Below are 60,948 nucleotides of genomic sequence, written 5' to 3'. Positions count from 1 at the left end.
ACCCCTCCTACCAGTCCCATATGGCCACTTGGCCAGTGGGAATGCAAACGGAAAAAAAGATTTTGGGGGAGAGTAGTTCTTAGAACTGCTTAGAAGTGTACTTTTCCTCTAAAAAGTACAAGTACTATCCGGTCGGAAAGCACCTACTGTAGAGGTGTGGGGAGAGAAAGTGTGGGGAGGAGGTGGTGGCTCAGGTGAGCAGGCAGGGAGGGACTGATTGTCACAGCTGTAGCGAGTTGTCTAATCATGCTCTCCCTTTTAAAAGCAGTAGCGAGCCGGAGTGAGAAAAAACTTTATGGCCGACTGGGAGAGAAAAGACACTGTGTGATGAAGCTGGACAGAGTGAATTCTTACCCTCGTGACCGAGAGCCTCGGGCCAGGTGGGAGCGAGGGAGCTCCAGAGGAACTGTGGGACAAAACACTGCTGATACGGTCATTAAATAAAGAGCTGTGGAAAATATTCCTATCCAAGTGTGTGTGCATCTGTGAACAGAGGTCTGCAGCAGCAGAGCTGCTACAAACACCAAAACCCTTATTTGAATATTTTGTTTTTAGCCCAAAGCAGAAGAACGCTCCAGACGGTTATGTTAGGGTTATATCTTAATCCTGTAGCCAATTGCTTGATTAATGGTCTCAGAATAGACTTTTGTCCTGTTGGACTAATGTCTCGTTCAAATCCTCAGTTCAGGAGAGAGAAAAAAAAACACCTGCTGCGTGCACAAACCCACACCAGATACGGGCACAATCTCTCTCACTGTGTCTCTGTCGCTTAGTGGAAACTATTTCAAGCGAGGGAAAATGGAAAGTATAACAATTTCTCCCAACGGTGATGATTAGCTCTGCATTCCACGCTGACGCTGTCACCATCTAAGAAGACAGAAAACGAACAACCGATCCTCGAGGTTACAGCCCTTTCTTCCTTCATCCTGCTCTGAACAGGGAAGGAAAAATCTGATGGCATTCAAAACTCTCTTCTTGTAAATGTCACATGTGCAACCTCCTGTATGTTTTCTTGAACTTTTCACACTGAGTGTTTCACATGGTGTTAGATCAGGAATATGTGCAATGATATATGCTTCTCTGGTATGTGTGTACTGTGTATTGTTGTTTTAAATTCATTATCACTTCACACACTGAGATCAAGAGTATCTATGTGTTTTCATTGATGCTTCATATTAGAAATGCACTAGTTAAAAAAATCTATAAAGTATAGATTACAAATGAACGACAAATGTAAATCAAACATGAACCTCAGCTCCTCCTTCTTCAACATTTTAGGAAACACGGCGAAAGTTAGACGAGAAGATCGATACCACTCTATGCGTGGTGCGTGCATGTAAAGATGGAGAAAAGCAACTATTCAAATTCATACAACCCCATGCAGATTGGAGCATGATATCGATGGAGGTGTGTGAAGAAATCAAATCAACTGTCTTTATGTGCACCCATGTCGGCATCTGTTTGCATAAATGTATGTATTTTGTGAGAAGGGAGGTATTCAGGATAAAAGATTAAAATTAATAATTATAATTATATAAAAATTAATTTCTTAATAAGAAACAGTGTCTGGGTACCGAATACTTAAAAATGAGCTAATTATTCATAGTATAAACACACATCTAGTTTACTTCACATCTATGGCTATATTGACTTTACAAATCTGTTTTAAATATACAACACATTTTAATAAACATGCATACACAACACAGATACACAATTAAAAAAAACAAATCCAGCCACAATCCTAGCTTTGCTTCACACTCGTCTTTTCTGGTTTTCTTTCCCAACAAAAACACAATATGTTGAATTATTACCATAGACACTGTCATTCAGTTATTGTCTGTCTGGATGAGTCAAGACATGCCCACTCCTCCGTCCTGTCTCTCTTTTCTTTTCTTTTTGTTTTCCTTTTCTTTTCCTCTTCTTTGTCTCATTTAATAATGATTCTGTTATGCTTGAACAATGATTTTTTTTTTTTGCTGTGTGAGGGGTCACTCTTTGTCCAAACCGCTCTCCCTCTATTTCCCTGACGCCACTTAATCTCTTCCATTTTCTCTCCAGCTTTCACTACTTTGCTTTATAAATAAAGGAAAGAAACATTCAAAATGTTGTCAAATTCAGACATGTGAACATGGAAACCTCTATCCTCTGGGGGGTTTGAGGCACATCTTTTCACATGCTTCAGTTCTCAAAATAATTGGTCTGAGAGACTTTACTGTAAAGCAGTGTGAACATATAGAAAGGAGGCACAATCTGTGTGAATCACACGAGTCTATAATGGTTGCTGGCCACATAGTAATGTATGCATAGTTAATCTTTTCCCATACATTCAACCAGTGTGTGTCAGTTTGGGGCAGCTCTACAAAAGCCTTTTGTATGCTTCCAGTAACCCCAAGCTTTGCTGCTCATTTTACTTAATTGGCTATGCTTTGTGTGTGTGTGTGTGTGTGTGTGTGTGTGTGTGTGTGTGTGTGTGTGTGTGTGTGTGTGTGTGAGAGAGTGTTTGGGGAGAGGGATGGCTATTTTTTTAATCATTAGACTAGTCACCGCTGCAGAATGCTAGTTGGTGCTGCAGACCTATTTCAATCAGGAGAGACAGATATGAAAACATTTATTTGTAAGTTACAAGTGCAAAGTAAGAAGGTACATAAACTTTGGAGATTAGACTCCATCGTAAAAAGGTATATATATCTAGAGTCTAGACACTGGTGGTGGCGACTAAAAAACCCGAAGACCGGACGAAAAAGCCAAAAGGGAGCCATCAGCCGGATGAAGACCGATAACACTGTGGTTCAAGATGCCTGGAGGTAGAAGGGGAGGAGGCGGGTAGCACTCTCGTCTGAAAAGACAACTGACAGAAGCAGGGGAGAGAACAGATTTAAAACATGGTTGTCATGCTGTGATTGGCTTGAACATACCTGCCCAATTCTGATTGGTTTACACAAACTTAATTCCCACAAACCAGCTGATCAGTTTGAGAGAAGAGTGTTAACATTAATGAAGTCTCCCTGACAGAATTTACACTGAGCTACATTTGGATCACTTTGAAATCCTTGAATTTGAGGTGCACTTTTTCACTTGAGTGTTGACAGAAGAGCAGTGTTGGGGAAGTTACATTTAAAAAGTAGAATCCGTTACTTAGTTACCCCCTATGGAAAGTAACTTTTTACTTTACTCGTTACTTTTACGTTACTTTTAAAAGCAGGCGTCTCTGGCTGAAGTTAATTATACAAAAACTATCTTTGACCATAAAGCTATGGTTTATCAGTGAAGTATCTGAACTACACTGCAGTGCAGACTGGATTCTCTACTCACAGAGTGGCGGCTGATTCTTTATGAACGAGTCCAGCGCGGGTTGAATGCACATCAGCAGGTCATCGGCGTTACACGGTGTATGTAATGTCTGTATCGACTTGTCGCGCAGCCACGATGGTCCGTGCATTGTCGTAGACACATGCAGCCTCTTTTCTGGAAATCTTTGCGTGTCCGTGCAACCGACACAAGTCCACAGCGGTCCGCTGTGTGTATGTATGAGGCCATCTCCACCGCATCCATCTGTGAGGTTGTCAGCTCTGTGTCTGCCTGGCTCAGAGCGCCGTCCAGCAAAAAGCCATGGACTTCGTGGCACGAAGCTTAAAACGCTCTCAAAAGTTAGCTTTGTTCTCACTTGCCACGATTGCTCTGCTACCAGCCTTGTAACGTGTTACACCCAGCACTGCAGAAGAGGAATTCTTTTTGTGCATACACACACATTGATGCACACACATATTCCTGAGCTGGGTGTTTGAAAACTATACAGGTTTTCAGTTTTTTTTCGCCCAGCATTACAGTTTACAATAATAACTGGGGCAGATTTACCACTTGAAATCATAGACTGTAAAAAAAAAAAAAAATGAAATGCTTGAAATTCAGAGTTATTTTTTAAACAGTGTGTCATTGAATTCAGACAAAAGTGGGCTTGTCATTTGTAGTTGGCAACTCTCAATTTCGTCGGCCAAAATGACAACTGTCGGTAGCTGATTTTATCAGCTATAGCTAGCTTGCTAATTAAGCTAATGTATGTGGCTAATGCGTTTTAAAACAAGAACTCTGTGAAAACATTCTCATCATCATCCCCAGCAGTTGATGATCCATGTAGATGACATGCAAATAAAGATGCAGCATTCTTGTACTGCAGTGTAGCTCTGGACAATTTTAGTATTGTAAGTTAAATGTAACGTGGTCGTAACATAACTCTGTTTGGCTACTTTTCTTATACTTGTTTGAATTTTCAAAACACACGATACTGACTTCCTGTCTCCGTTGCTCAAAAATACCATCACATGCTGACCTTTCATCTCCTTTCCTTTAGGAAGGATTGCTACCAGCAGGACATCCTGAACTGTGTGTCATCCGTACCCACAGCTCTGGAATGCAACATAAAGACAGGAAGATTCTCCCATTGTATACAAATACTCAACTACCAGCCTGCCGTATAAGGTTAGTGGATGTTACTCACTCTTTTCAGCAATTTAGCCCACTGTTTTATCTTTTTTTCAAAGTCACACGTGAGAACTCAAATTAGGCCACTGAGTTTTCTTCTGTAGCAGTTTTCTTGGTGCTTCCTTTTGATTCATCCTGGAATTATCCAAATGTGTGCCAGTATGCATTATTACTCCATACATGCAGAGATGTTGCAGTTCAGCTCCAATTGCAAGCACAGAATATAGTCCAATTGTTTCCATCAAGCTCTTTTTTTGATGAGAAAACATTTTGTGGGAAATGTGATAAATTTCGGTCATAATGAGGAATCTGCCGAGTGTGTTTTTTTTCTGCAGATAGTGAAACAATGAGCTCATTTAGGCTGCTGCACACAAAAGAAAGCAGGGCAAGCATGTTTTTGGTCATAAATCATGTCTCATAATCATGCACACAGTCCCAGCATAGTCATGGTGTGTATAAGCCTGTGTGGTTCAGTGTCCGGTCTTCTTTACTGATATATTTTAAAGTTGGTCATTGTCTGTGGCCACTCTTGCTTATACCTCTGACTTCCTGCTTTTGAGCTGCTAGGGGAACTGAAACCAGATCAATCAGTGATCTGCTTCCTGTCTGTGTGATGCCAGCAAATGACAGTTACTTCTCTTCAAGGTCCGGTCAGATCACGCACACAGGATCCTATAGTCTGGAACAAAAAACCTATTGTTTTCCCCACACACACACTTCCCTCATTGTTTAAGTGTTTGGCCATGATCAACCATTTAGCAGAATGTGATGATGATGACAAAAAATGCAAATTAATGACACGGCAAACTCAGACACCTTTTGGTTTTATTAGCTGGTGACTAAAATTACTCACATGAGCACCGACTTGTGTTGCTCATGTGTCAACATGCATGACTAATCAAAGTTAGATGACTGTGAGTTTGCCATTTTAGATGCATAATAAATTATTGCCACTGACATTTGTTTCCGAATACATACCAATCCAACGGACAAAAGCTGTACATGAACTATAACTATGTCAAACTGGGAGAAAACTCCATAAAAGTGTTATTGTAACTGATCATTTAATCAGACATTATCATTTAATTAATGGGGGAACTTCTTCAATGTTGCCTCAAGTGATGTCACTTTAATCGGTGGAGTGTTCTTTTAATGCATAAATCTGACAAACAAGTGCAGTCGGAGAAAAGAGTCAAAATCACCAAAATGATGCAAAGATGGACAGTGTTTTAAGGGCTTGTGACTAAAATGAAGCAGCTTAATGTATGAGCTATTGTGAAGTGAACTGCATATTTCAATGCAGCATTTTCTATTAATCAACTTAGTATGCATTTATACTCACATACAGTTTTGTAAAGCATTTGTAAAGTGTCTCTTTTATCGCATTATTGATTTACTTTTTTGTGCATGTCTCACAAACTTTGATCTCAATGGGATTTCCTGAATAAATATACAAGCAAAAGGTATCTTTCATTTGTTTAATCTTGGCGTTGGCCGGCTTTTGGTATGAGAGGAATGTACACGTGAGAGCTGCTTCAGCTTAAAGAAAATTCCCTTTGTCTCTATCTCCTTGCCAACTGCTTTGAGGCACAGTGTGAGATTTACTGCGAACACTCGCTTTGACAAAGGCATGACATGACACGTACACGTAGACACTGGCACCGAAACCTGAGTGTAGAAAAACACACACTCATGAAAGCGTTGGTTTCCCCTCAGACAGACGCTCATCTAGGCAAACACACACACACACACAGAAAAATGCAGTACCCACTTTGCTCCTCTAAGTGAAGGCCAGGAGGCAAGACCTGGGAAGGTCTACGTCAAACAAGCATGACAGCCACAGCTGTCTTATACGCATACGTATGTACATCCTGCCATCTGTCTCTCTGTATCAACGGTTTGATAAATAACTGCAGTGGTTTTGTTAGCTGTCTCTTTTTGTCCTGTGGCGCAGTGTGTTGATACAGTATATGTCTGTGAGTGCTGTTATGCCTGTTAACATAGTAACACAAGAAATCCAATTGGCTCACATAGTTGTGCTTCACTCAGGCACTGCTAGAGTAATCTAGAAAGAACAATGCTTTTGATGGCGTAGAGCAAATGTATATTGAAAATGATAAATGGAGTGGGGTTACAGTGCTTTGATACAGACACCTTCAGAATAAGGTACTCAAAGTTTAAAAATTAAAGTATTATTGTGATAGAGGGGAAATAATGAACGTGAAAATGTTAATTTATAATCTTGGACTTTGATTAGTTTTAAGACAAAAACTTTTATTTTTGTTATCTTTATTTCATTTTCTGCTCTTCTGGTATTTCTAATAGTCATTCAAAACTGCAACACTCTAGCCGTTGCTCTGCTTCCTCTTCCCTGCATCTCCATTGTTCGTTCACTTTTACATGAGATGTAGCCTACAAGAGAAAGTAATACCCTGTGGGAGAGGAATATGAAATGAAAACATCTCAAACCTGTAATAAGTCATTTATGGCCTCTATAAGATGGCTGCTCTCGCTCCCCTCTTTTGTAGGGTCAGGGAACCGTGTAAGAAAAGCTTTTACCTGTTGTTTCCATATAAGGACGGAGAATGAGACTGAGGAAGAAAGGTGAGGCAGACATGCACACAATGAGAGGCAGAGAAAGGAGATTGAACAGGTGATAGGAGGGAATGCACAGAGATAAAGGGAGAGTGTGAGAGAAGGTGGAGTGCTGATTGTGAGAAACGTGTTGTGGAGACGTAGACAGTCTTAATAAATGTTTTTTGATAAATGGATAGTGAAAACAGCAAAGCACGAAAAGGAATACTTCTTTCTTATCTGCTTATTAAAAAACACATTTCTTATCGCTCCAGATGTGTGGTGTTTTACTGCACATCCATCATGAGAAAAAATACCTAGTGTTTGATAACAAAATTTCAAAACAAGCCTGACTTTGTGCAAGGTGTGTGGGCATTGTTTTTTAATGTTTTATTTTTATATTTTATAAAGGTTCCACTTTCCCTCTAAGCCAGGGGGTCTCCCCTGAAGACTGAAGATTTCGCCCTTGTACACTGCAATACAAGAATCATGCAGTTTTTTTTAAATTGTCCTTATTTTCTACATAGATTATCAATGTGAGGATGCTGACTTTTTACCTGAGACATGCAGCTTTAGCCTCAGTCTTTTAACACAACATGTAATCATCAAGTGAATATTCAAGACCTCGCTGACAGGATTCTTATCTTATAACTAGTCAGATGGGAAAAGTTAACCGGCTTTCTAATTGAATTTCTAGAAAATATACTATATCACGCTAAATATCGATATCGCAATATAAAAAAAAAAAAAACTAAAAAAAAAACTGATTTATCCATATCAACCACCCAAATATCAGAAAAGAATTTATTACAATAGAATAATTAACTGATGTAGTGATCCTCAGATACACATCAGCATATCATGACTTCACACACTATCTTGAGTGACCTCTCCAAAGGGCAGGGCATAATTTGCAGCACAAGCAGATAAAGGTCTCTCGGTGATTAAACCTAATCAGTGTTGCTAAGCAACAGCAGGCAGACTTGGGCAGACTCAGGGAATGTTTCATGTTTCATTCTGCTAGCAACCAAAGCCACTGCGGCCGTTTAGTCTTTTCAATGAACCTTACTTCCTGGTATTCATCCGTTTCCTTCCTGTCAGCCAATTACAAATGGCCGTATACGAGCGTCAGCTTCTTGGCGGTTTGGTCAGCTCGGCTGGCTTTTAAATGATGAGCCTTGACCTACTCCAGGTTTCTCCCTATTGTCGAGATGCACTGAGTGGGCTGAATCTGGGGATAAGCAGTACTGTTTTGACAGATATGGAAAGACATTAAATTATATTTAAGAGTATATGACCTAAGTTCACACTGTCCTTCTGGGACAGATGGAAATAACACTGCATGGTGACACAGCTAAAAACATCATCCCACCAGCCTGCCCTTTTACCGTGCAGGCATTCACATGGAAACTTATCAGCCATAAAAGAGCCATCATTTGCACATTTACCCTCAAGGATGTTCAGATCTTTATATTTAATCACGTGGGCTTGCGACTTTTCTCACGCTTTGACTTATTTTCAGTCTTTGTTACATACATGAGCAGTTACACGAAGCCTTTCTCCCACTTATTTCCCCGTCCCAGTAATGTGATCTCTGTCACTAAATGCTGTCTGTCCAATGAATGTTCCCGTTATATAGAGCGTGGAGCCTTGAGAACATAACTGCTCCCTGGGGAAACTCTGGAATAGATCGTGTGATGGGTGTTAGGAAGAGCTGATTCAGCACTGACCTGACCCCCCCTCCCCCCCTCCCCTTAACACCCCACTGCCAACCCCACTGCTTTTCTTTCTTATCACCCCATCACTTTTCCCTCCACCTTTTCTAATAGTATACCCTTTATCAAGACTATCCCTCTGGGAAACTGAAAGAAGAGACGGATTCTGAGGTTGTGTTTGAGGGAGGGCTGGTTCAGGCAGAAACTAAGACACAGAGGAGAGAACTACTGTAAAAAAAACAAGGCGTTGAAAAATAAAAAACAATGCAATCAATAAATGCTAGGAATATTTCCTAGATTTATACAAGTGAAATAGTTCCCTTTGTTGCTTGCTGTTCTCTCTGAATCTGATACTTGTAATCTTGTCAACACCTTACAAAGAAAAGACATACTGTTTATGTTTCTATATGCAGTCATCTGTGCTTGCATGTGTCAACAGACCCACAGTACACAATCTGTGTTTCCTGTAAACATCACAGACATGCAGGCAAACAGGTACTTCACAGCATCATTGTCTGTCGCTTTCTCAGCAGACGAGACTCAAACATGTTTACACACAGGCCGAAATCCTGGTTTTTTAATGGTGTATTGATTTGTGACAAGACCAAACCAACAATGTGTTGTCCATCTCTCAGCCCATCGCTGATGACGTCATAAAAATGTAACTTTGTTTTTTTGTTTTTTTTAAGTGAAATACTTTCCTCAACATCGTGGTAACTCGATGGTGGTCACGTGGTGATTTTGCATTTGTGGCAGCAGGACGGATTATGTGGGATTGACTCAATATAAACTACAGGGCCAGTGTTTATTTTAATGACAAGTCACTCAGTGCAACAATGTGGCTAATTGATGTCATTGTTTGTATGAGATTTATTGATAATAATATCACCAGTCTTATCCTTTAAACATTTAATATTAGAGCATATTCTTGGATACAAACCAATGGGTAAAGGTACATAAACATATGAGTCAGAGTGCATTGCAGAACAGTTGTTCCCTATATCCCTTTCAGTGTGCAGATGAAGATGGATGGTCCTATCTTGTGATCTAAGAATACATGGCAGGCATATACAGCTGGCATTTGTAAGTTTTGGAGTCCATTGTCATGGATTACACAAACAACTCGCTGACTGCTGTTTATTTATACCTTTTTACAAGAAAATATTACAAAGCACTTAATTCAGATAAATAACAGTTGATGTTCATTGGTGTTTTGCCTCTAAAGAAATGTATAATGTGGAGTGGCAACAGCAGAAAGAGGTTCTTAGAGGCAGAGTTTTACAGTGCAGAATTAATGGAGTGGGCTCAAAGTGTGAAGCATTCATCTCAGTGTTTCACTTTACTGCCTTATCTAAATAGTAAAATACACTGAAGGGGCCGATTTGTTCTGACATTACACGTGCACGGACACCTGCAGGGTATAAATCAGGGCACAGAGCTGCCCCTCCCTGGCAGCTGGGGGGTTAGAAAGAAAGAGGGAGGGTCCTTCTTCTCTGCTTTGCTTCTTTGGCCCTCTGATGTCTGCGGAGTCTGGTTACACCAAAACACTGCTGACATACGTTGACAATGGGAGCTTTGGGGATGTTGCAGTGGGCCTTAACAGCAAAGTGTGTGTGTGTGTGTGTGTGTGTGTGTGTGTGTGTGTGTGTGTGTGTGTGTGTGTGTGTGTGTGTGTGTGTGTGTGTGTGTGTGTGTGTGTGTGTGTGCATGCTCATGCATGTCTATGCAAAAATAGACAGTAAACCGTTTTCTATCTTCAGTTTTGTCTGGTCACAGGAGCCTTGCTGATAACATCTATTTTGGAGCCACACAGTTCAGGGCAGCTCCACACTTGTGTTTTTCTTTTCTGTTTTAACTGTGTCTCTAATGATAGCTGGATTATCCAGCCCATTTTTTTTTTTTTTTAAAGCTTGACTGTTGCTGCCCTCTTTTCAAACTCGGCAAAGCTGCATCTTGCATCCGTGTTTAGCTGCAGTGGGTTGATATCAAAGTTAAAAAACATCAGTAATCCTGCAGTATTAAAATTCCCTCATCCAGGTAGGCACACGTACATGCATGCATATACCCACATTCCTTTTTCCAAAAAACAGTGAGAAAGTGTGTGTCCTTGCATAATCCTTTCCAACATGTTTGGACATGTCTCAGAGGAATGTGAGTTATGTATTGTGGTGGACAGACGAAGTTTTTTCGGCCCTTCGTGCACTGACTATACACACAAAATCCAAAAGGCCATTGCCCCAAGCCCATCCACCACCACTACCCTCACCAGCGAGCAGCACCACCCTAAGCGTGGGAAAACCTCACTGGAATGTCTTTAAGAGACACAGCAGCTCAAATAAACAAGCCTCCTCTTCTACAGGTATGTGCTGAAGCAGATGACGGGGTGTGTATCGGCACGCATGCGCCTTTGTCTGTACATTGAGTGTTTCTTTTGGGGACAACAAAGTGTGTCTATGTGTTTGTGAGCATCTGTGTGTTTGAGTCTTTCCTCATCAGTGAGCAGTGAGTACACATAGTAAGAGGCGGTAATCAGTAGCAATTATCCTCAAACACGTAGAGAGTCAAGAGGAGCATTCCTCCCCAGCACGACAACCGCTCAAGTCAGGCTTGATTAATCTAAATGTCTGTCTGAAGCTGCACGGGAAATTAGTGGGACTTAATGTACAAAGGGTGAATTATGTTTGTTATAAAAGGCAAAACTTTGAATAATGTTGATAACATGGGGGTGATGTTTGAATTACCTTCAAGAAAATAACGGAACAAGTTGTTTATTGCATCAATCATAAACATGTGTCACTCAGGATTAAGGAAACATAATTAATTCAGTCCTTGCTGTCCTTGACAGCAAGCTTTACAATGCTTTAGTTGGGACTTGGCCTTGAGTTTAACACAGAAAGCCCATATCTTTTCACGAAGTGCAAAACATTGCCAGTTTTCCCATAGTGGATCCTTACACACACTGACACACAAACACTTCTTTTTCCTCACCAGTTAAAAGCAAACAGTGAGTGGGCAGAGCCTTTGGCAGTGTCTTAGTGGGTTTAGCTGTTTTAATTGACCTGCTGTCGGACACCCTGTTAATTGTGATTTTAGGAGAAAGAGGAGAGATTGATAACTGGACTGTGGTCCAAATGAATAGGCCAGATAATCAGAGAGAGATAGAGAAAGAGAAAGAAGCAAACCAGCCGCATTACAAGAAGAGTTGAAAAATGTGTTTTTTCCTCACATACTACAACTGAATGCTAAAACAACCTCTTGTGTGTAGAGTTTTGTTTTACTCTCATGCTACTGCTCTTACTAAACTTAGATTTAGCCCTGCCGTTTTCTGAAAGTCCATTGTTATATGTGCATAATGTTAGTTTACTATTAACGCACACTAAATAGCCTACTGTAGTTTCTGCAGATGCTTTACAATACAAACCTTTCACTTGTGCATTATTGCTTAATGCAGTGGATTAGATTTCAGTAGACAACAGTAAAAACATGTATACATAGTATGCATTCAGTTTATATACTGTAGCAATACATTGTCCGAAAAGTGCTTTGAGTGAGAGATTGGTTAAGGCACTTGTCCTACTCGGGGGCATTTGCTGTGAGGCAGTCATAGTAGAAAAATGTCATACAGTAGTATTGTATTCTCTAGCTAACTAACTGATCAATACAGCAGTAGAGCAGCAACTAACCGATCGAGGCAGCAGTAGAGCAGCAACTCCAGTGTTCTACAAGGTAAAATTACTGTTTTTGTCTGGTGGCTTGAAGAGAGCATAGATAACGGCTTTAGTTCCCTGTCGGAAAAGGCTGTCTGACGACAAGGTAAAGTGGTTAAAATATTCTAAATGTGGCGTACACTTAAAGGGATACTTTGCCGATTTTAAACCAGCTCTGTGTCATGGCAGTGTGTGTAGATGAACGGCTTCCCTCAGTGGCACCAGATGTAAGGTTGTTAGTCTAACGTTTTTCTTTCTCAGACGCGGATTGATACTTATTTTAATTAGACATGTCTTATATGTCTTATTGTCTAATTAGACATCATAGCCGTGGTAGGTGGCTATCATATCACAGCTATGAACCAGTCAGATTGCTTGATTTTAGCTACCTGTTTTATAATTTGTCATAAAAAAGTCTAGAAGTATAAAAATGATGCCCTTAAAAAAACAATTAATTTAAAAAAGTTACAATCATATCTTGGTTCTGTTATGGGAACAACATGGCCTACGTACCCAGGGTGCAATGTGTGGGTCATCTCCCCTACTGATGGTCGGCAAGTTAAAGGTTACTTGCTTGACCTCAACAATGCCAGAGTGAGTTTTATGTCTGCTGTCGCTTTCACTCTTAGTATACGTGTCTTCTGGTTAAACCTGCAAGTTTTATTTGTTACCCTGTGATCCATAAGTCCCTAATTTCCAAAGAGTAGAGTTGCACACACACACACACACACACACACACACACACACACACACACACACACACACACACACAGAGGAGGGTATACAGTACATCATGTAATTTTGGTGATGCCAATTCTTTCAAATCGCCACATATCTTTCCACTGTGCTCTCTCTGACTAACATAAACAGTCATAGTTTCTATTAAGGTATTGCCACAGCCATTTCTCTAACCAGCTGTGTGGCGTGGTTTCACCAGAAACAGACAACACCCACATTTGGTATTCTCAAAATGATATGGTGTAGCCTGGTAGCAAAGAGAAAGTGCACATGTGTTTTTTGAGAGAGAGAGAGGAGGTTGATGAGGTCTGTAAAGAGGGTGTAGTTTACCCTCCACCCTTTCCGCCTCTGTGTCTGAGTGTATGATGCATGCAGAGGTGTTTCATTTGTTGTAATGACTGGAAGGGGTTCAACAGAAAAACTGAGCTAGTCCGTGTGTAATTCTTAGGGTTACCCTGGTGTGACACACAGGAGCATTTAATACTCCTCATTTCCTGGTTGTATGCGGAAACAGCGGCTGCATCGGGAGAAAGATGGAGAAGGAAATGGAAAGGGAAACCTGACGATGCAATCAGAAAGCCATCATAACCACTTGACATATTACTTACATTAGTGCTGGAAAAAGTACATCAGACCCTTTACTTGTACAACGATATACTTCAAGTTTCAAAAGTAAAATTACTTATGTAGTCAAATGGCCCCTTTTACTGATATATTATTATATACAGAGGTGTCAAGTAACAAAGTACAAATACTTTGTTACCTTACTTAAGTAGAAATTTTGGGTATCTATAATTTACTGGAGTAATTATTTTACAGCAGACTTTTTACTTCTACTCCTTACATTTTCACGCAATTATCTGTACTTTCTACTCCTTACACTTTAAAAATAGCCTCGTTCTCTTATTTCAGTTCGACTTGTTTTCATTTCGGCTTGTCATCGTTCAAAAAAACACACGCAAAAAAAAACAAAAACTATCCAGATAAATCGCGCCATCCGGATAGAGTGAATTTGATTGTGGTTGGATGAGAAGTAAACATATACCATTCGGACACCGTATTGGTTTGTACATGATCCATCGCACCTGCACATGACACATAGAGAAATAGCAGACGTATGTAGCCTAGTACGAAGATGTCCGTGGCAGAGACTCAAGAGAACTTGAGCGAAATGTCCCAACCAATCACCGGCAATTTTCTTGTCCAGTTTTGTTATCTTACATCCGTTGCCCTCCCACATTCCTGCAGCTAAGCTTGGATGTACAAGAACATTCCAATAAAGGCTATTGATAACATGTCTCTGAAGTTTGACTCAGTAGTACACATATATGGTTCTTTAATGTATTTGCATTGTACTAAAATGCGTTCATTTACAATGGGCATGAATGCGGCTGAAACAGGTGCATCCCAACTTTTTCAACATTAACATTTTAATATAACATTATAGTCATTATGGCCTTTAGAAAAATGTTTTTTTTGTGGAGGTGGGGTAGTGCACTATAAGCCCCTGTGGCGCAGCCTAAGCTTTTGTCCTTAATGGTATTTTTTTCCACCTTTCATTACTTTTACTTTTATACTTTAAGTAGTTTTGAAACCAGTACTTTTACACTTTTACTTGAGTAAAAAGCTTGAGTTGATACTTCAACTTCTACAGAAGTCTTTTTAAACCCTAGTATCTATACTTCTAACTGAGTAATGAATGTGAATACTTTTGAGACCTCTGATTATATATGGCATTATTATTCTTAATACTGATGCACCAATGTGTAAGCAGCATTTTACTTGGAGCAGGTCGAAGTGGATCTGGTTTTACGGTAACTATACATTTAGGTAGTTTTCTCCTGTGGTTCCCAATCTAAGGGTCGAGCCCCTCCTAAGTATCTCAAGATAAATCTGAGTTATTAAAATGACCCATGTGAGAAGTTCAGAGGGGGAATGTCTCTTTTGGTGAAACTGCTAAAAACTCAAAGATATCTGAAACATAAAGTGGAGCCCAACAAGTCACTGCTTTTCAGTAAGGGGTCACAAGCCAAAAAAGTTGGCAACCACCGATTTCATTTTATATTGTATTTTATAAATCATATTCTTCAGGAGATTCAGTAGTAGATGTTTTAGTGATACCTTTAACCTTTTTTGGAAATCATTCTGTGCAACTTTCTTTAGTATAATACATAATTATCATCAAGACCTCCTCTGTGTAATCAAAGAGAGAATACTTGGGCAGAGTCAGTGGTGTTTAAGCTAAGCCATCATTTGGTACGCACGTAATCAGAGACTAAAATAATCTGTTTATAACATGACTACTAATTTACCACAGAGTGACGCCAGCCACACGACTCCCTGCATCGTTGTGTGGTCAGGCTGACACACACCAGCACACGCGGTCGGGGATGCCATAGATAGAATTCAGTGCATTTATGTGTCTAGGTTGTGCGTGTGTGTGTGTGTGTGTGTGTGTGTGTGTGTTTGTTTGTGTGTGTGCACGTGCACGTGCGCCTGTCTGTCTGTCTGTCTGTGTGTGTGTGTGTGTGTGTGTGTGTGTGTGTGTGTGTGTGTGTGTGTGTGTGTGTGTGTGTGTGTGTGTGTGTGGTTGGCAGCTGAGAGGACTGTGGAAAGGTCTTGAGGGTGAGAGGTTTTTCCCTCCAGACCCAGAGGCAGCCAATGTCCCACATACATCTAGTTTCCTGAGGCGGAGAACAACAATCTGACTCAGTGGCTGACCTTCTGATGTGCTGTAGAGACCACATCGTCCCATGCGTCACAGTCACAGGGAACGGTACACTTTAGACTTTTTCACTTTAGAACTTTTCTGGGTAAAACTTGTGTCAGTGAGAGGATTTGCAGCACTGGGAACTGGTATGTCATTCAGACTATCATATTAATACAGCTGATAGCAGATCAATGATGATGCACAATCCAACCTTGTGTCCCTCAACAAATTTAAAAAACGTCTCTGCACACCTAAATATGTGACACGTGCGTCGGAGGAAAGCCCAACTTGGATAAAAATTCAGGTACCTGATGAAAGTTAAACAGACTGAAATGTCATAAATTAATAAATATTCCAACAGTAAGTCAAACAGTTTGTGGGAGTTTTCTAAATGTATTTAAAAAGAAGAGTATTCAAATGTTTTTCACTGATAACAGCAGCCTGCTGCGTCTGAAAGCAACGATGATGAGAGTGGTGAAGGTGAACAAACTATTAAAGCTAGGGGCCGTAATACCAAAACAGTGAGTTGAAAGAAGGTAAAACGCTCTGAACTGATCCATTGTTAATGTAAAAATATTGAGTGGTGCAGCTTTAACCAGAAGCGCCATGTATATAATGTATATTTTGTTGTAGAGAGTGTGATGATTAAACCCTCTCATACTCTCAGGCAAACAGCTCAATCCAGTCTGACGGTTAGTTGGTTAACTATGCAGCACTGTTGTGTGTGCACATGTGATGTTGTTGTCGTGAATACAGCTTTACAATGGTTGTTGCTGGCGATAAGAAAATAGTTCTGGTTTATCCTGTTGGTCTTCTTCAGGACTGGCCTGCCTTTTGCGTCTTCCTCAGCCGAAAAGCTACGTGGGCTATTTACACTTATATTTACACAGACTGTCCACAGTACACCCTCTAGGTTTTCTCGCACACATATACATAATGCATAGTCAGCCCTTCTGTTCATGCAGTCAGCCCTACAGTGGCTGTTTTTCTTCCTTGTCAAAACCCTCAGCTAGAGATAAAGCCTGAGTTGAGGCAATGACTGTCAGAGAAGATTGAAATACAGCATTGTGGTATTATCACATTAATCACATTATTATTATCTAGAGCACTCATCGAAGTAATTATGAAGGAAGTCTGAAATAGCAAATGAGCAAGGCAGAGATTTAACACTTTATATTTATTTGTTTCAGAAAAGACACTTTCTTTTGTCTTACTGTAGATAATGTTAGGGTCATTAAAATGTGTTTGAGTGTGGTTTAACAGCACACTGCTACACTGCTGATCTAGGCTTAATTCATCTCTTTAGTTAAAGAGATTTTATTTTGAAAAAAGTCAAACTAATGCAGGTGAATGGATTAAATGTATGTATATGCTTGTGGCTATAGCTCAGGAATAGTGTTTGCTCATTTATTCATTCACTTTAGGTAACTGAAATCAATGTGAATGCAAGCCAGATCAATGCAACTATTGACTGTCTGATGAAACTAGTTGCAGTGGTTTTATTTGGCTGGATGTGGCCAAGAGAGAGGGGGAAGGGGTGGGATAACTTGAAGGAACTGATCCTGAACCCCTTTTGACCTTTGCAGTCATTATGAAGGCAGCACTTCTGTTTTCATATAAACATGGTGTTAAGGATAAAGACAAGTGAGTCTTTGTGTAACCAACTTCTTTGTGTCTGCTGAGGAAGTTTGATCATGAGACTCATGGCAGCGAGAGGAGCCTCAGTTGTTCGTCACACTGCTGAAAATGAACAAAGCATCGTCAAGCTATGTGTCTTTGTGTTTATAGCTGAAACATTGTTGCTGTTACTGTCCTTCTTCTGGGAAGTTGATCCCAACAGGAATTGCTTTTGTGTTTGTATAAAGAATCTTCAGTAGAAACAAACACAACTAGGTGAAGTCCTTTAAACAGCTGTAACTTTATATGATTTATATGGTTTCACGTCGCTATCGCTTGACATATAAAGCTAACCACACAATTCCACAAGGTTGTTCCAAAGCAATTAACAGTTAGATTCTGTTTTAAGCGGTGTTGCTGGGGATGAACGTTTGAAGGTGACGCGTCACCTGGTCTGGGATAGACGTTGATGTAAACAAATCTCTGTGACATTGTTTACCTCACTCTGGCTTTCAGAGCAGATAGGCAGGGGTCTGATGACATTTTTTTACTTTATCAAAGTGGTGGAAGAAGGACTCACATCTTTCACTTTACTAAAAGTACCAATACATAATGTAAGAACACCTAAATACAACTAAAAGTCCTGCATTCAAATGTTATTTAAGTAAAAGTGTTACCAGTAAAATGTACTTAAACTAACAACTACATGTTCTGCAGTAAAATGGCCCTCGTGACTGATACATTATTATATTACATTGATGATTGATGCATGAAGGCATACGCAGTATTTTACTGTTGAAGCTGGTTGACGTGGAGCTAGTTTTGAAGTGGCTATGTTTAACTTTCAGTTTGTGTTGATTCTAGCGGCCGCTTTGGACAAAGCGGTAGTGTTTTTACCACACCTGCTTTTTCTTTACGGTGCTGTATTGCCCACTGTATTACTGAGTTACCGTTACCGGGAGGTCATATAGTTGCAATGAATGTTTTGCTCAGATAGAAAATCATTCATTTACAATAAGAGAATACATTAGAGATGCATCTTTGTATTTCAAGTGTTGCATATGGTAACTTAGCCTACTTTGGATGTATTGTGAGATAAACTGGGTATCATTGTCACTGGGTCACGAGCCAAGCATTAAGAGTTTGTTGTAGCAACCAATGTAATAATAACTTAGATTTATATAGCGCATTTCATGAAACCCAAGGACGCTTTACACAAGTACAGGGGGACAAAAAGAAAATAGGCCAACACAAACATGGACTGAAAAGAAATAAAAGCCGGGCACTAAATGGAAGGGGGACGTAATTTAATATAGACTACTGACGTACAACCACATCGCGTATTGTAAAGTTATTTTATAAAATATAAATATAAAATAGATGTATAACATACCTGAGGGCCAATTCAAAACATACCTGGGCTAAGGCATTAATAAAACAACGTAAAAATATCGTTCTTTTTACTGTTATACTCGTTTGCTGTTATATACCACTGGACGGTGTTTCCATCCAGTGGTTCTCAACCTAGTTATCGGGCCCTTCCAAAGGGTCAAAAGATAAATCTGACGGCTTGTGAGATAATGAATTCTGCTATTTTTTGTGATTTTCAAAATTTTATTCACAAATTATTTATGAAAGCATTTAAGAAGTTTAGAGGTCTCATTGGAGAAACTGCTCAACTCTGAAACATCTGAAACATGACTATAGGAACCCCAGCTAAGACGCTATTTTAAAAGGGTCACGAGCCAAATGGTTGGGAACCACTGGTTTAATTAAAACAATGTGTTTTATTTAGGGAGAAAAGTTAAACTAAGGGAACTAAAGAAATGTGCGATACATGTTGTCATGTGTTGTAAATGCATTTACTGTAAATCCTGTTCTTGTCAAAAACTCATCCGTCATTGACAATAGAAATCAACTTTGAAAAAGACTTGCAGTGCATAAGTAAGCAGTTTAGGAAGATTAGGGTTTCATGCTATAATTAAAAGTTGTTTGAATGAATGATTCACAAGAGTCCAAGAATGCGTGGTAGACAAAATCAGCTACAGCTGTAAAGCAATCCTGAATAAGGCACTTAAAGCCACATTTTGGTCTGTTTATCTTTTGTCTAGAGATTTGAGATATTTCTTCCCAAACATACTTTCATTGTTCAAATAACTGAATCCATGGCCCTGACCATGACCTTCTGCTTGACTCGATGGAAAAAATCCTGTCATAGAAGTTTATATTACTTGGAAAGTAATTTACTGCAGAGCAAAGAGAGAGTCACACACATACACACAAATTATGAATCTGCACAGTGGTTCAGTTTGATTAATGGGCTGGTATACTGCATAATGCTCACCATACCAAGGAATTCGCTCTGTTGCTACACCACAGCATGTAGACCAGCAGAGTTCCATGTGCCATTTTCTCTGTTTCATCTGTCCTGTGTTTTGTGTCGGTTGACCTTTTGTGTGTCATAGCTTACATTTTCAGGGGAATTCCATATGACTTTTGCACTTGAACAACACCTGAACAACAGTGTAATCAGAACAGATGTGTAGCCTCTTCACGATTACTCATTCTGTCGTTATGTCATCTTTCACGAGGTGTTGCTTGTGTCCTGCTACCACCTTCTTCTCTTTACATTTTCTTCTTCAAAATAAAAGACTTTTGTGCAAAAACATATGTTTCCTTTATATGCATTATGATGCATATTCTATGTCCAGTCTATCACAACCCATTTAATCTAACAGACAGTAAGACACTTCTGACAGCTATAATGTGGTAAACGATGAACACAATAAGACTTTATTTTACACAATTACATGGTCCTCCACTGCGCTGGGAATGCATACTAAAACATCTCATTTTAAGCTGCCATAATCAATATTTTATATCATCAATGGAACAAGTGACTATAAGTAAGTAAAAGGGGTCTCTTGTAGCGACAAAACCTACAAATAATTATGACCTGACTCAACGGGTCGTTTTAGCATCTTTCAACTCATTGTTTTACTTTTATGGCCCGCAACCTTACTGTTTTGGTTCACTCTTACCACTCTCATTAGCATCATCGTTTCCAGATGCAGAATTTTTCTGTAAAAAAGCTCAAACAAAATCCACTAGGTTTCCATTAGCCCAGGGCCAGACGGCAGACAGACAAAGTTTGCAACTAGCTGGTGAACACAGCGGAGATTTAGCAACTTAGGAGCCTGATAATTCCATCAAGAGCTGGTGGAGAAGAAAATAGAGCTAAAAGAAGAGTATATTGGACTTAAATTAAATTCATCAGGTGGACAAACACTTTAAATAAATTCTTATGTTGTAACGTGACTGCCAGATGTGTAAATACAGTATAGTGTAAATAAGCTGAAAAAGGATCTGCAGTTGTCTAAAGAAATTAAGGAAGTCAACTTAAAGGCTTCCTGAATTCCCTGAGTTTGTTTAATCTAGAAAATGACACACATACACACACACACACACACACACACACACACACACACACACACACACACACACACACCTGACCTTCAATTGTTTCACACAAATAACAGGAGCTGTTCCAAGACCAGCAAACACCAGCACAACTTCATTTGGCTTCATCCCTGCCCGACTTTCGCTGTGAAGACAGCACTGTGGGGTTTGAACTGCAGGGGTAACACACAGGGGACAGGCTTGGGGCCCACAGACGTAATTGAATAAAAATTCCAGTTGTTCTGAAATACCCAGTTTTAGCCTTTGGGTCTTAAAGGTGGGCCCCAGAAATCCGAAGAATGAGAGGCTGCCCCTGTGCAGTCGGTGCTGCCGACACAGTTTAATCCTGCACTACTGGAAGAATACTGATGAGAAGTGTGTGTGTGTGTGTGTGTGTGTGTGTGTGTGTGTGTGTGTGTGTGTGTGTGTGTGTGTGTGTGTTGTGTTGTGTGAGCCTTGACCCTGATGGACCGGACCCCTGGTCCTATAATATATTTATGGGAGGTGTCACAATGTAGCTGGGCGATATCTAAAATGATAGCTCTTGTAATAATGTACAGCTTTCAGTGACGACATAGCCTATTTTACAAGTCAGAGGTTTCAACAAGCTGATACACATCTCAGCACTCTGCCGGCTACCAACACAAACACAGGAGTGGTCGCGGGTGCAGTTTTAAATGTGGTTACATCATCACCTGGCCATGTTAGGTATTGTGCCTCTTCTATGTTATCAGTCCATGTTCATTATGGCTTTAGAATCACATCATCATGGATTGTATAGTAAAGGTCACAAAAAGGTGAACACCACCATTTTTTACTATTCCACACGTCAGTTAAGCCCAAAGTTCAATGACTAATTCTTTATCAACTTCATCACCTACTTTTCTTTTTGACAATCTTCTGCATGCATTCACTTGCTGGTTTATCTTTTTTATCATGAGAACATGAAATATGAATATGATATAAGTTATTAGACTGTTGCTGTTGATGGATGGTTATGTTCTTTACATACAAGATGGCGCCACGGATGGCAGCCTCTGTACTTCGCTCTCTAGTACTTTGTTTGTTTTTGTGCGTCTCAGACTATACTGATATTGCACTATTGCTTCCTCTTTCTCTATTTTTTGTAAATTCTATTGTATTGTTATACTGTATACTTAACAGTATTTTTTTTTATATTTCTTACTGTCCTTTCTGTTTTTATTCTTTATATGTTAAGTGTACTTTGAGAACAAAGATTAACCAGAGTCAAATTCCTTGTTTGTTTACGCAAACCTGGCCAATAAAGCTGATTCTGATTCTGATGTTTCATTAAGATTTCATGAGAGCAGAATGCATTGAATTGATGGCTGACTGCTTCCATCTAGTGGATATAACTTCACATTACAGCTTCTCAAAAGCTCTTGAAATACCTTTACACATTGCACTGTTTTGACTCACATATCATTTACTATTATTTAATAGTAAGAGTGTAAGAGCAGTTGATTTAAAGTCACAAACATACAGCAGCTGCTTATTAAAAGGTGTATACAATATTTATGAGGGCACTAATTTTCATTTCTGTACAGGTTAATGTATTGTATAAATGTAAAAATAAAAAATATTGGTTAAAAGAGAAAGTGTATTTTTCAGTTGCTAAGTCCAGCCATGTAGTAGTGAAAAGGCTTGTCCCAGAAAACAAATGAGGATGGATGTTTCTGTGTCTCAATAGTAACAGGAGGAGCTACCATGGTGCGAATAGATCCCGCTGTCACAGAAAAATTAATATTAGATCTGATTCAATTGTATTTAAAGGTCAAATGTTTAAAAAAACGTTGGAAGACAAAGAAAAAAAATAATATGAAGCTACCACCAGGTGTCATGCTCTTGCCGACCAGAAGACTAGCTGACTAACTTGCACATGTGAAGACTGTTGGGTGTTTCATGCTTCTTTTTTTTAAATCCGTTTTTTCGCTATATCAAATTATACAAACAACGTCGCAGCTTCTGTTAATGTTTCATATTTTTGGTTTATTGAAATACATTATTTGAATTGAATTATTTTATGAAACCACTGATGTTGCAGTGACTCTGATATGATACTGAAGAGAGAAATTCAGGAGTTTGAAAAGGATCACTGCAGCGCCACCCTCGTCTACACGTTTTGTAGTTTTGTTTGAGTTTTACGTGCTTTCGTGTGTAGCCTACGTTATTGTAAATAACATGAATAGTAGTGAACTGATTGTTGTGTCAGCACTTCCTTTAAGTTTCTGCGTACTGTCAAAGTAAAAATATGACCTAATGTGAGACTACAGACTAAGTGATGATTACCATATATTGTGTTTTTTTTTAGTGATGATACACTACCTTTGCAGCTTTTCTGAGTGATTGTTTTCTGCATTCCACTCACATGTTTGCATGCCTTTATAACGTTAGGAGATAAAGTAGCTAAAACAAATGCTGGCAAAATGTTATAAGGGCAGTCCCGATCAATAGTAGGGTGTCTATTTTGTACCATAAATGTGGATCTACTTTTCTTTAATTGTACAAACTATAGTTGGTAGGGCATTAAACTGTATTGATCAATGAATAATGAGAGGCGTGGGTGTAGGGGAGGAGAGAATAGAACAAACGCATTCAAACAAAAATTTTCTTTGGAATTCTTTTATAAATCATATAGGCTACCACAAGCAATTGGAAATACCTCAAAATCACATTAATGTGTCAAATTCTTAATTATATGTTAGGGTTGAAGAGTAATAAAAGGAATTGCAGTGCAGGGATTATTATTGATTTTGTTAAATAATAAAAAGTTAGCAACTAGTATATTATGTATGCTAACAGATATTAGCATATCTAGCATATGTTTTATGAATGAAATAGACATATTACATACCTTAGGGTCAATTCGGGGTCAGTTTTGAATCATTTACAATCCTGTAATTGTCTCCATCTGTTGAAAGCCCTACGGAGTGTGACTTGGGTTTCGCATGCGTCTTTCACTTTCCTTTTTAGCTTTCAGTTGTTCTTCGTTTATTTCCTTTTTTCGGTGATGGCCCTGCCCCAGTATCAGCCATAACTACAGCAGATAACTTCTAAAATGAAATTAAAATACAATTAGATTTATAAAAAGACATTTCCTGCTACCTTTTACCTGCATACTCACTAACACAGGCTTTTCTGGTGTTACGCCAAAACCTGTGACCCGTCAGAATGTGTGCTCAGTAGCGCCGTCTACCTGCCGTAAATCATTTCGTAACTTTACCGTAAAAATCGGACCCGGGAAACAGCATTAATACAAACTATATAAAAAATAGCGTTCTTTTCGCTGTCAGTCTCGTTTGCCTTTGCATGTCATTTATGATCATCAGATACAAAATTACACAGTTTTACAAACATTTAAAAATTACATATAGTCACTTTAGAGAACATCAACAATACCATGTTAATCAAAACGTTTTATTAATTGTATCTCATAATATTTATGTAAAATATAACCATGTGTCATTTCCACATGTAGGCTCCACTTGTTAAAGGCACAGACCTATACCTTTAACAATAGCTTTTGTTGTTGTAAGTGATTGGTAAGACCAGTGATTGGCTGGTCAGCTCTAGCTCCTCCAATCACTAAGCCGCTCTGGCTCCGCCTGCCACATCACTTGCATGGCGGAACACGGAACAGGAATTCCTGCTATGCGCTGGTAACTACATCCATGGCCGGTGACAGGGTCGTTAGAGCCTGTCGTCCATGGTGACACCGGTGGTGACCACCATCTGGTTGTTCCAGATCTGTTGCCTGGCGACGAGCGGCGATCAACTAACCAGTTGTGAGCAACTTGGCAGCAGTTTATCCGATGACACACAGCTGTTTGGGCCACTGTCAGACTTTACAGGCGGTGGAGGAAGCCCTGATGCTCTGAGTTGGACCGGTGCCTTTTTCTCCACTTGAACTCTTCGCTGGGATTAACTAGACTAGCTTCCTCTTGCTAGGGAGTTTTGCAGATAAGATTATGGAATTGTTCGGGGTGTTGCATTTGGACGAGCTGTCTCACGGACTGGCAAACTTGTCAATGTTTCCATACTTTGACATGGCGCACTACATCGTGTCAATCATGGCTCTGAGGGAGCAGCCAGGTAAGTGGCTGTCTGACGTAGCTAAAGTTCAAAAACATTGTAACAGGTCTCAACGTAAACACGTTTCACCAAGTTTGACCAGGTGCAATTTTTACAACAGACATAAAGTTACAGCTATCCTGGTAACGTTAGATCTCCACCAAAATGCCACGCAGCCACTCGGGATGTTGTGTTGTAATTTAAATGAAAACACACCTAAACGTAACGTTATTGGGTGGTAAATTAATTTAAAATAAAAAAAAACATACAATATCTTTAAAAAAGTATTTTTATAAATCCCGACCCGTCTTTTGTCCAACTGTGTTCTTTTCTGGTGATGAGGACATTCAATAACATGTTCACATTAACAACTGTTAGCCTCGCTGCTATTAAAAGTTACATGACTCATAATAGCCCTATTTTATATATTATTATTTGTTTATTAACAGTTGTTTTGTCAACCCAATTCATCACGACCCTGGTAATGAGGGTAGGGTAGACTAAATAATACATAAATCCTCTCAGTATAATGCAATACAGGCAGCAGTTTTCAGATTACATTATGTGCTTACATAATTGCAAAAGGGTTCTCCAATGTCTTCTCAGTTAGTCTTTTAAAATGATATCAGATTAGTAAACAGAATGTGCCTTTGGAACATCGGATGAATGGTTGCTGATAATGGGCAATGTAGGTATTGCATTAAAGATCAGCCACTTCTTCTACAACAGTCAAGAACCCTTTTGCAATTATGTAAGCACATAATGTAATCTGAAAACTGCTGCCCTGATTAAAAAAACAATGCAACTGATCTCAGCCGGTATTCTGTCTGGAATGGAAATTTCTAAGTGACCCCAAACTTTTGACCGGTAATGTATATTTAGCTAGCTAAATCTATAACACAACACTGAGATGCAGTTAAGGGTATCAGCTCAGACCAAAGGCAGGCACTGAGCCAACTATGTTATGTCCCTGAGATAGTGTCTACAGGGACAGGTGGACTTTAACTGCACAGTGAGTCCATGTTCCACACACACAAACATAGAAGAACACACACACAGTCCATTGTAGTTCCGCTGCTGTAAATCTACTATCTATTTTTGGACTTGCCTTGCAAAGCATCTGAGCTCCCATGACCTTTTAACCCCTCGTCCTCTGCTCACATCTATCTATCTATCTATCTATCTATCTATCTATCTATCTATCTATCTATCTAGACACATAGAGTGAAAATATGGACAAACAATTTACTAGAGATCAGCAAACACAACACGCAATCCTTATTACGGAGACAATAGCAAAAGAATGGTCTGGTTAAATCTCAGGATCATTTCAAAAGAAATTCAATAAAACAGGAATAAAAGTCAAGACACAAAAAACACTTGGGGAGCCAGCTCAAGTTCTTCTTTTCCCCAAAAAGGAAAGGAATGCCCTTAACCCAGTTAACAATTCCATTTCTTTTCTTTTTCCTGTGTCATAACCAAAACAGTTCAGTTGTTGCTGCTGCAACCTGATCCAAAACAGTAATTTAAGCCTTAACCAGGACAGCATATCTCCTTCCATACACACTAACACATACTGTATGATCTAACTTTGTAAATAAGACATGCCTCCTCGCTCCTGAAACTATATAACTTGATAAGAAAACAAGTGGCTTATCTCTGGTTATTTATTTTTTAGCCAAGTCCCCACAGACTGAGCTACCGCCGCCCCCATGGCTATATGTCAATCAGTGGTTCTCTCTTCAAGACCAAAAATAACCAGAGATAAGCCACTTTGTTCCCATCTATTTATGTATCTATTTCAGTCTTATTTACAAGGTGAGATCACATGTATTTGTTTGTACGGAAGGAGATATACTGTTCTGGTTAAGGATTAAATTACTGTTTCTGATCAGGTTGCAGCAGCAACAACTTAGTTGTTTCTCAGTTACAAGACTTGTCTCAATATGCCCTTCATTCTGGACTTATATGCATGTAAATTAACTCATGTACAGACTTCACAGGCAAAACTGATCTCAGATTACAAAAATTGTGTTTGTTTATGGCTCTGAAAAGAGAGATATTTCCAAAGGGAACTGTGTTTGGTTTGTTTTAATTCTGAGAACTGAGAAGAGAGAGCCCACTCTGTATCTTCTCATTAAAGATGATAAAAAGAGCGAGAGAGAAAAAGAGGAATTGGAAATACAACCAGTACGACATGTTACAGCTGTGGTAACTTGGCCTGTATTCCTCAAATTTGACTTGTAAATAAATGTGTCTCCTTCAAATGCAAACCAGGAAACAGGAAGTTGATCTGGTAAAGATCTGTGTTTGTAGCCCAGCATGTCAGAGCACTCCAACCAGTGTATTATATTTCAGTGTAAAATATAAGAAAAACATAGTCTAAAAACTGAAATGTGTGCTATATTGAAATTATGCTTTGAAAAAACTTATAGTGCAAAAGTTACCACTTCTTATATGAAAAAACATTTCTGTTTGTGCTCGGCCAGTTGGGCTCAGACACTGACTGCAGCAGTTTGTTTTGCTCAGGAACTAAAAGTGATGACATAACGACCCTGTTTACTATGTAAGCAATGTGCTGCATTTGTGAACAGAGCGCTACAACTGCTGTAAGACCAAACTCACTGATACTGAACATTTTTGTCTCATGTAGGCTGAGGCTCTCGCAGGAGGACAGGGTATATATGACAGTCAGGGTATTGGCATATTTTAAAACTGCTCTTTCCTGTCTGACATCTTGGTTCATTTTTTTCTTCAAAGCTCCTCCTCTTCTAACTGTGGTAGCTAGTTTTGAACCACAAATGTTCATTACACCAGACTTCATGTACACACAAAATAAAAAAGGTCTGGTTGTGTCACTGTTACAAAACTCATATCACACACAAAAACTGTTAAAATGCGTTAATATTAATACTTCACTGTGCCTTTGATGCTGCAGTTGCGCAGCCACATTGTATTACCGTGTACACGGCTAAACCGGTTTGATTGTATGCAAACTGTTAAGTTAAAAAGTAGCCTACATTAGCAACCAAGACACTGTGATGTAAGAAGAGACAAGTGCATTCCGGTGTTCTATAAACAACGGGAAGGTATTTACTTTAGTTTGGCCTGCTCTCCAACACTGTCAGTAGTTTGAGCAGCAGCAGTGGCTGTGACACACAGCTCATGGAGACTATTAAGGAACTTCAGTGTGACTTAGGCCTACACTTCTCTAGGATATTATTGTCACCTCTATTAATCCACTTAAAACTCAAAAAGTGTTCCTTATAACTCAAGAACTTGCTTGAGAAGTAATCCAGTGAAAGTTGTCTATACAGGAACTGCTAATAGCTAATTTGCCATACTTTTAATGGTGCTATTTGCTACAATGTAAACAAATATAGCCTAAAGAAAAGGCCTCAAGTTGTAGCCCACAGCTAACTAACTGACCGACTCCATGGCAACATGATACTTCCTGTTTACATTCCCCAAAGCCCCCAAATTAAGGGAACTATAGTTCCAAAATGTAGAGCATGGTTATCCCCCAAATAATATGAGTTTCAAAATTCCTAAATAGTCACTTAGAATGTCCCATCGACATGGTTCTTATATTCCTTATACACTGACACTTCTCTATCCATTCATATATGTACGTCCATATATGTGTTCAGCTTTTTTTCACTCAAATGTGGTAAAGTGGGTCAATATAACCATAGATGTTGTCAGAATTCCTGCCTTTTGTTCATAATAGTGACCCAGTAATGAAGATATGGAGATCACATAGGCATCAAAGAATGTGTCTCATGTACTTCCATGTTTTCTGTGAGTTGTTAGCAGTTCCACCAATGAGACTTTTCCCCTATAAACTTCTTACATTGATTTATTTGAATAAATGTTTAAAGCCCAAAGTGGTCAAAATATATTTTATTTCACAAAAAAGCAAAGATTAGAAAAGAAAAGTCATAAAAAAATTAAAGATTGGTGTATCAGAACTTTGTTTTTCTTCTTTCCTGCCCCATCAATCATCTCAGGATCCGTCATATTTATCTGGTGACCCTAAGGTGGGGTCCAACCCCTAGGATGGAAACAACTGGACAAAACTACCTGACTGGTACTTTTGATACCTTAAGTAAATTATTTTCTTACTTTTACTAAAGTAGGGTTTTGAATGCAGGTCTTTTACTATTACTTTACATTGTTGTATTGGTACTTTTAGTATTTAACAGTTATTTGTCCATTCTATTTTAGCATTAGAACTGTTGTTAAATGTTTCTCATTTAGAAACTTGAAAAAATGTAGTAAACACAACTTTGTACACTTCTATTTTTTAAACTAGTGGTAACTAAACTGCCTGTCTAACATTTTCATATTCTGTGAGTGAGAGCAAAGTTAAAAAGTGAGCCGAGCAGACTGAATCCACTGGGAGTCTGCAGAAGAGGCAGATATAGCTATAAATCCTCCTGGTTTACCGATCTCTCTCCAGGAGTCGATAATCTGTCTGTAATCCTCAGATTACCAGTATGGTCCTGTGTGCGGCCATAGTGACTCAGGGCAGGTGGCTCAGGGTTGACTGAGCACTCTGCCTGTGTGAGGTTAAGATAAAACGTATATCTTAGTGTACGTTGGTGACATTAATTGTGGTAGAGTCAGACAAGTCGGTCTTGGAAAGTGTTGGACCAATTGCAAAAGTAGATAGAGTTGTATAAAGGATATGAAAAATCACAGTGTTGGAATTTTGTCAATAAAACCCGTGTTGACACTTTAACTAAATAATAGTTCAACCAAACCTTCGTTTAAAGTGAAGATTTACAGTAAGAACATTTAATACCATAATATCAGGAAAAAGGAATACAGTGTGGAAGCACAGAGGGAGCATTGAGCAGCCAATTGTTATCTGCAGTGAACCGATATGGTTTATAACTTCCAATGTCGTGGCTCTGCTCTGCACTTTGAACTGTACGCTCAGAAGCAAATAATGTAACTGTGCTTGACAAACATCTCTTTATTTGTTTCCTATTACTAGCTACTATTTACACAGTTTTAGGGACTAGTAGAAGCATGCATCAGACCGGAAGGAAGGCCAATGTATCAAGCTCCACTTCTCCTTGTAATACCCTGATATGCTAAAGTGGAATTGGTTTCTACAACAATATTGTAGACTTCACAAATGGCTAGTCTAAAATAAATGTTCTCATATCCACAAAGCCTGTCTCTTAGGTAGTATTACTGTCATTGTGTAAATCCCGATGTTTAATGCTTATTATGGTAAGCATTCAACAACAACAACAACAGTGATTGCAGCGTCTTCCCCGCCTCTTACAGATCTCTAAAGATCCTGTAGGAATGCTAATATGGAAAATATTCCAGGAGACTCAAGGAAATCCACATCACACTGATCCTGCTGAAAAATATACTTCTGTTTTTGTGCAGGCGTTCTTGAGGTTTCCAGAGTCAGCCCCTTAGCCTGCTGGTTCAGCTCCATGCTCTTCTGTTTTGGTGGAGGTGTGCTGTCTGCCATCATGCTGGCCGAGCCAGCTGTTGCACCTTTGTCCAACAGCACCAGTGTTCTGCTTGCTTCAATCACATGGTAAATATCTTGAGACTGAATAATATAGCCCTAGTATATACAGTAGGTTGAGAAAAGAGCAAGAGAGGAAGGAAACATTAGTGAGAGGCCCACTGCAAACTAGACACTGGATGAAACAGAGCAGTTATTGTAAAGTTCCACCTCTTAATATGAAGCCTTTGATACCCTCTACTGGTGGCTTATATAGTTACACTCTCCTCACAATAAATACACATGCCCTCTGCTGGTGTAGTCAGGTACTGTCACAGTCAGTGACTGTCAAAATGTGTAATGAACACAGTTTACACACAGCAGGTAGCAGAGGTGTGTGTGTGTGTGTGTGTGTGTGTGTGTGTGTGTGTGTGTGTGTGTGTGTGTGTGTGTGTGTGTGTGTGTGTGTGTGTGTGTTCACTCTTTATTTGAGCCATATGTGTCTCTACAGGTACCTAGTGTTTTACTGCCCCATGGACCTGGTGTACTGTTGTGCTGCCCTGCTGCCTCTCAGGCTAGTGCTGTCAGGGATGAAGGAAGTGACCAGGACGTGGAAGGTGCTCGGAGGGGTTACCCAGGCACACAGTAAATACAAAGACAGTCTGATGGTTATGATTGCCATTGGGTGGGCTAAAGGTCGGTAGCTGATGGTGCATGCAGGATGATTTTTAAATAGATTATGTGTGTGTGAATAATATGAATCTGTATCAAGCAAATGTGTCTTTCCTACTAGGTGCTGGAGGTGGTCTGATAAGTAATTTTGAGCAGCTTGTTCGAGGCGTATGGAAACCAGAGACTAATGAGCTCCTCAAAATGTCTTAGTAAGTCTTCTACAGGACTCTGTCAATATTATATTTGTGATTTTTGTGCTTATAAAACTAGATTTTCAATACACTGTGAGTGTATTGTGAAATTTGAACATTATGACTGCTGTACATGTTGTGGTGTTACAGTTGGTTATGTGCTGGACTTTTTCTTGGCCTGGCTCAGTCACTCCCTGGAATCTCCGCTGATTGCCCGACAAAAAATAGTCTGGCACATCCCCTCATGCAAAACTACAACTTGTCATTTTTACACTTAGTTTTTTTGCACATATTAAACAAACAAGACAATAACCTAATGATTATTGAGCTTTAGAGTTGCTAGTAAGCAGATTGTGTTACCCTTGGATAGAACCAGGAAAGCTATTTTTCCCTTCTTCCAGTCGTTATGCTAAGCTAAAATAGGCTGACCGGCTCCTGGTTGTACCTTTTATATTTACCTTACAGACAGGACAGTGGTATTGATATTCTCATCTGTCTCTCTGCAAGAAAGTGAATAGGTGCATTTTCCAAAATGTCGAACTATTCAAAACCAAACAGCTAGCACCTATGTATACAAATCGTATCAAACATGTTCTTTTTGTTACCTTAAGGCAGCATTAAAAAATGATTTGAGCTATTTACTCAAAGGGATGCCATGTACATCTACAGTGATAATGTGTGTCTCCAGTTTAGTTCATTTGTGCATAATAATTCAAGAACATAGATGTGATGTGTATAAAGTTATCACCCTTGCTATTTATTGATTTATTTTTGTCATCTATTATATCACAACCAACTTTAATTAACATAACATAATTGCATGTCTGTTTAGCCCCACCAAGATTACCCTGATAGGGGCAGTGCTGTTTGCTGTGCAGCAGACCCGCTATCTGCCTCTCCAGAAGCACCACCTGATGCTCATCTACACCATATTCACTGTCGTCAACAAGGTCAGTGTGGTGTATATTTGGTGTAGCTCATACGTGACACTGACCTTAAGAATAAACATCCCCGATGGTAGTGATTCAGATACAAACCAAGTACGATATAAGATACAAATGTGTGTATGTATGCACCAACCACCAAGGCATATTCCTTGTAAGTGTAACTTACTTTGGCTATTAACCCTTTTCTGATTCTGATTCTGCACCAGGACGGTGTGTTTTGGTTCATTTGACAAACTATGACAAAAACTACAACTATTTAATACATTTCTTAGTTTATTTGATCTTAACTCAGGTCTAAAATGTTTTGGTGCTGTAGCTCCCTCCAAATCTGTAGTGTCTTGTCTTCTAAGTGACCTTTCTCCCTCTGCTTTTTTGAAGTTTTAGCTGCGATGACTCACATTAACTCGGTATTACCCGTAGGGCTCGGGCTTTTGTATCATTTTCATCAGCTTGCATCATCCTCTCTTCTCTGGGAAACTTGTGCTCTTGACTGAGACACAGATAAATCTACCATGTCTTCTTTCAACTCTCATTCTGTTAGCGCCCTCCGTCTCTGGTCTGTCAAATTAACGCTGAGCCATTTCATCAGATTTAAAGAGTTGCGTCCAAATCTGCTATTTATTATTTTGTGTTCCTGATGATGCAGATATACACTCATCCCCTAATGAGAAGTAAATACTAATGCATTATCCGCATACCTAGTGTGTTTATGTGTAAACTAGGCCCACATCACTTTGGCTATCCATGAAAAATGAGAAATTACATACAACTGCAGTCAGCTGATACTTCTCTGTAGGTTTATTTATTTTTATTTATTTATTTAGGATCCCCAGTAGTTGTTACCGAAGTAACAACTATTCTTCCTGGGGTCCACACAAAAGATAAAACAAAACAAGACACCACAAGCGAGTTTAAATATAGCCTACTGATTATAGCTGTTTTAGAGACAGCTGCTATGGTGAAGGAATTTGAGACACTTCCACTTGTTGGAAGTGGTTAGACGGTCACATATTATATTCTAAACCTAATAAAACATTTTGTTTCTATCTTGACACATTTAGTCAAGAATGATGCTGACAGGCTCCTCTGCCTCACCATTCGCTGGCATTGAGTCGGCCATCTATAAGACCCTTTTCACCGGCCACTCCCCTTATGCTGCCTTCACCAGCGAGGAAAAGATAGCGTGCATCAAAAACGGCGCAACCAACGGGACGACCTCAACTGCCACAACCGGTGGGAATAGAGTAGCGGGGAAGAACACCCTGGTTTCTCCTGTCAACGGACAAAGTGGATTGCTCAAAGCCAAAGAGGAGTCAGAGAACGCAGAGACAACAAACTGCAAGAAGAACAAATAGTCAGCCTCTGCCCCATAGCGCCTTTTCACCTCTAAGCAGGGTTGTGGAGTCATTTCTGATTCAGAATAGTCACTTCAGGACTTCTTTATGTGCTATTTTTCTTTTATCAAGACATGTTTTTGTTTCATCTAAAACATGTTTTAGAGAACAAAAATATTTAAAAATGTAAATCTGCTGACTCCAAAACTACCCTGCACCTTATTGTTGGATAATCACCCCGTCCTTAAAGTACTGTAATATTTACGCTGGATGTGAAATTCATAATATCCTCGAGCAGATTGCACACTTGCAGTAAAATGTGTAGCTTGATTTTTAATATATATTTATAATAATTAATAATTGAATCTCTGGGTTTCGGGAACAGTTGTGCACCTGCTGATCTTTGAATGTTTTCTGCTTTATGTAAATGCTGTTTTTCATACTATGAAATGATTAGAAACAATTTTTTAAAGAGAGATTATATTCTATATTCTTGTCTTCATACTAAATAATTGCACTCTTGAATGTATTTTAAAATGGATGACAACTTTTTATTGTATGCAGTTTCTTCTGGTAAATGCTTTGATTTACACTTGCAAGCATGAGAGTAAACTGGTTTAAATGCACTATAAAATGTGTTTTTGTGATTTCTTGCCTCCGCTTTATCAAACAGATTTGTACAATTCAGGGACTATGGACCCAACTCACTATTACCTCACTTTAAAGCGGCAAACAGATCATTAGTCAAATTTTAAAATGTCCCTGATAGAAAGCTCCTAATTAATACAGAACCAAACATCAGGTAGCTGTCTTTGCACATCTGTTAACAGTATCAACTGTCAAATGTTAACTGATATCTAGATTAGCTGCTGGTAAATTGATATAAAGCAGCACAGCGTCCAGAAGTAACCTCTTCTAAAGGCTAAAACATTGCATCAGTGTAACATCAGCACCTGATTGATACCTCAGCCACTTAAAAAACTGTTGGAGAGAGATCCCCCAAATCCCCCCCAATTTTCATCTATGTAACCTCAGACGGCGGAGAACCCCCCCTGTGAATACAAATTAAGAACAGAGGAGGGGGGGCTGGGCGTTCAAGAGAAAAGAGAAGACGTTCAAAGACGATCAAAAGAAATACTGGCTGAGATGACGTACCTGCTTTTCATACGCCACAGTCCACAGATGTCAGATGTGTGCATGTCAGGCATAGGCTTGTATCTCAAAGTGTTTGCTGCAAAACTGCTTTGTGTTAGCGTGTGTGTTGATCTTCCTGACTCTAATGGTGAACTGTGTGACCTGAAAAACTGAAAGACACGTTAATAAGCCTCTGTTTTTCCTTGCTCCCGTGACTAAAAGGCAGGTGACATGACGACAGCTCAGAGCCTGAAAGTTCTCAGACAATTCTCTTAATGAGGTCCAGACCTGTGTGACCCCCACCACAATTACTCACTGAACTGAGCAGCCCCCCCACTGTTGAGCCCCTGCGCCTTTTGCGTGCCCTTCAACTGCTTTCCAGCACATCTCAGCCTCTTTTTTTATTCCCAGACTCCTGCTTGTCAGTTGACCAGTTGTCAGGTGCAGAAAACAAATACATTTTTAAATCCTTAAATAAACATACTTACATGTACACATAACAAGTATACACACAATGCATGCACACATTTCTATAAACTTGACTTTGAATCCACAGTGGCGTCTAAGTAGAGCTCATGATATAGCAAGGATGTGGCATACTGTGGCTCAGAAATATCTGATTTTCTCCCTACAAACACACACACACACACACACACACACACACACACACACACACACACACACACACACACACACACACACACACACACACACACTTGAGCTTGACACAGCTTGACTAAATACTGGGAGGCCACCAGGGTGCGTGCGTCTGACACTGACAGCTTGTGTCTGTGACCTGTTTTGTTGTTGCTTTAAATTTTGTCTCTCATCATTTGACTCAAAGGTTAAATCTAGAGATATTCTTTATTTTTTTTATATTAACAAATCCCATGAAAAGAGCGAAATTAACAATGGGTGTATGCATGAACACGTGTGCTCTAGGAAACGTTCATGCAACCCCAAATAAACTGTACTGCTGCCATAAATGCTCCCTAGCGCATCTGCATTTGAAATAGTCCCCCAATAAATGCACTATTTACTTGTGTTTGAGTAATTTTTGCAAAAATACTGCGGTGCCCAGCCATTTCAGGAAATCACTTATCCTTTTTTTTTAATTATTTTTTTGTTATTAAACTATACATATATGTGACTTGTTTTTAAAGATTTACATCTTTAGTATGAGCTTGGGGAAAGTCAGAAAGTATTGCGAGACAGACTACTGCGCGGTTGGTTTGTCTTTTCATGGAATTTGTTGATTCATGCCAGACTTATCTTTTAAGTTGTTCATTCATTGACTCGTGTTCTCCTGTTAGAATATATTTACCCCTAGAATTTTGGGGCAAAATATTAATAATTAGTACCACTTTTTGGTAGGTAACATTCATGACTTTTAAAGTGGACTTACAAAAAATGTCACACAGGGTAATAAAGCTTCCATGGTGCAACTAACATGACTTATATTACAGTTTATATTTATTTCCATTATGTGGCTTTGTCATATAGTTTGAATCTTTATTCTTAACTCCATCAATGAAGCTATAAACACTTTTGGTAGCATCTTAACTTCCACTGCTGCCTGGAGGGTAGAGTCCCTGTTGCTGAGTAGTGCAGGACAGGTGATAACCACTTGGTGGCGTGAGGAGGCGTCATCTCTGATGGCTTGATGCCTGGGAACTGACAGGCTGGCCAGCAGCTGCAGGCAAGAAGGGATGGGGACAGGAGGGGACCTTCTTTGCAGAGCCAATGGTAGCTGCCTGCACGTGTTTGAGTGTGTGGTCTGGTTTAGCTGTGCTTGTGAGGATTGACTATAGACAGTTTACTATTCTTGTGAGGACATTTTAGGTTGTAAGGGCATTTTGGATGCACCATAATCCAAAATGACTTTTAAAACATCTAAAATTACCTCCTAGATGTTTTAAAGGTCAAATGAGAATAAAAAAAAAGAAGCTGTATAGGGTTTCAGGGACTCTTCAGTGTGCTCTTCCTACAGTCCTCTTCAGTATAGCAAAACCAGCCAACTTGTATGTAGATATGAGTGTGTGCTTTAGTTTCTCTTTGCCGCTGCATGTGCATGTGACACGTAGAGTGGCAACAAAGGCTGAGTCTATCAAAAAGGCACAAAGAGCTCTGGGGCACACTCATGCACACCTACAAACACACATGCGCCAACATGCGCTCTCTCACCAAATCCCTCCAACCACCAGTGAGACTAAGGCCCTTTGTTTTCCTCTCTTTCTCCAAAGAAACAAACATGACCAACACAGACATTCACACCTCTGTCATTGCATCTTTGTTCATGGTCAGCCAATGTTTGTCCAGATTTATAGTTTTTTATTTTTTATTTTAGTGACAAGACAAAAATGTATGTACAGTAAGTTTTTTGTTTTGCTTAATTCCAGTCAGTCTCAGTGATCTCATTGACGTTTTGCAGACCTCCCACCACTCCATTAAAATAAGTATGAACATGTTAAACCAGCTGCAATCTACTGGCTTGTGGCTGTGCACCTGCTTCAGCTCAGTGGTGTCTAAACATGATGTCTCTGGATGTTGTTTGGCCTCTCACCACACACTGACATGATCTCTGTTGGGGCTGTGTTCACCCTCTGAGCTGATGTCTGACATGGATGCTATTTCATTTTAAAAGAAATGGAATAAAAAGTTTCATACAGTAACAGCAATAACTATTTTTCACTGACAACTTCTTCCTTTTTTAATGATCAAAGCGTGTTTTGTAATCCAAAGTTTTGTCAAATGACTCTGGGGGTGATGCAATCAAACTCATTGTCTCTTCAAATAAGACGAAAGTAAGACGAGAGCTGCTTGGGACCACACAGGAAAAGACTCAGTTAGACAAGTTAGGCAGAAGGAAGAAAGGCAGATAGAGGGAAAGAAAAAAAAAAAGAAAGAGAGGAGGAAATACTAAATAGATGAAAGTAAGAAAAATGTAGGGGGGATGGGGAGTCGCATCATGACAAGGTTGTGGTGTTGTATGCATGACATCTCTTTCTCTCTCACACAAACACACACACACTCACACACACAAACACACACACACACACACACATACATACACATACAAACAGAGCAGTCTCTTCAGAGAGCTCTAACTGAACGCATAACCAAACGGCCATTGCCTGTCGTGTCACCATTCAAGATCTGACTTGCAAAGAACAGCTGTGAGGAGAATGTCAAAAAATGGAGCCACTATAATGTGACTAGCAAGCTGGCTGTGTGTGTGTGTGTGTGTGTGTGTGTGTGTGTGTGTGTGTGTGTGTGTGTGTGTGTGTGTGTTTGTGTGTTAGAGAGTGAGAAAAAGAAACACTGGAGAATGAAAGGGTTAGCTTATGTTGATTTTTCACTTACTTTGCACTCAAATGAGCCAACTTTTGCATATCACTTTATATTAACATGATAAAGAAGTATAAAACAGCTGTTGGTAGTTTTGTTCAATGTACTGCCACTGATAAATAAACACCTCTCTGAGTCAGTGACAACCGAACCTGACAATTATAAGCTTCACAAAGATTTGATTTAAGGCAGGGCCATTGTCTTGGATTGGTTTAGATTGAACAGGTGTGCCTGAAAAACTCAGAGAAAACGATTGTAAGACTCTATTTTCTTGGCTTCATGAAGTTATGGTAATATGGCCACATTTCTCGAGAACAGTTTGATTTGAATCAAGTCAGATGTTGGCATTTCACTTAACTCTGGTTGGATGCTCTGCTGGTGCTTCTGCTCTCATATTGGTTCCTGTTCCACCTCGGAAATGAGGTAAGCTCAGGGTGTACAGTCTTCTTTTGTTCTCCTCTGTATTTCTGTTCGCAAGCATGGCCAGTAGTTGGTACATGGTGTGCTTCTGTCACTCCCCCTCCTCTTCCTTTCCTCCTCCTCTTCTTTTCTTCTTTGACTGAGGAAGCAGATGGCGTTCAGTGTTGGTCCTTTTCCTTTTCATAAAATGACCTATATTCTTTGCCCTGGGTCTGTTTGGGATAAATGTGACCTTGCTAAGGGAATGGAAGTGGAGCTACCACGCCACAATGACTACACCCTACAGCAGGTTATTTACTACAGAATAGGTTTCTGTCAGTGGCTTACATGAGAGCTGGGATCTGTTCATATTTTCCATTGTTACTCTTTCAATTTTCTCTCAGGTTCCTTCTCTTGCTCCATCAGTCTTCTTTATTTTCTTCTACTAATCTGCTGTATCTCCTCCTCCCTCCCTCCCTTCCTTGGTCCCCTCTGTGTCCCTCTCTCTCTCACATCCTGGGGGACCCTCATTTCACCATCATTGCCCCTCCCCTCCTCTCCGCTTGGCCCCTCCTGTATGCAAAGCAGGTGTCAGCCAGGACAAGGAGGACAGCAACTACCTCACAAAGGAGGCGTCAGGGTCTTGGGGGCGACACACACACACACACACACACACACACACACACACACACGCACACACTTAACACGTGCAGTCTCCTCTGTTTCTGCTGTGCGCCCTCTCTATCTACACTGCACATGCACTTCACACATATGTGCTCCCTTTCTTTCACTCAAACACACACACACACACACACACACACACACACACACACACACACACACACACACACACACACACACACACACACATACCTCCCGTGGGCTGGGCTGGGGACAGGGAGAGCAGGAGCTGTCTGTCTGTCTGTCTGTCATTAGTATTCCAGCAGGAGGCTCCTGGCCCGGCCAGACATCTGAGCAGAGCAGCCGCAGCAGATAAAGAAGAAGCCATTAATCCACGGAAGATTACCAGCACTGATACTTTATCCCACCGTAATACAGCAATGCAACCAGACTCATTCCATTTACAATGCCATCAGAGGAAGAAAGAGGGAAAGAGGAGGTAGAGAGAGCAAGGCAAGCTCACCTTTTGGATGGAAAGATGGCAAGACACGCAGAAAGCCAGCTTCCATTTCTTAACTCTTTTGATTTGAATTTCTTCTTTGATGGAGCAGGGGTTAGGTGAATGTGTGTGTGTGTGTGTGTGTGTGTGTGTGTGTGTGTGTGTGTGTGTGTGTGTGTGTGTGTGTGTGTGTGTGTGTGTGTGTGTGTGTGTGTGGTCTTGCATTTGATTTGTAGATGTTTTGAATTCAGAGTGGTCACCCCCTCAATCGGCGTGCCACAGATGGCCACTGTTTCAGAAATCTAAGTTGGTCCAAAGAGCAGCTGGCTGTCTTTCCTACATCATGCTGTGCCTGTTTACATCTAATATCCTTAATAAGTGTGTTTTTATGGGTCTGTGCATTTGTGTGTTGCTGATTACCTTCCCAAAAAAAGAACCAACAGGCAACCAAGCCACAACGCAAGAACCTTACACCACCAAAATGCGTGCCATTCTTTTAAGGTGAGAGATCGTCTCTAAAGATGAAACCATCAGTCTTGTGATAAGACTATCAGCACAGTCTGGAGAACATGATACAGTAGGGGCAAGCTGTTTAAAAATAGAGTGAAACAAAGAAAAGTGGAACAATAGCGCAGCAGATGCAAAAGATTAGATTGGAGTTAGATTTATACACGCTAACTGATAAAGCTCGGTCATGGTTGGGATTTCTGGATGATGAAACAAAAACCAGAAGGAGGAAGAGAAGCATCCGTTGACTCAACAAGCAGCGATGACAGATGAGCCGAGGAGAGGTGGAGACAGATAAAGGAGACAAAGGGATCCTGGGCCAGCGGGGAGGTAGAAATGAAACATTCAATAGAGACAGAAAAAAAAGATGAAGGTGCAGGAGGGAAGGAGAGAGACAGTGGGAGCAGAGTGTCCACCACTGGTACAGTGCTGAGCTCATGTGTCCCGTAAAAATCCAATCCTTCAGACTTAGCAGATAGTGTTACCATGAGAACAGCAGTGGGGTTATTGTGAGGAGAGAGAGAGCGAGGAAGTGAAAGAGAGAGAGGGAGAAAGACCAGGGGAAAGGCCAGACTTGCTCCAGCAACCATCTGTTACTCCAGCTTACCCTGGCACCGAGAGCGACCTGCCTCTGGAAAGGAATGCACAAGTCTGACCAAGAGAGCTGCAAAACAAGGCCGAACACCAAGTCAAAGGACAGCTCTACAACATATACCTATCTATCCAGTGTCACTGCTGCAGTACACATGTTAACAGTTGTGTATACCCACCAGCTGTTTTTATCTAACTTAGATAATACTTATGTGCATTGTATTTGTTAGGTTCACAGATCTCCACATTGTGATTTCACTGCCAGCACAGGATGAAGATCTGGCAGAACCCATTTTCGCTGTAACAGGTGAACAAATGAATACTCCACATAAGAATCTAGTACAGTCATGCCAAAGTACTGCTAGTGTTGCACCAGTTAATCGTTCACACACTACCAACAATATCTCCTTAACAAGCATGACCAGCTGAGCTCCCAGTGCTACAAATAGCCAGTGTGAGCACCCACTGTGGGCAGCCATGCAACAAACAAGGACTTTTTATTCTTTCTGGCTTTTTTATTCCTTAGGGGACTAAGTAAAAGTTTGAAAATCAAGTAACCAAACAGGCCTTTAAAAGATGTGCGTTGATTTCGCTTCTCTGAGACTTTGTGGGAGGATGTTCCAGAGTGAGTTGTAACAAGAGTGAAAGAAACAACTGTGGTGGTTGGATTTTTGGATCTGGATGAGGCCTGGTGGCATGGCAAGAACTTTCAATACATTTCCTGGAGGAACTGCAGTGACAAAATGGATTAGTATCACATCTGCAAAACAATGTGTTCCATAATAATTCAGACAATGAGCTAGATGTGTTTTTTGGTAACTTAAGCTTCATTTTTACTTCTGCAGTAGATAGAGCGGCTACGTACTTAGGCTCTATAGCTAGCGTCTACCACCGCACAAACTCTGATTGGTCAACATGGGCTGCTTTTGTTTTATCTAAGAAGTTTCTGATGCTGTTGGAGATTGTTGAGAGTAAAGACAACATGAGGTAAGTTTAAAAACATGCTCAGTTATCCTTGCTTATCTGCTTATGCTTACTGCTTATCCTAGCAAGGTAAGCAGTAAAAATAAGGCGTTGTAATCCACCAGGAATGTGTGCTTTCATGTATGTGATTGGCAAAAGCAATGCCTTGCTGGATGTCACCCCTGCTGTGACGCTGGCAATGATGACATGGCTAAATTTTTACAAACTGGGCCAAAGTCAGTCTGAATGTGGAATTAGGGTAAACCACAAGAGAAATGTTCGAACAAACATCACTGTCAAAGAAGGCAAACACTTAAGGCCCTATCTTGCACCTGGCGCAAAGCCTGATGCAAGTGTCTTTGCTATTTTAAGACCGTCCAGCGCCCATGTCGCTGGACGCAGGCTTTTCTTTTTTCTACTGGGCAACCATGAATAATTAACAAAATGATCTTGTGGTTGTCAAGTGCTAAATGGATCTACAACTATTCCTTTGAATGTCCATAAAAGAACGGAGGTCTCAGCACTTCATATTAAGCCTTACAGCCCTCAATAAATATCTGATGTGCTTCGAATTAAAAATTACCACTTGGACAAATGTCAGGTGCTGTAACCTTTACATTTCACCTTCAGAATGACTTACATTTATAGTCTCAAAGCTGTGCAAAAAATGTTCACTTTCCTTTTCACTGCATACAATGAGGTAAAGGTAGAGCAGCTCCTATTGATGTACACGGCTCCAGCCTGATCCCAGCTCTCTAAAGCATCAGTATTTATAGTTGTTATTTCCCAGTTTCGCCCACTTATTTTCAATCATTAACCTGACTAGCTCAGGAACGGTTTTGTGCTTGTGTTTCTGGAGGAACTCTTCATCTTGCTGCTCTCCCTGGCATCAATATAAAGGCAATCAAATAAGAAAGCCAATGACATGGAATGAACAGTTAACCAATAGTATTTTAAAAGTATCTTGTCAGGTGGAGTGCCTTTACAGTAGCATTTACAGATTTGAATCAATTTTAACTCATTTAAAATATGTTAGTGTTCATGATACTTGTAAATTGTATATCTTTTTTTAGTAGATAGTATAGTAACATGTTGTCTATTGTACCTCTCAACAGGGAGTACAGGTGCTGGTCATATAATTAGAATATCATGAAAAAGTTGATTTATTTCAGTAATTCCATTCAAAAAGTGAAACTTGTATAATGTATACATTCATTCCACACAGACTTGTAATATTTCAAGTATTTATTTCTTTTACTTTTGATGATTAGAACTGACAACTAATGAAAACCCCAAATTCAGTATCTCAGAAAATTAGAATATTGTGACACGGTTCAATATTGAAGACACCTGGTGCCACACTCTAATCAGCTAATTAACTCAAAACACCTGCAAAGGCCTTTAAATGGTCCCTCAGTCTAGTTCTGTTGGCTACACAATCATGGGGAAGACTGCTGACTTGACAGCTGTCCAAAAGATGACCATTGACACAGGAGGGCAAGACACAAAAGGTCATTGCTAAAGGGGCTGGCTGTTCACAGAGCTCTGTGTCCAAGCACATTAATAGAGAGGTGAAGGGAAGGAAAAGATGTGGTAGAAAAAAGTGTACAAGCAATAGGGATAACCGCACCCTGGAGATAAATTTTGAAACAAAACCCATTCAAAAATGTGGGGGGGATTCACAAAGAGTGGACTGCAGCTGGAGTCAGTGCTTCAAGAACCACCACGCACAGACATATGCAAGACATGGGTTTCAGCTGTCGCATTCCTTGTGTCAAGCCACGCCTGAACAAGACACAGCGTCAGAAGCGTCTCACCTGGGCTAAAGACAAAAAGGACTGGACTGCTGCTGAGTGGTCCAAAGTTATGTTCTCTGATGAAAGTAAATTTTGCATTTCCTTTGGAAATCAAGGTCCCAGAGTCTGGAGGAAGAGAGGAGAGGCACAGAATCCACGTTGCTTGAAGTCCAGTGTAAAGTTTCCACAGTCAGTGATGGTCTGGGGTGCCATGTCATCTGCTGGTGTTGGTCCACTGTGTTTTCTGAGGTCCAAGGTCACCGCAGCCATCTACCAGGAAGTTTTAGAGCACTTCATGCTTCCTGCTGCTGACCGATTTTATGGAGATGCAGATTCCATTTTCCAACAGGACTTGGCACCTGCACACAGTTCCAAAGCTACCAGTACCTAGTTTAAGGACCATGGTATCCCTGTTCTTAATTGGCCAGCAAACTCGCCTGACCTTAACCCTATAGAAAATCTATGGGGTATTGTGAAGAGGAAGATGCGATACGCCAGACCCAACAATGCAGAAGCAACCTGGGCTCTCATAACACCTGAGCAGTGCCACAGACTTATCGACTCCATGCCACGCCGCATTGCTGCAGTAATTCAGGCAAACGGAGCCCCAACTAAGTATTGAGGGCTGTACATGCTCATACTTTTCATGTTCATACTTTTCAGTTGGCCAGCATTTCTAAAAATCCTTTTTGAAGTAATATTCTAATTTTCTGAGATACTGAATTTGGGGTTTTCATTAGTTGTCAGTTACAATTATCAAAATTAAAAAACACTTGAAATATATCAGTCTGTGTGGAATGAATGTATACATTATACAAGTTTCACTTTTTGAATGGAATTACTGAAATAAATCAACTTTTTCATGATATTCTAATTATATGACCAGCACCTGTATATGGTATAGGATCATCAGGGACTGTCTGACTTGTACAACAGTCGTTCCCAAAGTCGGTACTGCAGCACCATGAGGTAGCTTTGGTTTCATATCCAAGTATTTCTGTTTAACACTTATGTAGCACCCTGCTAAATTTGTTTATATATTGTTCTTTGATATGTATTTCTGTTAAAAATAATACTGGCTGGTTCAATTATCCCTGGTATATAACTTTACATAAACATAGAGAAACACGTAGTTTGGTAAGATGCTGCAATGTCCTTTGTTGTAAGTAGCCCTTGAATCTCTCAGGTGCGGCCAGGTGTCAATTTTTTTTACTAGCCAATCAGTACTAATCAGAGAGGAGTCTTCATAACCTACCGGGTTCTTTTGAGGGGGAGGGACTTAACGTAACGAAAAAAACAGATTGAAATGCTAATAGTTGGTTTTAGGTTCAGTATATCTGTTAAATTACTGTTCATTTAAGTTAAGACTGAAAGGAATTAATGTCCGTGCATAACCCTGCAGAAACGGGAGAGTAAACTGTGTTTGGAGCTGTTTCAATCAGTAACGGTAATGCTACTGAAGTGGAGCTAACGCCATAGCCACGTGTGCACAGATGCTAATAAGCTAGCTAGTTAACTATCACCCTCATGGGCTGGGAGAAGAGACTGTGCGTGCCGAAACCCACTTTTCCACCAAGTTTCTGAGTGAGTATGGACATTGAAAACGGTAATGATATGGACATTTATAGTTAAGCTTTAGTATGCTCATTAGTGTTTGTGAATTGTCTTGTATGACATTCAATTGATGTGGTTTAATGTTTATTCAGGTGTGATAGAAATGTGATTCATGTGTTAAGAGTTATAGTGGCTAAGCGTGAACGCATGGGAGTTTTAGGCTCACTAACAGTATAGCTAAAGAATCAGCTAACTAGGCGTCTCTGCACCCTATTCAGAGTCATATCATATGCCTGAATTTGTTGGCTACTGTAGACATATCCTAATTTTACATTTTAGTACCCCTCACCAATTCATCTCCCATGTAGTCTTGCTTTTCCAGACCCTCCTCCAAAGCACGCTGGAGGAGAGTCTGGCTACTCCACATAGCATCAGTGTTGCCAACTCTTTTCCAATGAAAGTAGCTAGCACCAGCTCCAAAAGTCGCTAAAAGTAGCTAGATGATGTCATACGCTCATTTGCATATTTGTGATGTCATTATGCAAACATTTGCATACAACTTTGTGGTTGTGTCAGCAAGGTAGATAGAAATAGAAATCTTTAGCCAAATACAGACCTGCCAACATGTACGCATTTTACGTACGCAAGTACGCTTGTACGATTCGCTGCTCTCTAGGTACACATTTTCATTTTGCCGGTTTCAGTTTCTATGCAATCTATGACGTTGATTCTGCCGCTGAGCCACAGCGTGAAGTGGAGTGAAAAGCTTTCGGCCATTCAGAGCACTGCATTTTAACCCTCTGCCCCTCTTAGCCAAATGCTTTGCGCGTTTAATTCAATTCAGTGCCTCAAGCAAGCCAGGCTGGCCGGATAACTGTAGGCTTGCATGCCATGGCTGAACCGCCTCAAAAAAAGGTTTGGAAACCACAGCGATTTCTTGACAGCTATCGGGAGAGATGGCCTTGCCTCAACATGTCCAGGCTACCTCCATCACGCGTTCTGCACTGTGTGCAAGACAGACATCGATATCAGTCACCAAGGGGCAACATGTAACACAGTCCCACGCACAAATACTGAGTCGGGTATGGCTGCAGCCTGGATACCTCCCGTCTCATGCCTCCCATGCTCACTAACTTAACTGTGACTTCATTTAGAAAATAATTCACAATTTTGTAGGCTATTCTGAACATCTGAATTTACTGTCATATTCTGAACATCTGAATTTACATGAGACGGGAGGAGCATGAGACAGGAGGTCTCCAGGCTGCAGCCATACACTCTTGCAAATACTCCCCGCTCACCCCCCCGAAACATAATTATATTAAAAATAAAAGGATGATAAGAAAAAAACATTCATAGTGTCAACAGGCTAGCCTATCACACCGCCATCTTTCCCATTAGTTGGGGGCAGTTAGAAAAGTGATGGAATGGCTAGAAAACTAGAAGGTTTTAGACAGGCCAGGTGCTGATTAACATAAGATAAAGGTAACAGTTAGGCTATTTTTTAGCCTAATTGAATTTATGAACATAAATAATGACCTTGACATCATAACAGGGAGTCCAGCTGTGACGAGCTCAGTTAATGATGCATAGCATACAATAGGGCTTTGCTAGGCCAATGTGATGGCAACTGACATAACGCAATGTCACCCATGTCAACCTTTTAAAAGCCTATCTGAAAATATCTGAAACATGTTATTTATTAGCCTAAAATTGTGTCTCTGCCAGGCTTCAATCTTGTGCTTTTTTAGTAGTTGCTTTAGGCCTATTTAAAGTTGCTTTATGAGTAAATCATTACTTAGACTACTTCATTTCCCTTTAGTAATCAGAAGAAGGCTATGTGTTAACCTGGTCTGACTCTCATCTTTAACATAGAAGTACTTAGGCCTATTTATTAGCTCACGCCGCCTCCTATTAGTTAGACTAACAAAAATATATAGGCACAAATTAAACATGATAGTTTAAGAAAACATTTGTGTAGTTTCACTACACCTACAGCCATTCATCCACTCCATTCCTCTACACAGTAATAATCATTTATTGTAATCTAGGAGGTAGTGATGAGCCAAACAATGTATTGAATATAAATTACATGTATCTAGTTGTGTGTGTGTGTGTGTGTGTGTGTGTGTGTGTGTGTGTGTGTGTGTGTGTGATATTTGTAACAATATGCAGGAATATGACCTACTCATAGTAGCCTATCATAATCTCCCCCCCTCTCCACCTACATTTTCAGATTGCAGACGCCATGTATATATTATGTATTATGGTGTTAGGTATCTCATAGGTTTCTCACTGGTGGGTGGGCAATAGGGGTGGAACGGTACACAGAAGTCACGGTTCGGTTCATACCTCGGTTCAGACATCACGGTTCGGTACAATGGAGGGAAAAGCAAAACAAAAATGCAGAAGGCAATTTTCTTTGTCTCAAGCTGTCCACTGAGCTAGCTGTAACAGCTTGAAGTGTATAGTAAGATGTAAACAATAAGTAGGCTACCATGCATCATCTCCAGACTCCATCTGTAACTTGTAAACAAAATAAGACAATCAGCTACTAGTGTGATATGGGAGACAAGAGCTGTTAAAAGAGCAGCTTCGGTTACACAGAGCAGTTGACGAGTTTTGGTGTTAGCTTCACACGCTAACGGCAGAGCTAACAGCTAACGGCAGAGCTAACAGCTACTACTGGAGCAACAGCGAAGCAAACGGGCCTGGAGGCCATTTGTGGTCGAGCCGAGAAGGGATACAGCTACGTCCGTGTTTGGTTGTATATGGAAGGGACTAGTTTGCTTCGTGTGGACTCACTGGACCGACTGACTCGACATGTAGCCGGAGCTCGGGAGCTTCAGAGCTAAGGGCAGGGCTACAGATTAGGTGTCCCTAACGAACCGCGTGTCTAACAGTAGTTCCGCATTACATTAATTAATTTGCATGCAAGTTTTATTTATTTTTATACCGTGTATTCTCCGTGTAAATTCATATACTGAACCGAGACGCCCGTACCGTTTCGGTTCAATACGAATACCCTTAGTGGGCAATAATCATAATCATCATAATCATAATCACAAATTCAATACAGAATTTATTTTACTTTATAATTATTACTCAGGTAGCCTATCTTTGAAATAAAAAAATATTCTACAAAGGGAGGGAAAAATATTGATAAAGAATTCTTAAAGATGGCTGGCTTGCCCAGGGCCAGGCCAGCTCAGCGGCATCTTTCTCCCGTCGCGTCCCGCTGTCTCTCGTACCTACACCGGCCCCCCCACCCTGTCCCTTCTCCCCTTTCTACCTGCCTGCGCACTGTGCGCAGTGCTGCTTCACATGAATAGAGAGGGGATGGGCTGCTCCTCTGCTCCGCAGTGAGTCACAGAACAGAAGAGAGAGGAGACTGTTTTGGCAGCCACAGGAGAGAAATACCTTGCGTCCCTGCTGGACAATACTGGCGACTTTTCTACAGAAAGTCGCTGTCTTTTCTACAGAAAGTCGGCAGATTTGTCGCTAGTCGCTTTTTTGAAAAAAAGTCACTAAGGGGGTCTGAGAAAGTCGCTAAATCTAGCGACAAAGTCGCTAAGTTGGCAACACTGCATAGCATTCAGGGATGGGAGGAAAACGTGCTCTGGTTTATTGGCATTTATTTAAACCAATCACAATTGTCTTGGGAGGTGATAAGCACCGGAGAAAAGTTGCGGTGCCGCTGCAAAATAGGCTTGGATGGAACTTGTTTTGGTGGAACATGTGTACGTTTAAACAGACTGTTCTCATGAAGTGGCGTATGTATGACACCCCAATTCATATGCCATGATTTGCGTGTTATAAAGATTCATACTCGCTATTTGGCGTGTTTATCAACGCTGTTTGGCCTCTGCTGACTTACATTACCTTGCGATTGCGTGTGAGTTGACGCCGTATGAAAGGTTGGTTGGGGTGGCAGATGGGTAAAACACAGGACTTTTACCCAGAAGAGCGGTCCCACGTGTGATGTTTCCTTTCCACATTTGTTCTTTTCCTAAACCCAGCCCTGTTCTTCTTTTCCTAATACCAACCGTTTTTTTCTTTTTAACCTGCAGTCAGCTGTATACAACGTAGACATACACGCAGACAGCTGAAAATTCTTACAGATAACACGCCTCTTGGCTTTAGGAAAGTGGCGTGTATGTTTACGCTAAGTCATGTTGGTTTAAAAGTTGTTTTAGTCGTGCAACAGAAAACTCAGATTGGACAGATAGTCTAGTTAGCTGTCTGGATTTACCCTGCAGAGATATGAGAAAAGGTTAACCATTGTCCTCCTAAATCAACCGGAGTTTAAAATGCCAACACAAAGGAAGCCCAAGGCAACGGATATCCGGCCTAAATGAGTGAAATCCGGCGGATTTTCCAGCGACAACGGAGCAATCCCGGATGTGAAACGTCAAGGATATAGACTATCTCCCAAGCAACGGATCTATCAGATGTAAAGGGGCACATGATAATCCTGTAACCAATTAGAATTGAGTGAGTTGGCTACACTTAATAATCGTGACACCTGTCATCAGTTTAATTCAAGTGCTCCTGATTTTTGATTGGTGCTTGGAAGTACATGGCAGTTTTTTTCCAACTGTAACCAATCCACTTAAAACTTTAAACACACAAAACAAGAAACACAGAAAAAGTTATAGCTAATAAAAAAAAATTAATTGTAATTATAACAGCTAATCATTTAAATTTTTGAAAACTATAATCTGCGTTTGTCCCTTAAAAGTGTAAGCACTTGTCTCTAAGTGTTTTGTAACCATTCCACAGAAACCCTGTACATAACTGTATGTTTTAAGAAGTTTGTCTTCGGTATGGGGATAACTGATAACTTATTGTTTATCCACAAGCCAATTTGGATATTTATGTGTTCGCCCAGAGTGCTCCAATAGACCTGAAAAAGATTTAGGAATACCTAAAAATACACCTTTCCTCATGAAAACAAAGAGCAGACAGGAATTTTGCTGTATATACCACCCAACATCATGTTGTGTGCAGCACTTCTTTCCACCCTCAATGACTTAAGGTTGATATTCATTTAAATTTTGATCACAGTATGATCATCTACAAAGAACAAAGAAAAGATCACAATCATTATAGCGATAGTTTACTTTTAATGATGCCGTCTCCTTCTGAGTGATCTAGTTTTTGTGGTCTCCAAGGAAGAAGTTAAATTCCCCATCCATCTGTGACCTCCACAATTAACTCAGCGACCAATCATATCGGAGAGAGATGGAAGTGGATATAAGCCACTCAGAACTCTGGAGACTACAGGTCCTCAATACTTCATCATCACTGTCAATATCAGACGTAGACCATACTTGGTGTTACTGGGGAGAACTGAGAGTGAAAGTGTCGGAGGGGAAAGGTAAGAAGGTTTTTAGACAATATCTGTGTGCTGTACAGAACATAAGCGTGTTTGACATTTTTCCGTTCATCATTCATCATTTTTAAAATAAAATATCGTATTTAAAACTTTTTTTTTTGTCTTTCAAATAAATGGCAATGTCATTTTGTCAGTCGGTCACCAGAAAGGAAGGACACTTACGACTGGCTTTTCACCTCATATCTTTGAACTTTGTATTCCTTGCACTATCAAGTGACCAGAGAAACACTCTGACACTGTGTTATCTCCTCCCACCGTCATTTAACATCATCTGCCAGAGGCTGCCTATTTAGTGGGCTGTGCAGCATATCGCCACCTCCCACAGAAGGTCATCGATTTCTTCTTGGGAGACACTTTTGTGTGTGTGTGAGGGGGGCCTCTCTGGGTGGTTGTCTTTCATCAGGAAATTGCCAGAGCTCAGCAACACTGAGCGCCGTTTTTTTTTTTTTTTAAAGGTGCTCTCCGATTAACATGACTATTTTGAGTGAGTTTTCTATATATGATAGTTCCCACAATGCATGTGAAGAGCTAATTTCTTTAGCTTAGACAGTGGTGGTCTCAGTGGGCCTGCAGGATGTGGTTTTAGTGGTTTTGTTCTGGGGTTACACAAAATGTAAAGTGTTCTTTTTAGGTCCCTGTCTCTCTGTGCACAGCCATGTACACCTTTATCTAGTTTCCTTAGAGAAAATTACAATTTCCATTTTCTTGTTACATTCATTTTTACCTTAATAACCCTTATCAACAAGAGTCAATTTAATTTTCTCAGGATAGTATGTTCATTTGAGCCTTGTGGCATCATGCATGTTTCTCATATGTATTTTTTTCTAGCGTCTATCATCTCATTTAGTGATGATGTTCCTCCATTTCCCCACTTTTGCACAAAAACAGCAGGAAAGTTAAAATGTGATCCTTAAACACGGGATCAAGAAAAAATGTCTGGGAGAGCAACATTCTCACAGGCAAACTCACATTAATAACACCACCTGCGGTCAGCACAGCTTTTGAATCTCGACCTGATCTTCTCTCCTCACCCCATAATCTCATCTTTGTCCCACAATGCACTTCCTGCCTCCTCACCCCATCCTGTTTCCTCTAAGCCGAGAACATCACAGCCTTGCTTTGAAATCAGGAAATGAAAGAGTCTCAGTATTTGGCCGAGTGAGGAACCATTCTTCCATAAACACTGTATGATAAAGGTTACCGAGTCACAGTAAGAGATAGAGCACCACTGTTTTCAAGAAAGGGCTTATTCTCATTGGTGGATGGCTTTTTCCCATTGAGTAAAGCTCCCATTGAATGATATGGCCTGTCTATGTTGACAGGCGGAGATAAGGAAGTGCCCTCAGGTATTAGTTGTCATTCCTTTTTTACTGAGAAAAGCAGCTGAGAGTAGCTACGTTATTTTTTTTCTTCTTTTTCCTCAGTGGAGCACCTTTCCTCCTCTTTTGGCTGAATAGAGAAATTCACAACAACAAAGCCTTCCACTCTCATTAAGTCAGCCGCAAAGCCAAGCACCACCAAGGAGCACAATATCTGAGGCAGATGAGTAATCCTTAAATCCAATATCTTCAAAGAGACAGACATTGGGCCTCATTCACCAACCGTTCTTACGAAGAAATGTGTTCTTAAACCCCACTTACGCACTTTTTACGAAGATTCTGACATTCACTAATGTTTTCTTTTCTTGGATTTGTTCTTGGAGAACAAAATCTACGAACACTCAAGAGCACTCTTGCGCACATTTGAGTGATGACAATTTGCTCCAAATAATTGGTTACTGCATTTTATTTAATAGTCGTTTACAATGATAGTATTGTACTGTAATGTATTTCTGATCATATGTTGAAAAAGGAAAAACCATAGTATGCAAAGAAACACTTTTACAATTTACATCAGCAATTAAACTGATTAAATCCTGCGTTATTTGGTGATTGATCGTGCTATTTATAGGGCCAAAATGCAGTGGTGGAATGTAACCAAGTACAAATTCTTCGTTACTGTGCTTAAGTACATTTTTCACGTATCTGTACTTTAGTAGAATCAATAGTGCATACTTTTGACTTTTACTTCATCACATTTTGCAGCAATTATCTATACTTTCTACATTTCTTTTTTTTTTTATTATTATTTTTTGGGGCTTTTTTCCCTTTTATTATATAGTGACAGTGGATAGACATGAAAGGGGGAGAGAGATGGGGGATGACACGCAGCAAAGGGCAGCAGGTCGGATTCGAACCCGCGCTGCTGCAGAACTCAGCCAACATGGGGCGAACGCTCTTACTGGGTGAGATAGAGGCCGCCCCAACTCCACTACATTTCTACAACGTTCCATTACATTTACGTCTTCCTGACGTCTGTCTCACCAGTGAAGTTTGGTTGACATAGATATATATGGGGCACCGCCGATCCTTCATTGGCTTCCAAGCCGGCTCCGGTGCTCCAGAGCTCGGGCGCAGCGCTGCTGACCCTCGGTAATACAGCCTCCGGTAAAAGTGAAAATGAAAAGGTTTGTTTTTTATTATTTCTGTTTTTAAATCATAGTTGCCTCTCCACAGCATCGTTTACTTCTCCGCCAGGCAGCGTAAGACGCGTTCGTATCTTATTTATTTGGCCGGACCTCTTCACATCTCCCCATTTTCGCTGCTTCACACACTTTATTTGCTTACTTGCATGGTTAAAGAAAATAAAACCGTCTTAAAATGCATCCATGAATAAAACCAACCGCATTCCGATTCTAACAACATATTTCCGTTTTATGTTGGTTAGGATAGGAACTTCTTTTAAAAGCCAGGCCTTGTTTGTGGTAGTGGATCTTCTACTTTTACTAAAGTAAATATGTCTCTGGTTATTTGTACTTTTACTTAAGTACTGAGATTCAGTACTTCCTCCACCACTGCAATGTACAAGTCATCTGCAACTCCGACAACCATCTCTTGAATGCAGTCTCCCCCGCTTCCCAGGAGGTGCACAGGAAGTGTCCTGTCCTTATATGGGAATTTGCGGGGCGTTTTCTTAAGCTAATTATGAATAACTGGCACGCGCTTTCAATTACGAAGACGTGGGATTCATCAATCCTAAGAACACCGGTGCAAACCATTCTGTTTAAGAACACGTCATGAATCCGACGTAGACTTTTCTTAGGGACTTTATTAAGAACATATTTAAGAGAAAACTTAGGAAGATATTGGTGAATGAGGCCCATTGACTCCAGTCAGATTTTTGACGATTTAGCGACCCTAGCTTTCAAGATGACCGTTAAATAAATTATATCATTTGAAATGAGAAATGACCTTATGAGTCAGCACATTAAATACAAAACAGTACATTCAAAAAATATATAGATACACTACACTGTAATTAGCTGCAACCCAGTGAGATAAATAGGCCTTCATGGCTTCTACTCAAAGTGCAGCACTACATTTCAATACTGTTTTTCTTTCTTTTGCAATTTCAGCAGCAGAACAAGATGGTACAGTAGCTGTAGCTGGTAAGAAGGCAAGGCTATTGGTGAAGCCATTTAGCTCCTGCCCACTTTGGAAATATATGGAGCTGAAATGCAGCGATGAGTCAGCTCTATTTGCTGGGAGGATGAATCATTCATCATGGCCGCCAGCAGGGTCCAGGACCGGGATGGAGGGGCGGAGGGGTTGAGGGGAGGTCGATCAGGACCTGATGGCAAGTTCCTCTGCTGACTCCACATATAGTGAATGAGGCTGTAGTAGCAGTAGCTGCTGTCTCCTGATGCGGCTCAGAGAGAGGCGGTAATAAGGAGACTGAGCTGCCAAAATTCTGATCATGATTACCTTAAAACTTCCAGGTAGAATGAAAGATTTAAATTTATTAAACTACCTGAAGGACTTTTTCTTTTTTTATTTGGGCAAGGACCTTTGGTTCAATTAAGGGAAATCCTACAATGTTATTTTAGACAACAGAGTGCTTCCAACCTTGTGGAAACAATTTCAGCGGGGCCTTTTGTTGTTTCAACATTACAATGCCCTTACGCCCAAAACGGGGTCGGAGTTTGGCATTGAAAAAACAACCCTTTTGCTTGAAAACCTTGAATTGCATTTAACATTTTTTGTTGAATATCATTTTTAAAATGATGCCTTCCTACAATATCAGTTGTAGAAAGGCAAAGAAACCCCTGTACAGTTAAAGTATGGTTAAGAAACTCCTGGCCTTCCTTATGAAAGTCAGATGCACATGCTTGTCTCCACCCAGACCTCCACACTCTTAAAGGGCCAGTATACCGCATCAGAACTGCTTGTTGGCTGGTCGAATAGCTTTAGAAATGCCACCACACCTTTCTGACCTCAGAATTGGGGACGCGCAACTATTTTCACTATATTTCACTTCCATGCATATAAACTAGTCCAACACTATGAATGTCTGACAGGAAAATGTGGCTGTTTTTTACCCCGCCTTGGAGTGTGGTCGTTCTGAACACCTCAAATGAACTAGTACTTTTCTAGCATAACCCACTATACTTTCCACCTCGCCACATAAATGGCTACTTCCTTCATTGGCACTGAATGTTGGCATTCAACGTAAATCATTACATGATGACATTGTGACAAAGAAGAAAATACCTCTCAAATTGGTTATCTTGAAAGAAAATACATCTAGTCAGGACTCAATATCTCCCGATGTAAACTCTCTGACCCATGAGTTTGCTGGGGGTAGGGGAGCACTGCCCCCCTGTTGGCTGAAACGGGTAAATGCATTGTTTAAAAAATGAGTGGAATAATTACATCTGGCATGACCAGATATTTTATAAATATCTTAAATAACACAAAACAACTAAATGGTGGTAGGTAATACATCAGATTTCATATACTGCTTTAGTAAAAAAAATGACCTGGCTGACGATGGAGCAGCAGGACACAAAAAACGAAATTTACTGTTGCACTATGTCTGGACATCTTGCCGTGCCAACCTTGCAATAAAGGATTCCTAAATGCCATGTATATAAATGTGATGTCAGCTTACTAATTGATTGCGGGTTTTGTGTAGATTTGGACTTGTATACGTTTATTCCACTTTGTTTAAATGGCGAAGTGGAGAGGCCTCGTTCACCTGTTTGGAGCTGGCTGGTGAATGTGACGCTCGTATCGGCCTTGCTGGATACACCGTGACCCTTTTTGTGGATCTACTGATCGCTGTGGATTACTTTTTTTTTCGTGTCATGGGATTACGGCAAAATACGGATCTTTTTGCATAAAACGTGTTTTAACGTTTTATGTTGTGACTGCGCTTTGTTTCTGCGTTTGGAGATCATCTCAACACACTGTAGGTCCAACACTGATTGTTCACTGTTACATTTTAGTTGAATTTAAGTGTCGGGGCATTCCGCCACCGTCTGTCTATTGCGTTCCAAGACAGCCGTGCCGCGATTGGATTTCATAAGGGCGAATTGTTACAAAGTCATTTAAAAATAAACATGTTTTAGAATATAATGTTCAGCTTCAGGCAGCTTTACCTATGTGCTAAAATATACAATGACTGAGGAAGCCTAGTGACAAGTCCATAGCAACCAGTGTTGAATTTGTTATGTCCCAGTGTCCTTTGCTGAATGGTCTCAATGTTTTATTATTTTATTTCATGTGAATACTAGTTGACTAGAGGAATAAGTATTTGAAGTAATGCAGTAATGCAGAAAGTGTGCATTTAGTTCCCATGCTTATTTTGTTTCCACAACAATGTTATTGAGTAAATCTACTGAAATGGCCACCACACCATAACAGAGGAGTGTGATGTGTAAGATGAAAATGCAGATGTTAACTCATGTATGTCATGGCTGTAAAAAAAATCAAATGGGTTCTGTACTTCTTTGCTAAGCGCAAACTTGCATAAAAGGGGAGGGTCATGCCTCTTTTTCAAATCAGATTGGAGGGTCATAGAAAAATTATTACTGGCGAGGGGAGGGTCAAGTCTTTTTAGTTTAAAGGCCACAAAACTCCTCCGGTGGCCCCTTAAATAACGAACAGTCCCTTACCATAGTAACTGTCTCTGAGGTTAAGTTACCTCTCTTTCTGAAACAGGAAACCCAGAGTTTCCCTCATCTCAGGGTTAACAAACTGAGTTTTCACTAAACCTGCTTTCTGAAACGGACCCCTGGACAGAGCTAAACCCTAATCACACACCATATGCGAGCCAGGCCTTATCGCCCAGCATCAACGTTCAACCTCACTAATGCTCATTAGGCTGGCTGAGAGCAAATCCCAACAGCCAGGTTCCAACAACTTGTGGAAAGTCTTCGCAGAAGATTGGATGCTATTTCATGGTTTTGAAAGTAGATACCGTAATTCCTCAAATAAAAACTGGTAGTCAATTAAACGCCGGGCCTCTGATAGTGCCCGGGGGCGTGGTCAACAAGGACAAATAAAGAAAATTATTGTGGATAATCTCCTAGGTGCCTTTCATATAATGTGAATTCAAGTTAAACATAATGTACATTTCTACCAATTTAACAGATTCAACAATATATCCATACTTTTTACACACTTTGTTTTTCTGGATTATGGTACTCAACTAAAGTATTATTGGCCTACCGGTATTTTAGTCAATGCAGCTGTATGTGTTATTCAGCCAAGCGTAGTTTGTAGTAAAGTACAGGTTCCAATAGATGGCAGTCGCTACATTGGATGTAACATGGGTCTCATTCAGTGCTAGTGACGGAATTTTCAACAACTTGTTGAAACCGAACTTGAGGAGCATGGCACCCAGACGAAAATTTGTTTTAAAATTTAAACAAAGTTTTAAATTATGCGGAGCAAAACTCAGGTGAAAAAGCTGCAAGACATTTCAACATTGACCCCAGGAGAATCCGATACTGGAAAAAACCGAAGGATGAGCTGACAAGATTAGCCGACAAACACAGCTGAGTATAAAGAAAAAAATTATACAAAATAAGGCATTGGAGATCTAAAATTTCATGAGTGATGGAGATTTCTACAGCGCAATGGTTTCTCACTTCGACGTCGCACCACCATGGCCCAGAAGATAAGATATACTTTATTGTCCCTGAAGGGAAATTTGTTTTGGACTCTGTTCATTCTGCAGCATTACAAAGACAACACAGAATACAAAAAAGACAACACCAAATACAGAAAAAACAACACAAAATACAGAGAAGACAACAGATACAAATATCTCTCAGCACATACTCTCATGCAACACAAACATGCTTCCATATACATATAATAAGAACATTAACTACTCCTTTCATTGGCACTTCCCATTAAACAATCCCGTCGGCTGTATTCTCCGCAATAAGTGTGGCACAGCCCTTGCACAGTACGATATTGCACAGCTAACATATTGCCCGACCCCAATAGCCTACGTATCGCACAAATTCCACAATGCACTGACAATGCCCAACCTCGATAGACTACGTATTGGACAAATGAAAGACCTGCTAACTGAGAAACTTGTTTGGTATGTTGACTACGTTTGCGTTGGCTCTAAAAATATTTTTGAGTAGGACATCATTGCAATGGATGAGACTACAGTTTAGTTTGATATGGTGTCTCCCACTACTGTTGACACAAGGAGCAAAGAGTGTGGCTCTGAAAAGCACAGGACACGAGAAAAGCCATCTTACCGTTGTACTCGCTGGCAAGGCCGACGGCACCAAACTGAAGCCTTATATCGTTTTTAAAGGGGCTATTCGTGAAGTGAAGGCGATGGAGCAGCAGATATCTAGCACAGTAATCGCCACTTCTGTGAATGGCTGGATGAATGACACTCTCACGGCAGAGTGGCGCGGGACTCATACCGCTGCCACATCAGTGCCACCACCAAAGCTGAACTGAAATGTGGCTACAATATCACAACAGCGGTGTTCCTGGGAGGCTGCACTAAATATAGCCAAGCCCCTGATGTGATGTGGAACCAGCCCTTCAAGGCAAGCCTGCACAATGCCTATGATCAGTGGATGGCTGGGGACGCAGATAAGGAGTACATAGCCGGAGGTAACTTAAAAGCCCCCACCCGTCGCCTGCTTGTGGACTGGGTGGTCACCGCCTGGGACAAACTGGACGTGTATATCATCAAAAAGTCTTTCAAAGTTTGTGGACAGTCTGTGAAAACTGACGGGAGCGAAGATGACCTCATCCTCTGCTTCAGGGAGGGACAGCCTTGCACCACTGGACGGGATGCACTCACTCAGGTCTGACAGCAGGGCCGGGAGAACCGGCACAAAGCACCTCAGGAGGAGGAAGATGAAGAGGAGCTGTTAGCAATGAACTTGTAGTTCTTGATGATGAGGATGGTGATTTTGAGGAGGAGGACTGACCACCCAATATTGTTACGGGTAATTGCACAATTGTTTCATTTATCAAGGTAAGCTGCGACGATGTTAATATTTAAGTAATATCCTTTTTATTTTGTTCGGATTTTGCTTGCAGCTGAATGTAATTAGATACCGATAGACTGTGCTGCTGGTATCCGCAGTAGTGTTACCTCAGATCTTTTAGTTTTTATGTTGTCACACTGGATGCCATGATGTGACGTAGGCCTATTACACACACATGTATATGAGCATATGTGTAGCTCTGAGGAAAACATTGATTTTTTTCATGTTCATGCTGGTTATAGCTACCGTATGTAACGTTAATCAGAAACTGATGCTCTGCATACCAGTAATGTGTTTCACAAAACTACCATATGCTTTTATTGTAATGTACCAGCAATACTGTAATACCTGTATTTGAAATAAATACCCGGTACATTTACAGGGTTCAAACTGACACAATGGTGGTGTTTGATTCATTCTGACCCAAATTGCTTTGTCGTCCTCTAATCCCGTCTGGCTGTATGGATATGGTGCTATTTTTGCAAATGTTTAAAAAAAAAACAGATAGTATTAGAAATAAAGGCCTGCCTCTAACAAAAGCCTGCTTCAAATAAAAGCCTGTTACTTTCTGCAGTTTTTTATTGGAGGAATTACGGTATTCAGCAATCATATGTGGATGTCCACATACTTTTGGCCATGTAGTGTAGTTATGATTCTTATGATTCTTCTCATTGTGTATTATTTGTAAAGTACTACATATGGGCCCCATCTCAGGAAGGAGGTTTAACAAACTGAGTCTAACCCTGATCTCTGAGTTGATTTACCCTGAGATGGGAAACTGAGTTTTTGGTTCCAGAACAGCTGATTTGAGTTGGTTCTATCAACTCGGAGTAGGTTCACACGTGTGCACCACTACAATAAAAAGGCAGCATGAATAGAGCCATGATAATATGATTCACCATGGTAACAACCACAAACAAACGGATCGGCGGAAATACTCATGCGCACATTCAGTGAGTTAAAAAAAACAACATAGCGGCTGCTGCAAAAGAGAGAATTTGCGTGGGAGAAAAGTGCTGATAGAGTAAATGCGTATATTCCAATATAGTGTATATCATATTTAATCATAAGTAGGCTATAGCCCAATATTACTGGTGAAATGATATTGAACCTATAATCTATTTCATTTAGGTGCAATACTGCGGGCGAAAAAGTACTACACCTACTAATCCCACTCAGCAGCACCATCATTAACAGAATTATAATTCATAATCTTTTATTTCATAGGGTTTACCTCATTCACCTGAAATCATGTGGAACATATTTGTAATGGCTCTTACTCGTTTGTGTCCAGGGAACAGTACAAAAATGTTTAAAACACGTTTCAGAGCGAGTCACATTCTTCTGAATGCGCTACAGAGGCTTTACTAAAATGCTCCGCATCACCAATGTTGTAAAGAAAACTGCCGTTTAAAAAAAATAAATAATGGGACACAATTAATCTGCTGGGGTGTAGAGCACGCCCAAGATGGGTGACGTTAGTGATATGAGGAAGGATGAGGTTATGCATCCTATAAGCATACAAATGATACGGCTTAAATAGTAATAATAAGTTATCTGAAAATTAAAATGTCGGGGCTTCAATATCATCTCCCGACATATAACACCCTGCGAAGTAAAGCAGAAGTAAAGCAGCTTCTTCATCAACGGGATTGTCGACAAAAGGAAATGCCATGTTTTAAGAAAAAAAACGTTTTATAGTCTGCCTAACATCGTTAATAAAGTTTTTTTATTCATGCCGATAACAAACATTGCTAAAATGCGCCTGATACAGACTGAATGAATGAATGAAGAAATGAAAGAGCGCTGTGTCAGAGGGAGGCGACTGAAAGAAACTCTAGGTTTCTTGAAGAAAACCTGCTCCCGACCAGGTTAGGTTCATATGCTCAGTTACCATAGTAACTGACTCTGAGGTTAAGTTACCTCTCTTTCTGAAACAGAAAACCCAGAGTTTCCCTCATCTCAAGGTTAACAAACTGAGTTTTCACTAAACCTGCTTTCTGAAATGGCTTTCTGAAATGCCCATGGTATGTAACAACTGCCCTCTATGGGCATCACATTCCTGACA

The 60,948-nt window shown here is 40.2% G+C and overlaps 1 protein-coding gene and 1 long non-coding RNA gene across 3 annotated transcripts; one reads left to right on the top strand and one right to left on the bottom strand.

The window, feature by feature from the left end:
- Nucleotides 1-2,444: 2,444 nt before the first annotated feature.
- LOC144531379 (uncharacterized) lies at nucleotides 2,445-3,970 on the bottom strand. Its single transcript, XR_013503213.1, has 2 exons — nucleotides 3,316-3,970; nucleotides 2,445-2,851 (listed from the first exon to the last, which is right to left on the bottom strand). It is a non-coding gene; the product is annotated as an uncharacterized LOC144531379 (long non-coding RNA).
- Nucleotides 3,971-24,645: 20,675 nt separating this feature from the next.
- Nucleotides 24,646-34,340, top strand: tmem38b (transmembrane protein 38B). 2 transcript variants are annotated; one of them, XM_078271652.1, is made up of 7 exons: nucleotides 25,036-25,115; nucleotides 29,105-29,202; nucleotides 30,504-30,660; nucleotides 31,082-31,266; nucleotides 31,364-31,451; nucleotides 32,266-32,383; nucleotides 33,442-34,340. In XM_078271652.1, the coding sequence occupies exons 2-7, from the start codon at nucleotides 29,154-29,156 to the stop codon at nucleotides 33,733-33,735; spliced, it is 891 nt and encodes a 296-aa protein (XP_078127778.1). In that variant the 5' UTR covers nucleotides 25,036-25,115; nucleotides 29,105-29,153; the 3' UTR covers nucleotides 33,736-34,340. The 2 variants fall into 2 exon arrangements, with proteins under 2 accessions (XP_078127777.1, XP_078127778.1); XM_078271651.1 differs by lacking the exon at nucleotides 29,105-29,202 and having other exon boundaries at nucleotides 24,646-25,115.
- The last annotated feature ends 26,608 nt before the right edge of the window (nucleotides 34,341-60,948 follow it).

This window comes from Sander vitreus, chromosome 16 (assembly GCF_031162955.1).
Source record: "Sander vitreus isolate 19-12246 chromosome 16, sanVit1, whole genome shotgun sequence".
Lineage (NCBI taxonomy): Eukaryota > Metazoa > Chordata > Actinopteri > Perciformes > Percidae > Sander > Sander vitreus.
This window is presented reverse-complemented; position numbering and strand designations above follow the sequence as displayed.

Bases quoted from the DNA above. Each gene is read 5' to 3' on its own strand.
- tmem38b (XM_078271651.1), top strand. From the start codon at position 24,992: ATGGAATTGTTCGGGGTGTTGCATTTGGACGAGCTGTCTCACGGACTG. The intron at 30,661-31,081 runs GTAAATATCTTG...GTGTCTCTACAG, and splicing joins CTGCTTGCTTCAATCACATG to GTACCTAGTGTTTTACTGCC. The intron at 32,384-33,441 runs GTCAGTGTGGTG...TGACACATTTAG, and splicing joins TATTCACTGTCGTCAACAAG to TCAAGAATGATGCTGACAGG.